The sequence below is a fragment of the Lissotriton vulgaris genome, chromosome 3_1, assembly GCF_964263255.1.
Source record: "Lissotriton vulgaris chromosome 3_1, aLisVul1.2, whole genome shotgun sequence".
Lineage (NCBI taxonomy): Eukaryota > Metazoa > Chordata > Amphibia > Caudata > Salamandridae > Lissotriton > Lissotriton vulgaris.
In genome coordinates, this window is record NC_141689.1 from 1294305620 (window position 1) to 1294377708 (window position 72089).

Sequence of the window (72089 nt, forward strand, 5' to 3'; positions counted from 1 at the left end):
TCTTTTTCTCATTAGGCTTGGGCTCACCTGTCTTCAGACATGTCTTCAAGTCATTTGTCCACTTTGTCCAATTTTCCCTGTCTGGCCCGGCGCCAGGGTTGTAGCCTGTTAGCTCTCCTTTTTCTTTCCAATATTTCAGAGCCATCACCTGATGCGAGTTCCATTTTATTTGCCTCACCAAGGCGTGTTCTTCGGCACCATTAGATTGGGAGACCGTTATAATTCTTTCTCGTTCTTCTGTAGTGGCATTAAGTTCTAACAGGAGTAAAGCATGATCGCTTGTGTCATCTGTTTTTATTTTGAAAGCTGCAATTTTGGAGGCTAACTGATCGCATAGAAAAATATAGTCGATTGTGGAGCTGTTCTTAAATGTAGCTCTCATTTGATTGTTTAGGTCCAGCTTTTTTTGTGAGGACTCTGCTGAGGTTAATTTGTATTCTGATAAAAAGTTATTAAAGATTATTTCAGCGCAAGTTAGGTGATTCATTTCGGACTGTTTTATTCCTAACTGGTGCAAATTAAAGTCACCCACAACCAGTTTTGCCGGAGACCGATGTATGGATAAGATTTCCTGCATCGTTGTAATCACAAATTGTGAAGCCTTAGGTTTGCATTGGGCTGATGTATTTAAATATACATTGATTAAAAGAAAAGAGGAGATGTTTCCCTTGGCACTTTTGCCCTTCTATTAGCAATGCTTGTAGCATGTTTGAATCGGTGTTAATATTCTTCACAGTGAATTGTTTAGCGTGTTTAACATAAACTGAAATTCCGCCTGATGGTCTTCCATAAAGGTGAAGTTTGGTGGCGAGTTGGTGGAAGCCCACGTACCCTTCCAAGTGTACCTGTTCAGTTGCCCAGGTTTCTTGTAAGCATAAAATGTCGCACTAGAGCAATTTATTTTTTGTTGTCATTTGTCTGAGGGTATTTTGTAAGCCAGCCACATTCCAAGAGACAAGCTTGAGATTTTGATATGTTTTTTGACCTGGTTTGCTGTTAATTTCCTCTTTTGGCATGTTTGTTCTAGGTTAGGGGTTAAGAACCTCTGAACAGTCTCCCTTATATTCTTTAGAGTCAGGTATGGCGAGTGGAACTCTGAGTGCTATTATAATTCTCCCTCCTTGAGGTCTTTTGAGATGCTTCTTCTGTTATTGTTCTTTGTGCAATCGCTTTCCCCTGGGAGCTTACAACGATGCTTAGGTTGCTATATTTCTGTTGTAATTGCTTATTCGAGCTGCTTTTCAGTATGCTGCACGTGTTTTGCTTTACTTTCTTTAGATAATTTGATGGTTCCAGTAAGATTTTTGGGTATGTTTCTTGCTCAGGTGTCATAACTGCCATACCCCAGATTTTGAAAGTTTCGGTTTCCAAGAGCACGGCCTCTGCAATGTGATGGTTTATCCAAGTCACTACCGTGTTTTCCTGGGTGGAGTGTTTCTCCCTTGGTTTGAAGTAAACACACTCCATGTCTGCGCTAGTTATGCTAGACAGTGATGGAATGTGTTGTAGGAGCCTTAATAGGTTACCTCTATTTATGATGTCATGTCTGCCCTTTGATTTATATGATGGCTGAAAGACGCTTATTTGTGCTTCACATCTTTCAGCCAAATAGGAATTATTGGGGGTTACGTTGTGCAGGAGTTTAATTGTCACAAGGCTAGTCACCCCGAGGGCTTAGATATAATCCCATAAAGTTCAGACTTTCCTTCCCCCATTTTACATTTGGGGTATTCAATAGAGGTGTTTTCTGTGCTAATAATAATTGTGTCTGTAAGAGCCCTCTTAGCTGCCTCCGCATGCTTAGGTTTCTTCTGAGTTTCTCTAAGGGTCTGCTGTTCTGTTTTCTTCTGTTTTTCTCTGTTGGCTAATTCAAGTGAAATGTTTGCTGTCGCCTGCTCGTCTCCTGATTGCTTATTTGCTTTTATCGGTTTGGAGAAAATTGGGAATGATTTTATGTTTGATTGCTGATCCTGTTTCTGTTTTAATTATGTTTCTGGTTCAATTGAGCCATATGTTGGCTGACCCCAACTTCTTCTCAGTTGTGTAGTTTTCTCAGTTTAAAAAAAAAAAAAATTCTTCTTACATCTAGTCATATGTGAGTGATTGTATAGATTGTGTTGAAGCTCCCTGTTTTTTCTCCAGGTTTAGTACTGCTATAGTATCTGTAGATTGATTGACCGGAACTAGGTCAAAAACTATGCTTGGTTTCTTCAATTCCTCTTCTCCGTTGCTGTTCTGAGGTTGTGTGAAGTGTTGTTAAGCTTGTTGTGGTCATTTACCCTGATCTTTAGATCCTCAATAAGGGTAGTCAGGACCTCTGGAATTGTTACCAGTTTGTCAAATGTTGGCCAACAAGCACATTCCGTGTTTAAAGTAGTTTCGTAGGCTTGCCATGATGTTTAGCAGGTCAACTTGCACATCCATCTTATTCGATTGATAATTTAGTGCTTCCAAAGTGAGTTGTGATGTTGTGAAGAAAATATCCCACACTGTCCCTGAGTCAGTTAGTGACGCTGTTTTAGTTGTTGGTGAAGCTATTTTAGTTGTTGGTACTTGATCTTAAGTACCAAGGCTTTGGTTCAGTTTTGCCCCTTTCGGCGATTTTAATGTTGGCGATAATTTTGCAGACTGTGTAAATTGAGTGGGTTCCTCTTGCGCGTTGATGTTCTGATCTGCTTTCTCATTGTGTGCTTGCATTGATATTTGATTAGCGATTTTTACCTGAACCTCTATTGGTTGTTGTGCCTTATGGCTCGTGCAGAGATTTTGTACTTTTCGCACAAGTGATATTGCAGGATCTTCATGCGGTCCTTCTGTCACATGCGGAGATTGTTCACTAGATGTAATTAACTCCAGATCTGTTATAGATCCCCAGGCATTATTTTGAGGCTCACCTGGTTCTTGTTGTAGCATATGCTCTGTTAGGTCCTTTACATTACTTATTTCATTTAAGTTGTCCAAAGCCATTATGTCATGTTCTCCTATTGTGTCCCTTAGTTGTGCACCCCTGGTGATCTTGGATATTGGTGTAATTGGGGGGGGGGGGTAATTGGTTATCCTCCTCTTGTTTGGTCAGCATTATCCCTACTGGATCTTTTAATATTTCCATCTTACTTGGAGCATTATTTGTTTTCATGAAGGCTCGAAAAAGTGGCAATATTAGTGTTTGTGCCTCCCCTTCCGTTTTTCTTTGTTGTTGTTTGCCTGTAATCCTTGCTCTTTTCTTTTACTTTTTGATGCAAGGCAAGGTGCTCTGTCTCTTTCAGACCTCATGCTTTACTAAGTTGAGGTTTTTTGTGTAGTATTAGTATCAGATTATACACCCCTAGAGGCCCAGAAGCCAGAGAAGACGACAAACTTCGAACCACGTGTTGTTTGTGTTTTTGTTGGTTTGTTGTTTTATAGTTTTGTATTTTGCCCTTCACAGTGCACAACACAGTGCCTCAAGACCGTGCTGTGGGCCCTCAGGATAGGCGATAGGATTCCGCTCCCTATCTCCAGCTGATATGCTAGGCCACCTGGCCTGCCACATGATCTCCACAACCCTCCAGACAATCGCAAGATCTGGAGTCCTCTATGCAAATACTCTCTAGGCAGTATTCTCAGCAGTATTCTTGACTTCAGCCGATCAGGAGCAGTCAGTATGGTGTTACAGAGCAATGAGCAAGTGAGGCTACGAGGCAAGGGGGCAATATGGCTCCTCTATCCACCCTTCCTAGTCCTCTACCCCAGCCCCAGCTTCAACACCAACACCTCTGCTCATAAACTCCTCAGCTCCAGCGGCTATGCATCTGTGCGTGTATCCGTACTGCTTGTCCCAGTTTATGCAATTAAATAAAATGTCAATAGAATGTCAGTGATAATGGTTACAGCTAGTTATAGCTATATAGAAGCTTTACTTTACTTCAGAGTCAATTGGTGCTGTACCCGCAATCCTCCTGCCATGCTGCTCCCGCTCCTGCTCCTGCTCCAGCTCCAAGATCCAACTCAGCTCTCCCTGCCTCTCTGCTCTCCCCCAGCTTCCACTCGGCCCACACTCACTTTAATTTTCTTTTTGCAAGTTTTTTTGCAGGCGGGAGCAAGTCGAGAGCAGGGCTGCCAAACCGCACCTCAGCAGGTTCGTTGCAGCAATCCGAGCCTCCCAAGGCAACCGCCTTCACTCCGAAAGCGCCCCGACAGCGGGAAGTGATACGAGCCCAATGCTGAGCACCCGGCAGGAGCGGGAGCGTAATTCAGCCGTTCAGTGATAATCAATGGTAAATCTGGACGGTATCTAGGTGGAGCCGTTGCTCCTCGCTTCTCACCCCGCTCTCAGTTCTCCTCCACTCCCACTCGGATTAGCTTCAAATCTGGTAATGTGCAATGATGTTGTCGGTATTCTGTGTGTCTCCCGGCCGTGGATGCGGCGTCCTGCTCCTCAGTTCAACTCCTTGCTGCTTCTTGCACTATGGCGAAACGGAAAACGAGGAAGAGAAAGGGAATTGTCACCTCCTCTGAATTTTAAACTGAGAGCATATTTTCTGTAAATTCACATTATCTTTCTCAGTTATGTGAGAATGAAGTCTGACACCTCTCAGTAAAACATGTACATCCAACAAGGGCAGAGACTGTCAGTTTATTCTTTTGTGTTCTTCTGCAGCTTCCCAGAGTGTTCTAAAGAACAACTAGAGCGCTATCAGTCTTACTTATGACAAATGTATGGCACACCTGAAGCCATCTTGATTGGAATAAAGTGGTAACTCTTAAAACATTAAATTTGCAAAGGAACAAAATGGGGGGGGGGGTTCAGTTTCCCTTAAAAATTGTGATTAGTGGTGCAGAAAGAAAAATTAGGGCACATTTTGACATCTCAAATCCTCTTCTATTTCATTAAAAAAATTCTGAAATGCAGACTGAAACATGCACCTTGAATACCAGCAGCAGACTTACCTGGTGAGCAGTTTATTACAGTGATCTAATGAGCAAGTAAAGTGCTAACATTCTGAATTTATGGCAAATGTGTGACACATCTGAATGCCTTCTTGATGGAACCAAAGTAGAAAACTGAAAGTATTTCCTACTGAGAAGACTGCAGTAAATGAGGAAATAAGGGAACTTCATAACAAATAGGTCTCCCAAGATGGCCACTAGAGACTAAAGAGCCCAAATGTAGCCAGATATCACACAGATGTAGCCCACTAAAGCTCAGTGATGGAATGTCCCAGAGTGTTCTTAAGAACAACTAGAGCTCTTACTGTCTTACTTATAACAAAAGTATATTTATAACCCAAAGGAGTTGGGTCCTTTTTGGACGTGGACAGGCTGGACCATTTATAAATGCAAAAAACACACAAATGCCTAGACCACTCTTTTTTTTAAAAACAAAAACAATTAATGAAGTTCAAGAATACTCTTTATTGAATTCTGACCTGGTAGGTATATTTTATACCCTTGACTTCTTTTTTTGCCTTCAAAGTTTTTTTACATATATATTCATTAGCAAAGATAGGACAAACTGTACATATATTTACAATACTATTCAAACCAATTTATAAACAAAACATGTCCCAATATATCTACACAAACTCGAAAAAACATCATCACAACAAAAAGCACACTAAATTGATGTAAATTGTAAATTGATACTTGTATAGCGCACTACTCACCCGCAAGGGTCTCAAGGCGCTTGTACGAATACCGCTGTGGAACCCATCCTGGCTTTCCCTTTGAGGCACCCACTCCTGGGCACCCCCAAGGTACTTAATCTCAGTGAATGAGAGACAAAATCAAAAGGAGGAAAAGAAAAGCAAGAAGGAAGGAGAGCATAAGGGCACTCACGAATTACCAAGGTCGTCTAGAAATAGATTTACAACCTTCTCTAATACGTCCTTATCAGATTTATCTGGATCGGACAATAGAAATAATAAAAAGAAAGGGGTTACTTTTTTAGACCAAGGCCCACAACCCAAGCCGCGGTACAAGGCACCATGGGAAATGAGGACGAGGAACCGGTTCTACAAATCGTAGGTGGTCCAAATACTGTTGTTAATCTGTCAACAAGAGTTTTATCTGCCGAAGAAGAGTCAGTTTTGAATCTGGGTCTTAAATTTGTGCCCAGTAAAAAAACAGACTTCACAAAGCTTAAACTCGAAGCTATTGAATTCTGTAGAAAAGTGAGATTGAAATCATTTTTTGCTAATGTACCAGCAATTGAGAATACAGAAACAACAGGCCTCAGAAATAATTCTACCTTTGTTCCCTTCAACAATATTCCCAAACAAGTATTGGCTTTTGAGCAGGTATTGTTATCATCCATTAACAAACTAGGGAGAAGTAAAAGTTACACCCATCAGAACATGAGCCAAAAACAACGAGCTTGTATAAAATCTTTGAAAGAGGATCAATCGATTGTCATAAAGCAGGCAGGCAAGGGCGGGGCCATATTCATATGGCCTCGTGAGAAGTATCTTTCAGAAGGTTGAAAACAAGTGTCCAATACGACTTGGTACTGTAAACTTTCTGAAGATCTGGTTAAACAAATTCAAGGACAGATTGTCCAAATATTAGAACTTGGCAAAGAGAAAGGCTTTTTGGGAAACAAGGAATATGATTTCCTTGTTAAAAAATTCCCTAGGACTCCAGTCCTTTATCTTCTGCCGAAGATACATAAAAATCTTAAAGACCCCCTAGGCCGCCCGAAAGTTTCGGGATGTGACTCTTGTTTTGAACCTATTGCGAAATATGTCGATTTTTTCCTAAAACCATTTCTTAGTGAAGTAAAATCATACCTTAGAGATACTACTGACTTCCTGTTGAAAGTTGAAGGTAATCACTTTGACCCCATGCTACAGATTATGGCAACGATGGACGTTGTGTCCCTCTATACGCAAATCCCGCAGGAAGAAGCGTTAGAGGTGATGGAACTCTATTTGGACAAAAGAGAAAGACCCCACAGGGTGCCCACTTGTTTTATTTTGAAGCTTGCTGAAATTGCACTGAGAAAAATTATTTCACCTTCAATGGTGAGTTTTTCATGCAAGTGAAGGGGACTGCCATGGGTTGTCCTTATGCCCCTGAGATGGCAGTCCTCTCCATGGCACAGTATGAAGACAAATTTGAAGAAACTAACAATCCGTACAAACAAAACCTCACACAGTCGTACCGCTATATAGATGATGTCTGGCTCCTGTGGCAGAGGAGCCAGGCAGATCTATTGGCATTCAATGAGTGGTTAAATGCTCGCCATAGAGACATACAATTTTCCATAGATTTCAACACCACTAAAATGACATTTCTGGATGTGGAACTGACATGCTACCAGGGACAATTACAGACATCTCTATACAAAAAGTCAACAGATAGGAACACCATCTTGCACCACAGAAGTGCACACCCTAGAAATCTTAAGGAAAACTTGCCTTATGGCCAACTGTTACCAATAAGGAGGAATTGCTCAGATTTGTGACAGTTTGATATCCATGGCCAACATTTTTGTATGGACATGAAACAGCGCGGTTACCCAAAAAAATTGCTGAAACATTCTTTCAAAAGAGCGCGCTTTACGCCCTTTGAATGCCTCCTTCAAGTAAAAAAGCGAGCAGCACTTGACAAATTAGTGTGTGTAACAACCTTTTGTCCAGATACATATAAAATGAGAAAGGCTGTATTGAAGAATTGGCACTTGTTGGAAGGTCTAGATTGTCCCTTTCCCAAACCAATATTTGCTTACAAGAAAAACCAGAGCATAAGGCAACAACTAATCAGGGCTGATATTACAGTGCCAAAACCCAAAAATGACTTGCTAACTCAGTGGAACATGAAACCTATAGAGGGCCACCATAAATGTGGTAATTGTGTGGCATGTTCCAATACCATGGAAGGGAAATAATTTTGCCATTCAGGAATAAAATGGAAACATCTGGGTTTCTCAAATTGCAGAACTAAGCATGTAATCTATGTGATACAGTGTCCTTGCATGATGATTTACATTGGCAAAAGAAGCCAACAGGTAAATATGCGGATCCGCCAACATCGCTCACGCATCAAGAAGTAAGTTATGACCGCACCCATGGTCGAGCACTTTGTTGAGGAAGGCCACGATGAACATGACTTCAAATGGTCTATTCTGTTCACAGCCAAGCAAACCAATCGCTGTCTTGATGTGGAAAGAGTCCTTTTACAAAAGGAAGCTGACCTCATTCTAAAATTCAATAGCACTCAGACAGGGTTCAATAACCTATCTGAAGCTGCAAGACTATGAAATTTCGTCTTCATTTGGACCGAGTTGGTAGTTAGTGACCACTGACCTTCAGCTTCTTTTAATTTTTGGGTTTGAGCCCTCTTCTTTAATGAAAAACGGTGACCATGGGGCTGCGCGGATTAAGGCACTAGCCACTACGCACAGGACTCCCTTCATTTTACACACTGCATTTAAGTGGTAGGCCCACACGGTAGGCGCAAACACAACCTGTCCTTGGGCTTAATGAATAACTACATGACTAGCTTGCGACATTTCTCCAGCGACACATACCTTTAATCCATATCCCATACTGGTATCGGGGATTTTAATTGAAAAGATAGATTAAACTACAAGTACCACAATCCTCGGGTCTGAGCATGACATAAAGCACGCCCACAAAACGAGCTGCCATCTTTGTTGAGATTGACAGGGACGTGTGTTACATCCAGAGTGACTCGAGAAATAGGTAAGCGCTTTGCCAAAATTTTGGCAGAACCAGCTTGACTAGCGCGCCACCCAAAGGGGTTACAATGTTCCCCTTTTGTTTTTTACAGTACTTGATCGTGTGTGGCAGAAAATCGTTGTATAAATCACTCTAGATGATCAGGTAAGGGCCATATCGCCCCAATGGAGACCTCCAAAAAGCTAGAATTGTTTCATAGGCAGGACAGCAGCATTTAAACATTTTTAAATGTTTTACAGCTCTGTAGTTTCACGACAGGGAGCGTTTGAAAGTGTACATGTGTTGAGTAAACTCCACATATAACGCGAAGAATCAGAAGGGAATATGCCAACAACGAATACAAAGGTAGGTCACATAACGGCTTGTACACGAGGCTAGAGAGGCTCTAGGTTTGAATAATTAACACTGCGCATTTTCTTAACGGCCCCCGCACCTTACACTTCTAAAACGTTGGGGAATTAAAGAAAGAAAAATTTCTGAGTACAACAAGACAATCTTCCACAGTCCACTGCCTAAATCTGGTATGTAGTCTTAAATCAGAGACATTGCATTGGTCATTTGTGCAACTGTAATGGAGATAAACAATGAGATTTTTAAACACAAAACTTTATTGTTTTGTTGTTTACAAGATACAGACAAAAGAAAAAAGTCCCTGATGAGATTCCAGGAAGTGGTTTCCTGTAATCCAAACGCTTCGGCATACTTGGAGGGACAGGCACACTTGGAGGCACATTTGAAGGAATAATTTACTTACAAGAACTATTTTTTAGCTTTAACATCATGAAACAGTATCACTAATTTGACTCCATTCCTTATGCTCTCCTTCCTTCTTGCCTTTCTTTTCCTCCTTTTGATTTTGTCTCTCAATCATTGAGATTAAGTACACATCAATTTGATGTGTTTTTTGTTGTGATGATTTTTTTTCGAGTTTGTGTAGATATATTGTGACATGTTTTGTTTATAAATTGGTTTGTCTAGTATTATAAATAAATGTACAGTTTGTCCTACCTTTGCTAATGAATATATATGTAAAAAAAACTTTGAAAGTAAAAAAAGAAGTCAAAGGTATAAAATATAACTACCAGGTCAGAATTCAATAAAGAGTATTCTTGACCTTCATTAATTGTTTTTGTTTTTTTTTTAAAAAAGAGTGGTCTAGGCATTTGTGTGTTTTTTGCATATAACAAACGTATGGCACACCTAAAGCCATCCTGATTGGAATAAACTGCTAACACTTAAAACATTCAATTTAAAAAGGAATACAACAAGGGGGTTCATTTTGCCATTGAAATTATGATTAGTGCTGAAGAAAGAAAATTTAAGGCACATTTTGAGTGACTTCTAAAATCCTCTCCTATTTCATAAAATAATTCTGACATGCAGACTGAAACATGCACTTTTAATACCAGCAGCAGACTTCTGTGGTGAGCAGTAGTTTCACTACAGTGATCTAATGAGCAACTATAGTGCTAACGTTCAGAATTTATGGTAACTGAGTGACATATCTGAATACCTTTTTGATGGAATCAACGTAAAAAACTGAAAGCATTTCCTACTGAGGAGACTGCACTAAACGAGGAAATTAGGAAACGTCATAACAAATACATTTCCCAAGATGGCCACCAGAGACAAAAGAGCCCAAATGTAGCACAAATATCACCCAGATGTAGCTCACATATAGCCCAATGACAGAAGTGTGCAAAACACCTTTTATGTTTTGTGTTTTTGCAGTTTTATATAGTACAGACTTGTCAGGTATTGGAGTGCTTTACATGAGCATTGGTTACATCACACAAGAACAAATTCATTTTGGTTTTAGACATGGGGAGAAAAAGTGATTTGACCAGAATCACAGAATGTCGAGCTGAAGCAGAAACTCCAACCTGGTTCCCAGTTGCAAAGTCTGCAGCTCTGGAAGTAACACCACATCCTCTCCCCTAAGTGCAATATTTATTCAAGTTGTCAACTGGATAAAAAAACATAAAGATAACAAATAATTTAAAAGTGCTTTGTCGCGATTTGAAAACTCAGAAAATGTGACCTAATTTTTATTTTTTTTAATAGCACTAACCATAATTCTGATGCAAACAGGACCCTCTCATATATCGAATTTCTAAAGGAAATGCTCTAGGTATTATAGTTTTGATTACATCAAGATGACGTCAGGCGTTCCACACTTTTGTAATAAATATAGAATGTTAGCCATCTAGTTGTTCATTAGGATACTGATAAGAAAGCAGAGGTCAGGGTCACGGACTCTCAAAATTGAGGACAGGTAGGAGGGTGCAGTGGCAACAATGTGACCACACTGGGCAGGCAGGAAGGGCAGTGGCAGCACAACAGAATTTGGGGGGGCAATGAAAAGGGGGGCAGTGGGAACAAACCAACAATACTGGACTGGCAAGAGAGGCTCTGGCAATATAATAGACCATTGCGGGCAGAAGGAAGAGGCAGTGTTAGTACAATCATATATGCCAACAGACCCGATTCAGGCGTGAAACGTCCAATGTTTTAAAGCCCAAATGGCCTTTATTTGATCTGTTTCCTGTCTGCAATCTCCACATTTTCAATGTAAGTCAAAGGGGAAAATCAATACCCCAGTTTTGTTTTTCAAAATTTCCCTCTTACCAAGGTCAAATTGTTAGCAAGTATGGTACATTGGATCATGGAAGGCGGGAGGAATTGGGGTAGGGATATGGACTTGGATAACAGAGGACAGGAGGGACATGGAGAGGTGCACCAAACTGACCCTAGAGGGCAGTCATCAGGGTTTGTAGCAGCAGAATACACCACACATGGGCATGCAGGACGGGAGTGCAGCACAACAATCCATAGAAAGCAATAGGGAGGGGACAGGACCATGCACATGGACAACAGAGAACAGAGGGGAAAGAGGCAATGGCAGCTAGCCGACCATAATAGACAGACAGAACAAAAAGCTGCAACATAATGGACCATAAAGGGCAGGAGGGATGGCTCAGGGGCATTACAATGGAACAGACAAGCCAGGAGGGAGGTAATAGGGGTCTGTACATGGAAACAGAGGGTTGGGGGCAAGGGGGCAGGGCAGGAGCAGCAAGATGACCATGAAGGTCAGGCAGGATGGGCACTAGAAGCAAGATACACCATGGAGAGCAACAGTTAGACTATAATGGCATACACATAGGCCATGGAGGGAAGGTGGGAGGGGGTCAGGGGCAGCTAGCTGACCACACAGGGAAGGTGGGAGGGGCCGTGGCAGCAGAGAAGACAATGCATGGCAAGCGGGATGGTTAGTGGCAGCACAATGGCTATGGTGGGCAAGAAGGAGGGTGCCGGGGAATGCACAAAGGACCATAGAGGATAGAAGGGAGGGTCAGGACCTGGGTACAGACAAGCGAGTTCAGGGGAAGGGGCCTCACAACAGACCATGCAGGGCAGGCATGAGGAGCAGTTGCAGCACAACAGACCAGGGAGGGCAGAAGGGTGTGGCAGTAAAATGGACCATGGTGGACAGGGAGAAAGGGATAGGGGCATGGAATGTGGACAGGAAGGATGGAGGTGACAGCTGCAGGTTATAGTCATTTGAAGATGCTAGGAAGGTGGGAGGAGAGTGGCAGCTCGACAGAACACTCAGAGTAGATAGGCGTGATACGTCCATGGAACATGGTGGGTAAAAAGGCTGGAGTAGGGGCATGCACACAGACAACGGAGGGAAGGGGGGAGAAGAATAGGTACAGCAAGCTAAGCACAGAGGCTAAGCAGAAGATCAATGATGGGGCATAGAATTGGGCAATGGAGGGCAGGAGGAGTGGACTGCTACATCCTGCTAAATGGAGAGCAGTGGCAGCACATCAAATCATGCATGGCAGGAGGAAGTAGGCTATCCCATGGATTCAGACAACAGAGGATAGGGAGGAGGTGGATGGGGCAGCAAGCTAACTGTTTGGAGAAGGCATGAGGCCAGTGGCAGAACAATAGCCACACAGGGTTGTAATAAGAGAGCAGGGACATGGACTTGGACAATGGATTGCTAGGGGGAGGGAAGGCAGGAGCAGCAAACTTGGGTGGTGGCAGCACAATGCCAGGCCCTGCTTTCAATCCCCCACCATCCATTGTGATATGCATCATAATTAACTTAAAAAAAAAACTAGAAATTTGCAGAAAAAACAAAGATTACAGGGACGGTATTGATCTCAGATTTTACTCATACACAAAATGTGAAATTCAGCAGTTATAGTTAGCTGAGCTAACTATAACTTACCCCCCCCCCCGCAATGTACTGCTAATGACCTCAGACATTACATCATTCATGACATGGTCAGTTACATCACTCATGACATCTCAAATGAGCTGTGAATGGAATGGAACTATAATCGCTAGAACTTTATTTAGTGATAGTGTGTGTATATTAACACTCGTTTTCTTTCTTTACTTTCATGTAAGAACATTTTAATGCACAACGTGCCCAGATTAATATGGCTGAAAGCCTTTCACTTTAAAGTAATGTGTAGTTCATTGTTTATGTGGATGCTTGCAATCCTAAGTATGTTTACTATGAAACGTCACATTGATGAACATATAGGTATGGCGGTCACGGGGCAAGATATGCTGAAATTACATTGTGTGCATATTAACACTTGTTTTATTTTCTTTATTGTATCAATTCCTGAATTTTCACATCGTGAGCAGGCCAAAATGGCCGCCAGTTTTTTGGATTAAAATAATATGTATTCCTTTGTTGATGTTGGCAACTTTAATCATTTGTACATTTGAATAAAGATGCAACAATGACGTCTTGTATCGTTATTCAAGGTTTGGACTAGCCCCCATGCGTGGATCACGTCCTTTGCGGATTAAATACTTCCAAACTACAACTTGAGTGCTGATTCCTTCCTTGTAAGAGTGAGAGGAGATTAAATACATATATATAAAAATTCAGAGAAAAAAACACAAGTTTCAGGGACATTATAGTTAGAAATTAGCATTTAAAAAACCTCAGAAATTCACTGAAAAAAACTCAGGTTTCATGGACGTCATAGTTAGTTGGACATTTCACTTGTGCAAAGCAAGAGAAATTTGGCCATTATAGTTAGTTGTGCTAACTATAACTCACGCCCCCGCAATGCACTGCTGATGACGTCACATATTACTTCAATCGTGACATGGTCAGTGACGTCACTGATGATATCACTTGATAACATCTCACATGACATCACTGATGACATCATCCACATGATCATCAGATGCACCTCCTCACACCCTCAAAGACAGACAACCATTCTCGAAATCTTAGACACACCAATACTAGTACAGCTACAATATTCTGTGCATAATGCATGCCAACCTCTAACCAGCTACATACGATTGATATGCTCTTCTAAATACCCAGTTAGTACCTATGCAGTCTAGGAATCCTTCTTTCTGTCCCATGCACTTCTCCATTCACTCATCCAGCACTATCTACATATCCTATCACTCCACCATTACCTAAGCACTTATAAATTCAGCAAGCACTTTCTTTGCAACACTGAAATTACTCCAGTTATTAGTTGTATACTCTAGAAATGGCATAGTCACTAACACAAGTTCAGGTACAATATTTTGTACACTGTGTATGCTCACCTCTAACCAGCTACAAACTATTGATACGCTCTTTCAAATACCCAGTTAGTACCTATGCATTTCTCCAGTCACCCATCCAGTACTATCAACTTATCCTATTACTACACCAATACCTAAGCACTTATAAATTCACTACACACTCTGTTTGTAATACTGTAATTATTGTAGTTACTAGTCATGAACTTATGGAATGGCCTAGCTACTAACACAAGTACAGCTATAATATTTTGTGCACTATCCAAAAAGACCTCTAACTAGCTACATACTATTGATACACTCTTCTAAATACCCAGTTGGTACTCATTAAGTGTAGGAATCGTCCAGTCTTTTCCATGCACTTCTTTAATCACTTATCTACCACTATCTACGTAACCTATCACTCTACCAATAAGTAAGCACTTATATAGATGTTCACTCTGCCTTCAGCACTGTCATCAATCCAGTTACTAGTGGTATTCTTATAAAATGACCTAGGCACCAACACAAGTACACATAAAATATTCTGTGCATAATCCCTACAAATCTCTAAGCAGATACATACTATTGGTCCACTCCATTAAATACTGAAGTAGTACCCATGCAGCGTAGGATACCTCCTGTCAGGGTCATGCAATTCTTCAATCACCCATCCAGCACTTATTTTATCAGTCTGCCAATAACTAAGCACGTATGGGGCAGATTTACAAGCACCCTGCGCCACAAGAATGTCACTTTTTGTAACGTAGTGATGGCGCCAGGCACTCCTTCATATTTACTAGGAGAGGAAAAGCCACCTTGCATGGTTTTTCCTCTCCTTGTAAATACGACCCCTTCATACACAGAACTTTGCACGGAAGGGGCGTTCCATTGGTGTTGCTCTGGGTTTTCCCACGCAACACCCATAGAACAAGACACATCTCCAGATTTATGACAAATCGTAAACCTGGAGATGTGTGTGAATTCTGCGCCATCCTAGAGTTAGTGTAGCAAGGCGCAAAGTGGAGAATTGTTTTCATTTCTCCTCATTTTTTCCTCTTTCAATGCATGCTGCATTCCACAGCATACATTGAAAGAGGAAAATGCCTTTACTGATTGTTTTTGTACAGGATGGTGTCCCTTCCTGCACAAAAACAATCTCCAGACGACACAGACATCCTTGCACCATGGTACAAGGGTGCCTGTGTCACTGCATGGCTGCAGTTTGTGCAACAGTGTAGAGGGAAGCACAGAGTTGCAACATATTCATCTACATATGTCACATCCCTGTGCTTCGGAAATGCCACGGTGCAGTGCAGTGTCAGGCTGCAGTACTTCCTCATAAATCTTCATCTATAAATTCACCATACACTACTAATGCATTCTTAAAGTCAATCATGATGTTTACATATATTTAACCAAACTTTCACACATTACCTTTCAGTTATAGCTTTTTCTTCAACCAGATAAGGAAGTTCTGAAGAATTTTTTTTTCTTCTTTTTTCTTTTTTCTTTTTTTTTAAATTTTGTAGTTTTTTGGGGTGTTTTAAAAAAAAAATGAATAAAACAGGAAGCGTTTGGAATAAAAAAAAAAAAATAATAATAATTAACAACGATGGTTGCGTTGCGCAGCACAAACTGCATCCACCGACTGCTTACCGAAACATATGTTTCTTACACTTCACGCAGTGTTGCTCGAGAAAGGCTAATTCTGGCCTAATGTCCATTGCAGGTGTTCCTGAGGATGCTCCAGACGTACTTGTCACAGCAGGTGATGTGTTCAAAGCAGCTCACCTCATTTCCTCCCGAGCAAGATTGAGAGGATGTGTGGTCCGGAGATGGTTGTACTTAGAATCAGTGCCACAAGAGCGTTTTTTTTTACACTGCCTCTTGACAGGACTTGTCAGCCTTCTCGCATTTACTTTCTTCTCTCCAGGTGGAAAAGTGAAGAATTTTCACACAACAGATCCTGACCTCCGTGGGCGTGGTGCCTCCTGCAAGAATTCTTTTTCAGAAGATACTTCCTCCTGCTACTGATGCTGTCCAGATGCTATTTTGTTTGATATTTTTTGAAAAACACAAAAAATACTGGCAAAAAGGGTTTTTGTAGTAAAAAAAATATCTGTCTGAAGATGCTCCAACAAGAATGATTAAAATGGGTGGGGTCCTTCAATAGTGGGAAATGTTATGAACGAATTAAATGTTTTTTTTTTTTAGGTCACATGGGATCCGAGCACGTTGTGCTCATGAAGCACGCCCCTGCCACGACTTCACAAAAATATATTTAAAAATAAGATATTTATTATAAGTACAAATAAGTTATTTTTATGAATATCTTAGCCAATCTCTTGCCCTAATATTTATAATAAAGAGACATACATATCATTTTACAACATACATTTTTTGCTGGGATTGCGTACCCAGCTCAACCCAGCATGTATATATGTTGTCACGCGAGACCCGCCACTGTGCATGCATCGCGTACCGTAATGTGCATGTGTCGAGAATGGGCGGGAGCAGGAGTCGCGGATTGATCGCATCCCCAAGTGCACATATTACTTAAGATTAAATGTATATGATTTAACTGATTTAACTGAAAAACACGTAGCCGTCACACACTGTACGCGGATCCTTCACGACTTTTCTAAAATGGCAGATAGAATCCGCGCACCCACCATGATGTGTACGCTTTGGGTGCGCGACTCTGAAAAAAAAAATGGAAAATAATATAAATATATTGAAATAAAAAAATAAAACAAAACAATTCAACAAAATTTCAGTTTGAATTGCTTTTAAACATTTTTTTTGCAATTTTCAGAAAATTATTTAATGAATAAAATATTGATGAATAAACAGTCAAAAAAATGTAAAAAATCAGTACAAAAATAGGTATAACTACCATTACCATAGGTTTCAGAGACGTTATACTTCGAAATTAGCATTAAAAAAGCTTTGAAATTCACTGAAAAAAACATAGGTTTCAGAGACGTTATAGCTAGAAATGTTCATTTAAAAAACCATAGAAAGTCACAGAAAAAAACATCGTTTTCAGGGGTGTTATAGTTAGCTGGACATTTCACTCATACAAAACCATAGAAATTCCTCCATTATAGTTAGTTCTGCTAACTATAACTCGTGCACCCGCAATGCACTGCTGATGCTGTCACATGTTACATCATTTATGACATGGTCAATAACATCACTGATGACATCTCAAATGACATCACTGATTACATCATCCACGTGACAAACTGATACACCTCATCATACACTAGTATAACCTTTCATCACTCACTGTAAAATACAAGGAACCATATTTGAAACCATTGACACGCCAATACCAGTTACTACATAACCACTCACTGATTCCTACTACTCACACAACTACCCATTCAACAACAGAATCACTTATACATGCAGTCACTAATTATTATAACACTATCAAATGTATATTTACACATATATAGACATTGACACATCAGCATGCATCTTAGTCAGTTATGAACTCATCCTACTCACTCATGAAAAAAATTAATGACACTTACATTTACTCACTTACACAATTATACACACAACACCTCATTTATTCAACAAATGTAACTCATAATAATACACTCTTTCACATAGTCACTCTCACAATTAATGACTCTTACATATACTTATTTATATACACCAACTCTCACATACAATGCCTTTTATTTTTTTACTTTGTTGAAGATGTACAACTAAAACATATATTTGCTCACCAACATGTTGTAAATGTATCTAGGACCCTATTTAAATATCCCCAATTCATGCCCTTATGCGATTATAACAATACATATCCTTATAAAGGCATAAGAATCATATCCATATTTACCATAGACAATGCGGTCCAAATACGGCAAAGCTACTTCCCTGGACTCCTAGAAAGTACAACGCATTCTTTAAACAAACCAAACCTCTAGCGGGCTGGAAATTCCCCCTGCTTTTGTTTTGATTTGTCCTAGAACTCCTGAGAGTCCTGAAGAACTGCCAGTTCTTAGTGACAGTTCTTAGTGACGTCTTATGTCCAACCTTAAGTCAAAACCCGGCACCTTTCAGTTATAAATATACCAACGTTGCCTTAAGCAAACACGCAGTGGTTGGGAGCAGAGCGACGATCTACTTGCCTGAAGCCCAGCTGATGCGAAAGCCGAAGGCAGCCATCCCTCCCCTTTGACACATTGTGAAAGAAGATGTCTTTTTCTCCTTCCGAGAGAATCCAGCTCCAGTGTTTCCATTCACCCTTGCGGGTAACTTGAAGATCGAGTCCTAAGAACGAGATACAAGACCTCCTTCATTCTATAACCAAGGTATGGAGCTGATTAAAATCATAAGAGAATTCTTGATTCAGATTCTTGGCAAAACCCAACTTAACTTAAAACTGCAACTTACTCCTTCCCAGGTATTAGGCTCAGGTCAGGTACACCGGGGTAGGCGTATCTTAGAAGCACCAGTTGAGTTTGTTAGTCAATGTTTTTATGTATGTTTATATTTTATCCGTTTCAAAGTATCATATGGCTAAGAAACCATATCAATGCTTTTACAGTAATATTTTATAATACTCCTTTTACTGTACGCACTTTACTTCATGATAAGTATTGCAATTGTGGCAATTCATTTCTCTTGCATGAGAAAGAAGACTGCTCAATAAATAACAACTTTTATTGAAAACGCCCTTCTCTCTATTTCTCTGCACTCTGGTGAAATTAGGCATGCACGATTGACTGAGTGAAATAGCTGTCTATTGTTTTCACACGACTAGAGATATATTCTTTATTCTGAGGGAGCAAAGTTGTCATGTTTAGGCGGTTTTCAGAAACGAATCCATTCTTGTCTAATCAGGGAAGTTAACCCCTCCCTGTTCATTCGAGAAAGTTTCTAGTGACCTCTAGGCTAGCTGGCAAAACTAATTAAGTCTGACAAAGTCAGTAGAGACCTTGATGACCTCAGTCATACGTCTACACTGCTGTTTATGGTATTCCAATGCGCAGAGCCTATTGGGAATATAGGAACTACACTGCAAGTCGCCCAACGTTTGGTAAGGCGATAATCTAATGCAAGACACTAGAGTAACTCAGTCGTGCTTTTCACACAGACCCTTTTTTCCCGATAAAACTGCAAAAGACGTCTGGAGTGGATAAAAGGTTAATATCCGCCAGAACTTAGTAGAATGAGAATCCTATGTACTAGTTTTTAGTTTAGTCAACGTTGAAGGATACAGTGTTCCAAAATATTGTGCACCTAATCTTTGTTTCCTTGAAACTTGATCTGCAAACTTCCAGTCAATAAAATTACGGAAAGTGAAGAGAAAAGAGAAAGAAATGCTCTGGCAGCTCAACTCGTAATGGATGACACAACTATCCAAGATAACGACCCGAATGCTATAATCATCCTGGTCAATGTAAGAAAGCCCATTTTCTATAAGTTTAATAGTTATGGTTTATCATCGAGAGGTGGAACAGTCATATTTGTGGTAGAAGCCCATGAACATCGGCAGACAGAGTTATTCTACTCCTGGAAACATTTTCCTGCAGCACATGCTATAACACATGAGTTCCACTACTATAAAATAGCCAAACCTACAGAGGAATACGCTCCTTTCGAGGACGTTGAAATTCCACTAACATACCAAGAGCACCTGCTCTGGTTTATTGGCGCCCTAAAACATCAAAATCACATTACCAGGCTCGGTCCACTAGGTAGACCAGGAGCCACATGGCCGGTTCTAGCCAGCTACACACCACATCCAGACATTGAAAAAATGTCAAGCCGAGAACATTTAGTTCAGCTAAAACAACTAATTAAAATACATAGACAATTGGTCCAATATGTCATGCGGACTGCTACAGTCCAACCTGCAATTAAAATTCCAAAAAACACCCCTCAACAGGGGAACACTAATAAAATTACACCACAGAATATACAATCATGTCTAGGTAAAACACCCTCAAAACGGGAACAAATTCCTTTCTGGTTAGCTCAAAAAATCACTCAAATAGAGGCAGTATTTCCTGATACTACCGCTCACGAAAAACACAGAATTCTGACAATCTGTTGCCCGATGGGGATCGCACCACATGTGGAGGACACAAAATCACATGGTGTTCCTGTATGGCGGGGATTCCAGACGTACTAAGACAGATTCAAAATGAATACGGTCCAGAACCTGCTTTAACTCTGAGTAGGAAATTACTGAAAGACTTTCAGCAGGTCTCAGCTATATTACTAGCCAACGTAAAAGGAGAAGCAGCATCTGTGGCGACCCGCCAAAAATTGAAAGAAACAGATATAGCAGAACATCCTTTTGAACTTGCCAGAATTTTTGAAAAATCCTACGAAGAATTAGGTAGAGATAGTTTGGGTGGTAAACCAGTAAAACCACAACTAACTGAAAATCCTGAAAAAACTTTCAATAAAAATAATCTCAATTCTCAAAAAAAGAGTTGGGAGGGTAATAAACAATCCACTCCCAGAGAAAAATGGTTTAAGTCCAGAGAAAGGTCTCCTCAACGGAGAAATAGATCTCCGGACCAAGGAAGCAAGTCTCCCCAAAAGGAACCCTCTGAAAAAAAAATACAACCTTAGAGATAGGGATAAATTAAGAAAACCTGACAGATATCAAGATATTGATACACGTCCCTCTCGATCTTTTCAGACTTCCTCACAGAAATCCGATAGAAGAGGACGGTCAGAACACAAGGAAGAGCACGTCAAGTCCAAAGACAAGGAACCTGCTCTTCAAAGTAAAAAATTACAATATCCAAAAAAGAAGGTAGCAAGTATTAAAATTAAACATGCCGAGAATACTGAGCACACAACTGAAAAATGGAGAGTGGGCCCAGACAATGCTAGACAGCGCAGCAGAAGTGACCATAGCTTGCAAGATCCTGATGAATCTTCTGGAGACAGTGGACACAAATGAATACATTCAAGTGGAAACTGTGGACACCAGAGTTAGAAAACCCCATAAATTATATGAAATAACATTGCATATAGAAGGGGACAAAACTAGGAAAATAAGGGGTCTATTTTGGGACAACCTTTCGAAAGGCTATGACATCCTGTTAGCTGATAAAGACTGGCCACCAGAGTTTGTCAGGGAGTGCCCTAATGGTGAAGAAATAATTATGCCTGCCTTCTCAAATCATATTCCAATTCATAAAAAATACACATTTGCAAGAAAATGGGCAGTGGCCCAAGCCCCTGCTTTCTATAAAAATCATGTAGGACGGGATGAGGATTCTCCTCCCCACAAAATCCAGTTAAAAAGTCAACCTACTGCACAAAGGTAGTACCCAGTTAAACAAGAGGCTAAAAAGCAAGTCAGGGAGATCTTAGATCAACTTGAATATCAAGGAGTAATTGAAACATGCACCTCACAAATGAACAATCCTTTGTTTCCTGTCTCCAAGCCAGACGATTCATATCGTCTAGTTTTGGACTATAGACACCTAAACTCCAGCTGCAAAACATTTGCAGTAAAAAACTCACACAGTGCAGCACTAATGAATAACATTGTGCGCAAAAAATATAAAGCTACATTAGATATCTCTAATGGATTCTTTTGTCAAAACATTGCACCTGAAAGCTGGTATTTGACTGCTTTCTCAACAATGGGGTCACAAAAGCAATTTTGTCGTCTCCCACAAGGATTCAAGAATAGCCCAGGATTATTCTCAGCAAGGGTAACAGAGTTACTACAAATATATGATGATGAGGCATTATCTTATGTCGATAACATCTATCTAACGAATGACAACCTGGAGACACCCTTGAAAAGAGTGAACACCATAATACTTGGGTTTGCAGCTGAATTGTATGAATTCAACTTTAAAAGTCACAAATTGCTCACCTAACTGTCGTATTTTTAGGATATAAATTATCAAGTGAAGGCAAAAGCCTAGCCGACAACTTCTTAGAGAAATATTCAGTACTCCAAGCACCAAAAACGCTGAAGAATTTACAATCAATACTAGGTTTCCTGAATTTCGATAGAACATACATTCTAAATCATGCTGAGAGGGTTAAACCTCTCTACGAATTAATAAAACCTGATTTCAAACCAATTAGTTGGACTCAGAAACACAGAGAAATTTTAAGATCATTACAAACAGACATGTTGACTTAAACAAAACTGCAAACACGCGCAAACAAACGCAACCTTGTAATCTGAGTCACCCCAGGAAGATGCAGATTCACGTACCTGACCTCTAATGAGGGAGAAACGGTACCAATACCTTACAAATCACACTTGTACACACAAGCTGAAATGAAATTCAGTTCAACTCAAAAAATTCTAACAGCGGTTCAAACTGCTGTAGCAAAAGAAAGAGCCCTAGCCCAAGGCAAGAGCATATCTGTTTTAACAGCAGTATCAGCACTTGAGGCAAAAACAAGACCACACATTCCAAATGCTGTGGCATTAGATCCAAAATGGATACAATGGGAACATTCTCTTTCTGCAGAAGACGTGAAACACGCTTTTGACCCGAAAATGAAAAAACGAGAAGATCTAGAATACAAACATGAATATCCTCTATCAATCAAAATTCTGCCTCTGGAACAATACAACTGTGTAATCTACATGGACAGATTTGCACAATACGATGTGGATAAAAATTCCTACAGTGCAGTGTGCGCGATAGTTAAAGGTCGCTGGCGCTTTGGTAAATTCAGACCGATAATCACCAAAACTGAATCACTCAGAAACTGTACAGCTCAGCGAGCTGAGATAAGATCTTTAAAGATGGGGCTTCAAAATGCTGATCGTGAATTCCCCACACTAATAGTGTGTAATCCGCATTACTGCGTCCAGTCTTACAATAACAGCATGCAGACTTGGATTCAAAACGGTTACAAATTCCAAACACGAACCGGAGAATCTTCTTGATACAAGAAGCACACATGGGATTGGGTCTGAGGCACCAGGATATCCTGAAATCTCTAATAGAATTACAATCACGATACTGGTGGCCCGGGATGAGCGTGCAAATTTATAACTTTGCAATGAATTGCGAGAACTGTAACAGAGATCGCAGTTGTGAACCGGACCAGACAACTGCCAAGACACCTCTATTAGATAGCATCAGACTATCTACACGCAGACATCCACATGGAAGAATGCGGTCACATAATTATTAAGACTAGATTCACTAAAGATGTGCCCCCCACACTCGGCTGATGCCAGAACTGTTACAAAAGATCTGCGAGTCTTTATCGGCACATACGCAATTGGCATGCTACATTCTGACTAGGGTCCAGTGTTTAGCTCTCGAGCTTACAAAGAGGCCATGACCAGCATGGGCATTGCATTGCGGTAATCTTCTTCCTTCCATCCTGAGGGAAATGCGGTAGTGGAAAGAAAAAACAGAAACATAAAGCATTCTAAAACAGCGAGGGTATTAGGTTCGGGTGATGGGTGGGTCAAACATCTAACAAGTGTCCAATGTAGACTTAACAATCTGCCAAGAAATTCTCTAAAGGGTTTCACTCCCTACAAACTATTGTTCGGTACTAGAATGAAAATCCAGGACTTAGATTGTCAAACTTCAGTGGTAGAACAAAAAACCTTTGATATCAAAGATCGTTTGGCTGTTTTACAGGACTTAAATGAAACAAGAAAAAGTCTAAGTAGCATAAAGTTGAAACCAACAACCACTGAAGAACCACCTGTCCCAGCAAGACCTGTCTGGATTCCAAAGATTGGGGATCTGGTCAGAGAAAAGATCGCAGTACAGAAGGAAATTGGGCCTTCTTACAGAAAAGTATTACCTGTCTTAGCTGTCATCGGAACAAGATCAGTAGTACTACCGCCCCTTGCTGGTAAAAAGGAGAACCGAGCTGTATCCATCGACCTCGTGAAACCACAATCACGTGGCCAATATTAAGTAGTAGGCCCAGTGGACTCCCAAGAAGTAGCAGAAGACCAAATCTTGCTACAATCCAAGAGGTTCAAACTGAAAGACTAATAACTTTTGACAAACCTTCAGTGAATAAAAAAGGACTATGCAACAAAGCCATGGAACTTGTGCCTCTTGAAACCCAAATTGCAACAGTTCGTCAAGAAACAACAGTCTACAATTATATAGCATCAGAATATGCTATTGAAATAAAGAAAGATCCAAAGACTAATGAAAATCCGGAAGGAATTCCAACAATTGACATAATGCATCTGGCTACTTCATTAATTTCGATGATATTTCCGATGATCCAAGTGAACATGAGGACAAGCCAGCAACAAAAACTTTCAAAGACAAAATGTCTGAACTCGCTCATCAACTAAAAGAAATATATATGATTTTACCATGGATTGAATTTTGGAATGTGTTAGGTGTACTTTTCCTCCTACATGGTTCTATGTTTGGGAACATTTATTGATGGAAAATATAGTACAATGGACACAGCAAGTCAGAACATCAACTTGGTCCTAAAACCTCACAGATCCTCTCTCATCGAGAAAAGAGAACAATCATCAGTGAACATCACAGCCAATCCAATACCCGGTGGGGTAGCATGGGACAAAACTTATTATGAAATCTTTGGCCCGATTGAGCTCTTGAAATATCCACACCAGTTCAAGGTTTCATTAAGTGACTTTGTGACACCAAGTACTTTCTCTGATGATTGGGACTTTGAAAATATTAATAATATGATGTCAGATATACAAATGTCAGCTACATTCATAGAACAGGATTATTTGCAGGGTTTATCAGATTATGAAGAGCTATATTGCTATAATCATTTCGGTCATCACTATTTGCATAAACCTGCTCAACCTAGAAATGTTTTTACTTATAATCAATGGGAACATTGTCCTACTCTGCCAAAAGGCAGCTCAAAAACATTTTATGAGAAATTCCAATACTTCTAAGGGTTTAACAACAGTGATACAGAAAAGTTTTATTTTAAAATGTTAAATAAGACAGGAATGAAAACAATGTTGACGAATACTAAATGATTTATTCTGAAAATTTTTATGATAACATGTCTATATTTGTTTTTGAATTTTGAAAGAACAACATTGAAACAAAAACCATCTAGGGTACAAAAGACTGGCAGGTACAAGGTCTAGAAGCATTATTTAGAGCCTGCATGATCCTAGAACAAATAATGTTCCTGAATGACACCATTCAACAAACAACCTTTCTTGGTTTAGCCAAGATAAAAGACTTAAATAAACTGTCTATTCCAAAGCCCATACCTGATAGTAATAGCACTATGGATATGGAGATAGACGTATCCCATATTTTACACCAAAACAGAACAAATCCTGATTGGAAAAAATGGTTGATCTGGCCCACAGACACAAATAACTGTCAAGATAGATTCCTGAACAAAATACAGGGGTTCAAACAGACCAGGCCAGACCCAAGATGTTCCCAGAGACAACATCCAGGGATAGTTACAACATACAGTGTAGGGAAACTATGCCTTGAATGGCTACAAAAATCCACACTGGCTGAAATTAAGCAACACTTAACTTTACTTAAAGAAGGTGCTGACTTGCAAGATTTCCTAATGGGACCTCGCAAACAGCGTCACAAATGTTTTATATACGCCGGTATATACGCTGCTTACAATGAAGCTTGGACAGTAACGCAAATTGAAACTGCAGAAAAAATATGAGAAATTGATTATAATAATTTGGAAAATCACTTTCTGTAGTGGACAATGGGTTAATGACTCTGTCCTCCAGGATATATTCACTGGACAGTATTGTATCATCTGCTATTGATATAATAGAGCAGGACTTGCTAATATTACAACATGGTCAGTCCCAATTACGTTCTATTGTACAGCTAGGCTGGACATTACAAAACTTGCGTTCAGGCTACGTGCCATGGCGTCTAATCAACATAACGTCATTATTTTCTATCTTTAACCTTACTGATAAACAGATCAGTTTGGCACAAAAAGGAGCAGACGATACGATTCTGAGCATTAAAAAACTTGAGAGATTAACATTGACAATGTCAGAGAGAACTGTCATTGAATGGATAATACACGGAACAATTACAATTCCAATAACAACTTTCCAGTTTAAGTATTGCCAAAAATATATACCAGCAGGCCTGTATGAAAGGTTGGGTAAAGGATACATCAAGTCGACCTGGAATTTACTTAATACACACAAATGTTACAGTGAAGGGAAAAAAGATGTATTTCTTAGTGGTAACAATTGTAAAAAATCACTAAGAGTTACACTCCTGTGTCAAGGTATTAATTTGCATGGAGCCTGCGAAGTTATGTCAAACAACCTGTCATGTCGTCTGCACGGCACCCCTACTACACAGATAGAGCCCTTTTTCAGACTACTATCCAACGGTAGCTACGTTTTAATAAGTGACCACAGCTGCTGTGGCATGGTGCCAGGAAAAGCCTATCTCATAACTGTTACATCCAGGGTCATTTGCTGTATGCAAGTATTGTATCCAAACAGCAATCCAGACATGGAGGCGGCAATATGGCCTTATGTAAATATCTCTTCTATTCGAATTGATACTTTAAGCAGAATGAAGTATATTCTTTTACAGACAACTGTGCCTTTAACCTCGTCTAAAGAGATATATGTGCTGTAAGTTGCAAGGACAGCGGCAGATATACGTACCCTATTATTGACAAATTGCCCCATGCATTTCGTAGAAATGTTAAGCCAAATCTTAAACATGTCAGAAACCAGTGGCATCGCACTTGTATTTAAGACAATTTTTCGGACTGTTAGCACCTTTTGAAACAGTTCTGGGCATCTTCCCGAAATTTGGGCATTCGCTATTCGGCGGCCTGCCTCTTATTTTGGGACTCGTAGCAGGAATTGTATTTTTGTTCCTTCTGCTCCGATATGGCAAGCCAAGTCACAGACAAAACTCTGGCTACGATGGAAGAAACGATCCTAGCAATACGATACCGAGAACGTATCAGTAAAGTCCTCGGATTGGCCCGGCTAGGAGATCTGAATACTACCTGGTTTCTTTCATTCAGACCAATTTGGCAAAATTGCATCTTACCTGTGCTTCGATGTCTGCTATGCGGAGAAGAATGCGTGTTGGACGTCTGCCTTACACTACCATCAGCAGTACCAATGGATATCGATGCTTTGCTTTGTCCGGTAACGACTCATGCAACGTGTTGTCCCCAGCGGCTACCTCTTCTGATGACTGCATTCGTTGAGACTTCACCATTACGATTAGGTGGCGGTGAAGTAGGAGATGAAAGTGGCACCACACAGGTACAACCTTCAGTGAACTTTGCTGATCCTGACATTGATGATAGCAATGCATCGCACATATGCACTATTTCCACCTTTTCTGAGTTGGCCCAACTTTCACCTACAGTTGTAGACAAATTTTTTGCCGGCCTATCTGAAGTAATGTTCTCTCCTAACAGCGAGAATAATATTTGAAACAGCGAGCACACAGCGTTCCTTAAACTCAGAATTCGGCCTTCAGTTTTGATAAACAGAACTCTAAAAAACATTGGAACTATTTTTTTTTCTCCCTTCCCAAGAGCGAAATTATTTTTGCTTAACTTAAAAAATATTAACTTTTGTTTTGGCACATGGTACTCTGCTTAAAGTAGAACTATTCTTAGAGAACAGAGCTTCTATTTTTAGAGACTCTAGAGACAATATTTTGAATCAGCCTCTAGCAAATGTACAATCTTGTTTAAATATGTGATTAAATTGTCTCGTCCTTCTCTTCTGTATTGAGAGCCATTTCATAAATGTAAATTTTGTGATTCATTCAGTGAAGATTATAATGCTTTGAAAAAAATATTTGATCTGAATGATACCACTGCTTGAAAGCGTACAGTATAATATTCATTTTCGTGTATCTATACCATTTCAAATGCATTTTATGTATTTTGGGGTGGGCTGGAAAAACACATGCATACTTATATATTTATATATTGCTTAGTATTTAGTAATGGTGGACATTATACGTGGAGTGGGTGTTGTGAATGTATCTAGGACCCTATTTAAATATTCCCGATTCATGCCCTTATGCGGTTATAACAAAACATATCCTTATAAAAGCATAAGAATCATATCCATATTTAGTCATAGCCAATGCGGTCCAAATACGGCAAGGCTACTTCCCTAAAATCCTAGAAAGTACAACGAGTTCTTTAAACAAACCAATCCTCCAGTGGCCCGGGAATTCCCCCTGCTTTTGTTTTGATTTGTCCTTGAAGTCCTGAGAGTCCTGAAGAACTCCAAAACAATAGAGGAAGCGTAGAGGTAATGATAGAATCACCCTCCTAGCAGAATTATATAAACAAAAGGATTCTATCAATGTGTGATGGTGACTATTTTTATTTTTATTTTTACTGTATATAGGGGTCGATTAGGATCGCGGACGGACTTGCGTCCGTCCGCGACCCCAGAGCAGGAGGGAACCGCCGCATGGCATGCGGAGTTCCCTCCTGTGCAATTAGGATGTGACCGCCACCCTGGCGGTCACATCCTCTATTTTTAACATTGCCGCGGGTGCAGCTTCAAGCTGCACCCGCGGCAATGTTAAGAATACACACATTGCATTTGCATGCAGAAAGAGGCAGGCACCGCGCGGTGCCTGCCGCTTTCTGCATGCAAATGCAGGGGGGTGCCATAGGTACCCCCCATGTGCACCCCCCAACCCCCTTCACCTAGGGGGCCCACAACGGGCCCCTGCAGTGAAGTTCCGTATGCTTTTCCACGGCGGGAAACCCGCCGCGGAAAAGCATAACTCACTGGCCATCCTAATATGGTGGACGATGTCTGGAAGACACCGTCACCATATTAGAGCTTTTCCGCCGCGGTTGTAATCCGACTGCGGCGGAAAAGCTGCGGACGGAAACCAGGACCCACCAGCCATCCTAATGTGGCGGTGGGTCTTTGGTCAGTCCGCTGCCATTTTTCCGCATCCTCGGGGCCGGCGGTGGCTTCCGCCGGCCCCGAGGATGCGGAAAAACCGCAATCGTAATGACCCCCATAGTGTGATCCTAGGCTCTCTTACATCTAGAAAGACAAGAGCACTATGTGCTTTTTAAAATACCCTTCACACACTAAAAAGTCCTTTAGTGTCATGCTTCATCATGGGGGTCTTCCCGTCCCTCTACGGGTGCGGGGCGTGCTGCGACCTACGAACTATGCGGGAGCACTAGCACAAGTGACAGAAGGCTATGTGTCAGTGCAAGTGATGTCAGTGAAGTGTAGGGACCTAATATGTGAGTGCAAGTAAAAAGAAAAGGTTAAAAATTCCCTGGCTAGTAGAAAAAATACATTTTATTCGCTTCTTTGGCTGGGAACATTAAGAAGGGGGGTTTGAGGTAGAGCAATTAGCTTGCTACCAGGTCGACATGTTTCGTAAGCAGTCTCCTACTGCTTACTCATCAGGACCTTCTAGGGGTCCCTACTACACAATGCTCAGTTACAAAATTGTAAGCCTAAAGTCCTACAAACAGGTAGCAAAAATAAGCTGCCCGTATGAGCTTCAGGGCATGAGCTGGCCCTACTGACGCGTGGTAAATTACCAAAATATTGTCAAAAATATTGACCTATTGCGGTCTCTGTAAAGGAAATTCGGAAAAAAAGTGAGAGAAAAACAAAACATATTCATGTATGTCTCAAGTTGTTAGCGTATAGCACATATTATCAGTAACAGAGAGGGCCACACTGATCATGGGTGACCTCTCGTTGATGAAGCATGCATGATGGGCTTCATGGACTACCATGCGAGTTAAATATAACTCCTACGAATGGTTCATTGGCCATGCACATCTCATACAGCCCGACTTTGTGAGGACAGAATTATCTCATCAAACACAAACCCTTGACTCGATACATTCAAAAGGGGACCCTGGTAGGAGGAGAACTTTTGGGAACCCAATCTTTACGATAAAAACGAAGGACATAAAAGGCAATAATCAGTGACGGTAGACCGATATAAAGGTGTTATACATACTAGTTCGACAAATGTTGCATGCCCCATGAGTTGGCAGGCGAAGGGTGTTCCACTCGGTAAACTGTAAAAGAAAACCGCACCCTTTCGTCAGTTACGGGTTAGTCCGTAATTTGTTATTTCCCTGTGGACCAGGTTTTAGAGACTCGTGGTCGGAGTCTATTACTTACATTTAACGCACAAGTGCAGTGCCTTATTCCTACCCTTGTGCTGCTCCGAGGACTACTGGCGTCCTGTATCTGACATCTTTAATACCCATTCAGTTTGCATTGTCATCTCTGTTTCCCAATGCCAGTAAACGCTAGTGCACTAGCCAAAGATGGCCGCCGCCCGCGGGATCACTGGTAGCAAAAATGGGATCGTATACGGAAGTCTTTCTACTCTTCCCCTGATAATCAGAAAACATGGGAACTGTTCCAAATACACAAATAGTTGTTTAATTGTATCTCTGAGTTTGTCTGTTATGGAAAATGGGGTTATTTGTGAATTTGCATGAGACGATATAGTCATAGAAATGAGTGTATGAAGTTGAAAATAAGGGTCATATTTGAGGCAATGCACAGCGGGGACAATTAATGTACATATTTGAGGCAATGCACAGCGGGTATATAGTCAGATAATCACAATGTGCATAGTCGGGTATTCACGATGTACTCCTTGAGGCGGGCTGGGGAACCAAGGGCTCAAATCTATTTCAACCCTACGGTGACTGCTCAGATAAGTTACACCAAGGATGGTTTCAGTTGACATGTTTCAGATATTCGCAGAGTCCTTCCTAAATGGTGGACAGGAGTAGAAGGTTGCATACTCTTATAACTGACCCCAGGGTATTTCATTGTTCAAGCCATTCTTGTTAGATTTGATACGGAAGACCCACCTCCGTTCTTTCTCTAGGAGGTGATTCTCATTGTCGACCTGTTCTATTACGGTTAAAGAGATGTCTTCAGGCCTGTGGTCACTCTCCAAGAAGTGGTTGGTCAGTTTGTGCTTGATTTCCTGCATTTCCATAACAGACAAACTCAGATATACAATTAAACAACTATTTGAGTATTTGGAACAGTTCCCAACAGTGACCTCTTAATGTGGACGTTTTCTGATTATCAGGGGAAGAGTAGGAAGACTTCAGTATACGATCCCATTTTTGCTACCAGTTGTCCCGCGGGCGGCGGACATCTTTGATTAGCGCACTAGTGTTTGCTGGCATTGGGAAACAGAGATGACAATGCAAACTGAATGGGAATTAAAGATGTCAGATACAGGACGCCAGTAGTCCTCGAAGCAGCACGAGGGTAGGAATAAGGCATTGCACTTATGCGGTAAATTTAAGTAATAGACTCTGACCACGAGTCTCTAAAACCTGGTCCACGGGGCAATAACAAATTACGGACTAACCCGAAACTGATGAAAGGGTGCGGTTTTCTTTAACAGTTTACCGGGTGGAACACCCTTCGCCTGCCAGCTCATGGGGCATACAACATTTGTCGAACTAGTATGTATAACACCTTTATATCGGTCTACAGACACTGATTATTGTCTTTTATGTCCTTAGTTTTTATCGTAAAGATTGGGTTCCCAGAAGTTCTCCCCCTACCAGGGTGTCCTTTTGAATGTATCGAGTCATGGGTGTGTGTTTGATGAGATAATTCTGTCCTCACAAAGTGGGGCTGTATGAGACGCGCATGGCCAACGAACCATTCGTAGGAGTTATATTTAACTCGCATGTCTTTCCATGAAGCCCATCATGCATGCTTAATCAATGAGAGGTCACCCACGATCAGTGTGGCCCTCTCTGTTACTGAAAATATGTGCCATATGCTAACAACTTGAGACATACATAAATATGTTTCGTTTTTCTCTCTATTTTTTCCCGAATTTCCTTTACAGAGACCGCAATAGGTCAATATTTTTGACAACATTTTGGTAATTTACCACGCTTCAGTAGGGCCAGCTCATGCCCTGAAGCTCATACGGGCAGCTTATTTTTGCTACCTGTTTCTAGGACGTTAGGCTTACAATTTTAGAACTGAGCATTGTGTAGTAGGGACCACTAGAAGGTCCTGATGAGTAAGCAGTAGGGGACTGTTCACGAAACATGTCGACCTGGTAGCAAGCTAATTGCTCTACCTAAAAACCCCTTCTTAATGTTCCCAGCCAGAGAAGTGAATACAATTTATTTTTTCTACTAGCCAGGGAATGTTTAACTTTTTCTTTTTACTTGCACTCACATATTAGGTCCCTACACTTCACTGACATCACTTGCACCAACCCATAGCTTTCTGTCACTTGTACTAGTGTTCCCGTGTAGTTTGTATGTTGCAGCACGCCCGCCCCGAAGAGGGACGGGAAGACCCCCATGATGAAGCATGACACTAAAGGACTTTTTAGTGTGTGAGGGATATTTTAAAAAGCACATAGTGCTCTTGTCTTTCCAGATCTAAGAGAGAGCCTAGGATCACACTATCTATACTACTATTATAAAGAGAGAACACAAACCTTTTGGCAAGGTAAACTCGGGAACCACAGCGCCAATCCACACACCCAATACATTGTTGTAATCCTCAAGGTGTGCAGATGGACATAGGCTATAGAAATGTTTAAAAAAAAGTAAACTTAAAAATATAACTTAAAAAAAAAAGTAGGGCCCGGAAAGTAGCGCCGGCCGCGACGCTGCGCTGGCCGCGACGTAGGGCTGGCCGCCACGTACGTGATAATGAGAAGGAACTGCGGTGAAGTGAGGAGCGCGGGGAGGAGCGGCAACTAAGGTGTGTCATGACGAGGAGGAGCGGCGGTGAAGTGAGGAGCGAAGGGGGGAGCGGCGGCTCAGGTAAGGCTCTGGGACACCCGAAATGTCGGGGCGGGAGGGAGCCGGTGCGGGAGGTTGGCCCTGAACAAATGTGGCTGAGGTAAGGCTCAGGCTCTGGGGGCAGCATTTCAGGCTTGCGTGCACTCCCGCCCTGGCCCCCGCCCGCCACGACATTGTCTGGGACACAGACAATGTCGTATTGGGCGGGGGCCGGGGCGGGAGTGCACGCAAGCCTGAAATACTGCCCCCAGCCCCCTTCTGCCCCAGGCAACGCTGGGGTGGGCTGCTAGTATACAGTAAAAATTAAAATTAAAATAGTCACCATCACACATTGATAGAATACTTTTGTTTATATAGTCCTGAAGAACTGTCAGTTCTTAGTGACAGTTCGGAGTGGCGTCTTATGTCCAACCTTACATCAAAACCTGGCACCTTTCAGGTATAAATATAGCAACGTTGCCTTAAGCAAACACACTTTGGTTGAGAGCAGAGCGACGATCTACTTGCCCGAAGTCCAGCTGATGCGAAAGCTGAAGGAAGCCGTCCCTCCCCATTGACACACTGGGAAAAAAGCTGTCTTTTTCTCCTGCCGAGAGAATCCAGCTCCAGTGTTTCCAGTCACCCTTGCAGTTACTGGGAGATCGAGTCCTGAGAACGAGATAGAAGACCTCCTTCATTCTATAACCAAGGTACGGAGCTGATTGAAACCTTAAGAGAATTCTTTGTTCAGATTGTTTGCAAAACCCAACTTAACTTAAAACTGCAACTTACTCCTTCCCAGGTATTAGGCTTAGGTCAGGTACACCGGGGTAGGCGTATCTTAGAAGCACCAGTTGAGTTCGTTAGTCAATGTTTTTCTAGTGACCTCTGAGCTAGCTGGCAAAACTAATTAAGTCCAACATAGTCAGTAGAGACCTAGATGACCTCAGTCCTACGTCTACACTGCTGTTTATGTTATTCCAATGCGCAGAGCCTATTGGGAATATAGGAACTACACTACAAATACACAAATAAATACACTCAGTCACCCAAACAACTGTTTCCACATGCACTCTTAAACCTATACACCTAGTCAATCAACAATTCACGCATCTATGCATAGAGTTACACACACCCCATCCAACCACACACAAACTCAGTGTCCCATAAAAATACTCACCCAACTAATAAATAACTAATGTACACCCTCATATAGTTAGTGACGAACGGATGCAGCATGTTACACTACAACAGAGACAGTGATGCACACATTCACATAGTTTAGTTTCCAATCCATGTATTAAGTGAGACACTTTCAATTACTCACTTAAACAGACAGTCAGACAGCTACTAAATCCTCCATCCAGACAGTTATATATCCACTCAATCTTCAATACAGATTGGTATATATATACAAATATACTGGCTTGCAGAACCTATATGATTTGGCGTACATGGATGACTCACAAGCCACTCCTACTGTGAGTCAAACCATCAATGTTAATTGTCCAGTTACCAGTCCTTTTCGTCCAAATTCAACGTTTCTACCGATAATGCCAAGGGATGCAAAGGATGTTTTTAGTGACAGAGTAACTACAGAATCGGAAGTGTTGAATAGACAAGTCATGACCCAAAAGAAACAACATGATTATAATAACAGCCAATACCATCTACTTGTAAAAAAAACTACAGAACAACAACAATGTGATAATAAAAATGCTGATAAGGGAGGAAATACAGTTTTATGGCAAGTAAAGGACTATGTGATTGAAGCAGAAAGACATCTATCTGATACTTCTTGTTATTCAGTATCCTCTCAATTTACAATGTCTCAAAGCCACGATAAAACCCGGAAACAGATTGCTATTTAGATAAGACTTGCGTTACTGTCCAAGGATGAATCTAAATTTCTTAACAACGAGCATCCAATTACACCGATTTTGTATTTCCTCCCAAAAATACATAAACAAGTCACACCTACTCCCGGCCGTCCAATCAACTCTGCCATTAGGAGTATGAATGAAAACATTTCCAAATATGTAGACTTTTTTCTGCAACCCCACATGACCAATCTAACGTCATACCTGAAAGACACTACTGACTTTTTGACCAAAATTATGAATTTGAAATGGTGTGATGATTACCTGTTTCTAGTAATGGACATAGAATCACTTTATACATCGATTAATCATCCTGATAGTATCAATGCTTGTGAATTTTACTTAAACAAACATGATATATGTTTTCGAGATCACAATGCAATTTTGATAGACATGATTAGAATCGGTCTTACTTCTAACTTCTTCCGTTTCCGAGGTCACATCTACCAGCAACTTCGAGGCGTGGCAATGGGCTTGTGCTTTTCCCCCAGTTACTCATGTTTACATGTGGGCTAGTGGGAGGAGCACGAGCTCAAAACTGTTCACCGACGTTGGATGCCTAATATTGTCAACTATTTGCGGTTTATTGATGATGCGTGTATAATTTGGAGGGGGACAGTGGAGGAAGCATCAACATTTGTATATGATTTGAACATAAACACTCTCAACTTGAAATTCACAGCTACTATAACTCCAGATAAAGCTGAATTCCTTGATGTACAGATGTTTATAAAAGATAACAAACTTGAGACTCGTGAACACCGTGAATGTACAGCTGACAATTCAATTCTTCATGCCCACAGTGCCCATCCTTCCCATACTATTAAAATTATCCCATATGGGGAGTTTATACGCATTTGTAGAATTTGCAGTGACGCAACATCTCGGGAGCAATGTCTAATTGAATCTAAACAACGCTTCCTGAATAGGGGTTATTCAGAATATATTCTGGAACAAGAGTTAAATAAAGCTACGTCATTTGACCGCAATCCCTACTCGCACCTAAAAAATCTGGTAATTGTAGTTCAGAATGTTCAGTCAGACTCATTACCACTTTTTGTGCACAAGAGCGTAAAATTAGATGTATCATCTGTAGTGAATGGCCTATTGTATTAACTGATGTCATTCTAGGCCCTATACTACCTATCACACCTAATATAACATTCAGGAGGGCGCCTTCAACTTGAGATGCATTGGATAAATCATCACCGGAAGTTCCCCCCAAAAAAACATGGTATCAGAAAATGGGGTTTTTTAAATGCACTTCCTGTTGCGCATGCACATTTGCAAAGAATAGCACCCACTATATGACAGCTTGTAGTGAGGTCCCTGTACCCATTTGAGAACATCTGAGGTGTAGGTCAGAGTTTGTAGTTTACAAATTAAAATGTACCTACAATCTCGAATACATTGGGAGCACTAAACTCCCAGTGCATAAGCGCATATTACAGCACATAAGAGCTATTGTCAACAATGATGAAAATTACCCTGTGGCAAGGCACTTTCGGTCAGTGCATAATAAACTACTGAGAGATCTTGAATACGCTGTATTGTGTTCGGTACCCCAGCCCGGACGGGGTGGTAAACGAGAAAAACTACTCAGGCAAAAAGAATCTAATTTCATTCTATCTCTAGATACCAAGGCTCCCAATGGTCTGAATTTAACGGAAGATCTGAATAATTTTCTGTAAAGTCATCTTTAATAACTAGTTCTTTCAGGTAACTAACATGTTGTTTAACATATCTCTATCTTCTTATATAACAAACTACATGATATTGATTTGATTACTGCACGATAATCTGTACAACAACCTTTTCAATTAGAAATTAATTGAAATAACTTCTAGATATTAAGTCAGGACTATGTAAATCTGTCAGAATTGTACACTCGGCTGTGTCATACACATATTTTTTATTACATTACTTGTGGGTTATAATAATCATGATTTATGTTTTGATTTTGCACTTTTTAAAGCACTTTTTTTGACAAACCAATAACAAAATCTAATTTTTTAACGTATACCAATACGATTTGTACTCATATGCATACTTGATATAATCTTGTGATTAGTATAGTAACTTGATGAATTGCGGGAATAATATTATGAATTTTGTATAGTCATTTCAACATTGACACTTGTCAAAACTTATATTTATTTGCAAAGCAAAAAACACCTTATTAAGACACTATGTCATAATGAACTCTCTTTTTGCTGTGCAAAATAATTATTATTCTCTGTCTCAATTTATTTGCCAATGATTTCATCCATTTGTTTTAATGGGAATGCTTTGAGTTGGTAAAATATATAAATATTTATCAACATTTAAATCGTTTTAAAATGGCGTCTAAAAGTGTACATATTATGTGTATAGCCAAAGAAATTGGTCTGTCATTTATGTTCACACTGTCTTTCACTGTGAGGGCGTGCACTTTAGTTAATTTGTCCTACCACTATGTTTAGTATTTAATGTTCCATTTCCCTGAGCGTGGTATGTGATCAAGCTCCCTAGAGGAGTGAAACGCATTATCGGATGGGCATTTGTCCCTGAATTTAAATAAAAATCCCTACTCTGCCTCCTATTTGAGGTTTGGATCTGCTTTTGTGCAAATCTTTTCGCTGCTGTTACGAGGTCTGGAGGTCTGCACCTGGTGTTCCCATCACCCATTGACGAGAGCAGGAACATTTTCTTATATATATATATATATATATATATATATTACCTACTGGCGTCTCGCCAGTAGGTATATATAGTTAGGATTTTTTCCCTATGGGATTTCTGAAAATTCTATGCCTAATAACTTTGGCGTTTGTGGACGGAATCGGCTGAAATTTTCAGGAAAATGGCACATTTTGTTCCTGAGCAACCCCTTAAAAATTTGGGGGGTTTCGTCAAGGGGGGCCTGAGAAAAAAGGGGGGTCCCAAAACGCGTTTTTCCCATTCATTTTTCCATAGGGCGGTTGGACTCACTTTTAGCTCGAACGGCTGAATGGATTTGCACGAAACTTGGCAAAATTGTAGGGACTGTTAGCCCGATGTGCCTTTGCTAGGTCTCAATATATGTGCTCCAGTAGTTTTTGAGAAATTAACGTTCAAAACAAGATATATATCTGTAACAGCGCTCCGGGCAGCGATCCGGTCCGCTTACTTTTCGCGAAACGGAACTTTGCGCGCAGGAAGCTGATTGGCTCTCCGGTGTCTGTCAACATTCTAAACAGTCCGGAGCGGCCGCCATCTTATCTCTCGGTAGGATCAAGAGAGAAGAAGAGGTGAAAAACGAAGGGGGAATTTATTGAAAGGGGGCAAGGTATACCCCTCTTGACCCCCTAGGATTGTTGTTGGGGTTATTAAAGGGTCCCGTGGGGAAAATAAAAAAAAAATTATTTTTCACGGTAGAAGCGTTTCCCGGGCCGCGAACTGGGCCGCAAACTGGTAGCGAAACGGGAATTCGCCATTTTGTGCTTCGTTTTAATTGTTTAGAGACAAAAATTATCGCCGCACATCGGCCACAATGCATGAATATCGTTGAAAAGTCAGCGATATTCATGCATTATCCAGCAAATGCTCTTAGCCATGTTATCCACCTTCCATTGGATAACAGAAAGCTGATTGGCTCTCCGGTGTCTGTCAACATTCTAAATAGTCCGGAGCAGCCGCCATCTTATCTCTCGGTAGGATCGAGAGAGAAGAAGAGGTGAAAAACGAAGGGGGAATTTATTGAAAGGGGGCAAGTTATACCCCTCTTGACCCCCTAGGATTGTTGTTGGGGTTATTAAAGGGTCCCGTGGGGAAAATAAAAAAATATATATTTTTCACGGTAGAAGCGTTTCCCGGGCCGCGAACTGGGCCGCAAACTGGTAGCGAAACGGGAATTCGCCATTTTGTGCTTCGTTTTAATTGTTTAGAGACAAAAATTATCGCCGCACATCGGCCACAATGCATGAATATCGTTGAAAAGTCATTGATATTCATGCATTATCCAGCAAATGCTCTTAGCCATGTTATCCACCTTCCATTGGATAACAGAAAGCTGATTGGCTCTCCGGTGTCTGTCAACATTCTAAATAGTCCGGAGCGGCCGCCATCTTATCTCTCGGTAGGATCGAGAGAGAAGAAGAGGTGAAAAACGAAGGGGGAATTTAATGAAAGGGGGCAAGGTATCCCCCTCTTGACCCCCTAGGATTGTTGTTGGGGTTATTAAAGGGTCCCGTGGGGAAAATAAAAAAAAAATGATTTTTCACGGTAGAAGCGTTTCCCGGGCCGCGAACTGGGCCGCAAACTGGTAGCGAAACGGGAATTCGCCATTTTGTGCTTCGTTTTAATTGTTTAGAGACAAAAATTATCGCCGCACATCGGCCACAATGCATGAATATCGCTGAAAAGTCAGCGATATTCATGCATTATCCAGCAAATGCTCTTAGCCATGTTATCCACCTTCCATTGGATAACATGGCTAAAAACCGCTCTGTGCGTGAGCTTTTTTTTTTTTTTTTTTTTTTGCTGCGTGACGTTTGTTAACGTTCGATTCGATGGAAATCAGGAAGTGTTGAACACCATTTTGTCACTGCGAGTAAATATTTTGTTATAAATGAATCCTTATTGATAAACATTGTCTGCGCCATCTTGCGTTTTTGTCCAATGCCACAATTTTGTCGTGCACGGCAGCCATTTTAGATGCCTTGACCAGGGCCACTCTCTGCACGCCGTCGATTCTCAGCATGGCTCCCCACCCTCGCACGCATCTCCCCCACGCAATGGTCACCCCGCTCTCTCTCTCATGCATGGGCCATATACTTCCCCCATCTGCGCTGCTCTTCTCTGAGAATCACACCCTGTGCCCGTTCGACACCTCCCTTTCACCCTATTCACTACCGCACCCTCTGACACTTCTCTTCCTCTGTGTCCGATTGTCCAGGCCGGACCTAGGCTATCACCTAGCCCTGCAGATGTAGTTTATGGCTCCAGCTGTAGAGTATCCAGACATGCCAACCCTCCCGATTCAGGTGTGAGACTACTGATTTCAGTGCTAGTCTTTCGCTTCCCGATTCCTGCAAGGAAAAACCCGGGGGCATATTTCCAACATCTAGCGGTAATTTTTGTCTCTAACTTGTTTAGAGACAATAATTATCGCCGCACTTCGGCGAATTTTATCGCACATAAACCTTGCTATTAGCAAGGTTTATCGCAAATGCGATAAAAAACGGCCGCAATGCATGAATATCGCTGAAAAGTCAGCGATATTCATGCATTAGTCAGCAAATGCTCTTAGCCATGTTATCCACTTCCCATTGAACAAGCGCATGGTCTTTTAAAGATTTGTGAAGTACTCGGGGCGGCGGTGTGTGTGTGTCCTCTTTCAGGAGCGGGCGGGGGGGCACTGGCAGCAATTTGCAGGCCAGGCAGTGTTCAACACGTGCATCACCTTTTCTCTGCCTGCTATTGCGCTCCATGCTTCGGAAAGGTAAGAAAAAGAACGTGCATTTGAGTTTGAAATGTCCGATCTTGTAGTAGTACACTTGGAAAGCCCACACATGACAATAACCCGATTCAAGGCCCCATTCACCCGATTTTTTAAAAAAATATAGTACTCCAAGACAGTTACATTTTAAAACTTTATTAATATTTAAATATAACGAACGCAACAAAAACTGTAAATATATTTAACCATTTTTTGAAATTAACCAGAACTATAACGATAACAACAACAACAACAATAATATAACTTTTATGCCTAAATTACGCAAACATTTAGCTAATCTGCTAAAGGGGGGAGTCGCCATTTCTTTACAATAATCAATAATGAAAAATCCACATCAATAGGGTTGCCCGTTTTCTCGATGCAGCACTATAGTGCAATATACACAGCACCTGGGGTGTCAAGAGTGAACAGGTCTTTCTTTGTTCCTTAAGATGTTATCTCCGAGAATGCTGATGCATTGGTGTCTGTACACTTCTTTGTCAATTCTGTCAAGATGATAACTGCTTTATAAACAGACGATATCTTTGTTTCGTCATTAGTGTTAAGTGTGTCTGAAACTACAGTGCCCTTCTGTTTTTTTTTCTTCAGGCTCTACAGAGTTTTGTGTGTTGTTCTTTTGAGCGACAATTATTCCAGAGGTTTCAGGTTCACTTGTTTTGTTCTGCAGTGAGTTAACAGCTTTAGAGAGTTCATGTTTATTTGCTATGTCCTGCTGTTCGTGAACTGCTTCAGAGACGTCAGCCTCATTTTTTATGTTTCAGTAGATCCTGGACCTGCCCGGCCGCGCCCAAAATGGCGCCGGTGTAAATGGGACTCGTAACTGCTTGTTCTGTACTGGTTGCCCAACCTTGATATCACGAGATACATATGCAGTTTTGAAGCACATGGCGGAGGCTTGTCTGCTGTAGTGGGGCGCCCCTTTATCGTTTCAGTCGCCATTCCGCCCGCTTTTGCTACACTGTGCCTCATCCGCCATTCAGCTGTTTACCGCCCGCTCTTACGGCTACAGCGTCTCGCTCACCATGTAGTTGAGTTGTTCCCACTCTTGCGGTGCAGCGGTAGGCGGCTGCCACAGGACTCTTAAAATGGCGGCCGGCTCTTCGGATTTGGGCCTGGTCCAGTAAAATGGCCCTGGGACACCTTGGAACTCGGACGCTTGTCTGCCAGGGCTTGGGTTCCATTCTCGAAAGCGTCCCCTCAGCCTTGAAGATTGTACAAAAGTCTTGGGGGCCCTCGACTCCCGCAGGCTTCCGGTGGGGAGCGGCTGCCATGATTGCTTGCGGAATGGCCACGACGGAGCTACGAGATGGTGGTGCTCTCATGGTGACGCCAGCTTCAGTCTGAAACATCCAGAAACAAGGTGGGGCTTTCATCGTTTGGGGAAAAAAAATGTTTTAATCCAATGAAAAGTGTTATTTTTAGGTCACATGACCTAGTCTTACATAATTAGGAAAAGAAAAGTAAAATGAACCAATGAAAAGTTTTATTAACAAGTCACATGACCTGTTATGCTTACGTTACACGCGCTGCGCGGCGCGCTCTGGATCGTTTCCGGGAAGCTGCGCCTTGCGCACCGGAGCACTTCCGGGTGCGCTAACGCGTCGCGTCATATGACGCATTACGCGACAATGCAGGTGCCGAATATAGTCAAAATGTCTCCACCAACCAGCGGTCGGAATTCCACCGCTTTCAGCAGTCCAAAAAGTTCGGTCAAATCTTAAGAGCGGGAGCAACTCAACTACATGGTGAGCGAGACGTTGTAGTCGCAAGAGCGAGCGGTAAACAGCTGAATGGCGGAAGAGGCACAGAGTACCAAAAGCGGGCGGAATGGCAACTAAAACGGTAAAGGGGCGCCCTACGACAGCGTGTCTTCAGGTGAAACGGATTGTGGGACAAGGTCCAGAATGAAAGATTCTTCAAAAGGGAAAAAATTCCGCCGGACCCCGGGAGCCGGCCGCCTATGCCGGGGGCGATCTCAGGCCTCACCAGGGCAACACGACTTGGGGAGGGGGCAGGAGCCAAGCGCCCCCTCTCAGTCCGCGCCATCTCACCGCCCCTCGGGGGCCTCCGTCAAGCGGTTTAGGGAGGCACCGTATCACATTGTTTTCCAATGCAGTCAGGTCCACAAATGGACCCCACTTACTTTGAATAGTGAAGCTGCAGCAGGTGCAAATAAGGTTTAAACAGTGTTACAAGAACTGCTTAGAATTCTGAAGTATGGCACTCAATAACCAAGACTTATGCCATTTATGTAAGGCAGTGACATGGAAGCAACTCAGGGACAAAAAGCATGAACGAACATTCACGTATGAAAATCTTATTTGGAGAAGGGGTAGAATCCAAACGCCCCCTGCCAGTTCGCGCCACTACACCGTATGTGGAAAATCTGAAGCCATCATTCTACAAACTCTCAACGCTTGTTATCAGTGCATGAGTTTCATGCTCGATCGATTGAGCTAGCCGGATCGGGCAATAAAAAGTATAAAATAGTTATGTAAATAGTTATTTAATAAAATGTTTTATTCTGTTTCTTTGGTGGTGTGTTGTGTATATTTATAATATTTGCATAGGGTTTGCCGTTATTTTGGGCGGTGTGGGTGGCGGAGTCGAGCTGTTTTGCAGCCCTCATGGTGTGGAGCTCAATTCATTTCACTATTTTCGTATTTCTCATGAAGGGTTATTCCTAATGTTTGTATTTTACCGAGGTTAAAAAGAGATCGAATTAGTGGCCTACTGATTTTGCTTGATTACTTTTATTTTTTTACACGATTTTTCACTATCTGCAAAGACTAAACAGAGTATTGCGACTTTGTGCTTGTTTGTAAATAGAGAATGATCCAAAGAGAACCAATTGTAAAACAGTAAATGCTTGGATAATAATCAATCAAATGGAGAGACAAGCAGGTACGACGGATTACAACAGGGGTAAAGGTCTGCGTTAACTACCGTTCACTATCTGCAAAGAGAGAGTACTACTAAGAGAAAAGAGGGGAGTGGGGAGGGGGGGCAGCGTTCAAAGCACATCAGCGTGCATAAACACGAAAACGTTTTTACCTATCACGTACTTGACATTTGACAGCTTTTGATGTTTGCTATTAAAAAACCATTGAAATTCACAGAAAAAACCATAGGTTATACTCCATATATAGTTAGGAATTTGCATTTACAAAACCTTGAAAATTCAATGAAAAAACCATTGGTTTTAGGCCATATATAGTTAGGGATTTGCATTTAGAAAACCTTATTTTACTCGCATAAAACCATTGAAATTCCATATATAGTTATAAGCGCTAACTATATATCGCGCACCCGCAATCCACTGCTGATGATGTCACATATTACATCATTCATGACATGGTCAATGAAATCACTGTTGACATCACTGATGACATCATCCAGTGACTGTATGTTTCTGTAAAGTTAAAATATGTCTTACATATTGAAGAATGAGTGGATGTATAAGTGTCTGGATGAAGGATTTAGTAGGTGCATGACTGACTGTATGAGAGAGTGATTAAATGAGTCTCACTGAGTTCATGGGTTAGTGACTAAACTGTCTTAATTTGTGCATCATTATATCTGTTGTTCTGTAAACTGCTGCATGTGTTGATCAGTAGCTATATGAGTAACTATATGGGTTATTGATTGGTTGCCCAAGTATTTGTATGGGAGAGTGAGTGTGTGTGTGTGGGTGGCTGGGAGGTGTGTGACTCTGTGCATAGATGTGTCAACAGTTGATTCACTAGTTGTATGGATTCAAAACTGCATGTGGAAACAACTGTATGGGTTGTTGACTGTGTGCATGGGTGTATTGGTGAGTGAATGTATATCTCAGTGCAACATGTCAAAGTAAGTACATATCTAAAACACAGTACATGTGAGAGTTGTCATATATAAATTACTGTGCATATGAGCCAGTGAATGTGTGAGTGGCTGTATGGATCATTGTAAACTTGTATCAGGGATTGTATAAGAGAGTAAATATGTGTTAGTATATGTTTGAATAAGTAAGGTGTGTATAACTGTATAGTTGAGGAAAAGGAGGTGTGATTGATTTTCTGCATGAGTGACTAGGTGTGTGAGTAACTCCATGGATGAGTGACAGTCTGTGAGTGTCTGTTTACACTGATTGTATCTAAGGTTATATTAGAATCTGAAGAGGTTCATCGTATTATCACATGAATGATACCATCAGTGATGTGATGAGTAATGTCAAATGAGATGTCATCAGTGATGTCATTTGAGATGTCATCAGTGATGTGATCAGTAATGTCAAATGAGATGTTATTAGTGATGTCATCAGTGATGTCATTTGAGATGTCATCAGGGATGTCATTTGAGGTATCATCAGTGATGTCATCAGTGATGTCATCAGTGATGTCATTTGAGATCTCATCAGTGATGCCATCAGTGATGTCACTGACCATGTCATGGATGATGTAATATGTGACATCATCAGCAGTGGATTGCGGGTGCGCGATATATAGTTAGTGCAACTAACTATATATGCGAATTTCAATGGTTTTGTTTGAGTAAAACAAGGTTTAGTAAATGCTAATCCCTAACTATATATAGTCTATAACCCATGTTTTTTTCAGTGAATTTTCAAGGTTTTGTAAATGCTAATTCCTAACTATATATGGTCTATAACCTATGGTTTTTTCACTGAATATATATATATATATATATATTGGTCATGTGATCAAGGCCTTGTTTGGCCGAAACGCGTAGTGGTGGTGTGGTGGACAGCATAATAAAAATCTAAGCAGCATTACCTGGGTTCACCTCGTCTGAGATGCTGCCTGACTGCTGCGAGACATCCTTCTGCCTGTTATATACATATATATATGTATATGAAGAAAATGTTTCTGCTCTCGTCAATGGGTGAAGGAAACACCAGGTGCAGAGCTCCAGACCAAATATATATATATATATATATATATATATATATATATATATATATATATATATATATATATATATATATATATTCAATGAAAAAACCATTGGTTTTAGGCCATATATAGTTAGGGATTTGCATTTAGAAAACCTTATTTTACTCGCATAAAACCATTGAAATTCCATATATAGTTATAAGCGCTAACTATATATCGCGCACCCGCAATCCACTGCTGATGATGTCACATATTACATCATTCATGACATGGTTAGTGACATCACTGATGACATCACTGATGACATCTCAAATGACATCACTGATGACATCACTGATTACAACATCCAGTGACTGTATGTTTCTGTAAAGTTAAAATATGTTTTACATATTGAAGAATGAGTAGATATATAAGTGTCTGGATGAAGGATTTAGTAGGTGCCAGTAGGTATATATAGTTAGGATTTATTCTCTATGGGATTTTTGAAAATTCTATGTCTAATAACTTTGGCGTTTGTGGACGGAATTGGCTGAAATTTTCAGGAAAATGGAACATTTTGTTTCTGAGCAGCCCCTGACAATTTGGGGGGGGTTTCATCAAGGGGGGGCCGAGAAAAAAGGGGGGTCCCAAAACGCGTTTTTCCCATGTTCATTTCCATAGGGCGGTTGGCCTCACTTTTAGCTTGAACGGCTGAATGGATTTGCACGAAACTTGGCAAAATTGTAGGGACTGTTAGCCCGATGTGCCTTTGCTAGGTCTCAATATATGTGCTCCAGTGGATTTTGAGTAATTTAGGTTCAAAAAAAGATATATATCAGGGCGGAGCCTAACCACACATCTGATCTGATTGGCTGTCAGCACTTCATCCAAGAAGTGTTGGCAGCCATCTTGGGACCAATATACATGATAGCACCTCATTAAAAAGCATTGTAGTTAATAGAGGGTTTTAGGACTTTAGTTACATTATAAATCATTTGTTGATGGTACCATACTCGTTTTAGGAATTGTGGTGGGTTCTAAGGTGATTTTACCATGTGAAAAAACCTTCTGCTGTGATATCATGAATATTGTTTGAAAGAAAACTAATATCTCATGATTTTCCCACAGTGGTTTGGAAGGGGATCTATAAGCTAAACTGAAAGCATATTTTCTGTAAATTCACATTATCTTTCTCAGTCATGTGAAAATGAAGTCTGACATTCTCAGTAAAACATGTACATCCAACAAGGACAGAGACTGTCAGTTGATTCCTTTGTGTTCTACTGCAGCCTCCTAGAGTGTTCTAAAGAACAACTAGAGCGCTAACAGTCCTACTTATTACAAAGGTATGGCACACCTGAAGCGATCTTGATTGGAATAAAGTGGTAACTCTTAAAACATTTAATTTAAAAAGAAACAACATGAGGGGGTATATTTTGCCATAGGAAGTATGATTAGTGCTGCAGAATGAAAAATTAGGGCACATTTTGAGTGACTTCTCAAATCCTTTTCTATTTCATTAAAACATTCTGACATGCAGTCTCCCAAAATGGCCACCAGAGACAAAAGAGCCCAAATGTAGCCCAAATATCACCCAGATGTAGCCCAAGTATAGCCCAATGACAGAATGTCCCAGAGTGTTCTAAAGAACAACTAGAGCGCTAACAGTCCTACTTATTACAAAGGTATGGCACACCTGAAGCCATCTTGATTGGAATAAAGTGGTAACTCTTAAAACATTTAATTTAAAAAGAAACAACATGAGGGGGTATATTTTGCCATAGAAAGTATGATTAGTGCTGCAGAATGAAAAATTAGGGCACATTTTGAGTGACTTCTCAAATCCTTTTCTATTTCAATAAAACATTCTGACATGCAGTCTCCCAAAATGGCCACCAGAGACAAAAGAGCCCAAATGTAGCCCAAACATCACCCAGATGTAGCCCAAGTATAGCCCAATGACAGAATGTCCCAGAGTGTTCTAAAGAACAACTAGAGCGCTAACAGTCCTACTTATTACAAAGGTATAGCGCAACTGGAGCCATCTTGATGGGAATAAAGTGGTAACTCTTAAAACATTTAATTTAAAAAGGAACAACATGAGGGGGTTTATTATGCAATAGAAGGTATTATTAGTGCTGCAGAAAGAAAAATTAGGGCACATTTTGAGTGACTTTTCAAATCCTCTTCTATTTCATTAAAAAATTCTGACATGCAGTCTCCCAAAATGGCCACCAGAGACAAAAGAGCCCAAATGTAGCCCAAATATCACCCAGATGTAGCCCAAGTATAGCCCAATGACAGAATGTCCCAGAGTGTTCTAAAGAACAACTAGAGCGCTAACAGTCCTACTTATTACAAAGGTATAGCACACCTGGAGCCATCGTGATGGGAATAAAGTGGTAACTCTTAAAACATTTAATTTAAAAAGGAACAAAATGAGGGGGTATATTTTGCCATATGAATTATGATTAGTGCTGCAGAAAGAAAAATTAGGACACATTTTTAGTGACTTCTCAAACCCTCTTCAATTTCATAAAAAAATTCTGACATACAGTCTCCCAAGATGGCCACCAGAGACAAAAGAGCCTAAATGTAGCCCAAATATCACCCAGATGTACCCCAAGTATAGCCCAATGACAGAATGCCCCAGAGTGTTCTAAAAAACAACTAGAGCGCTAACAGTATTACTTATGACAAAAGTATGGCACACCAGAAGCCATCTTGATTGGAATGAAGTGGTAAGTCTGAAAACACTCAATTTAAAAAGGAACAACATGAGGGGGTTAATTTTGCCATAGAAAGTATGATTAGTGCTTCAGAAAGAAAAATTAGGATCATTTTGAGTGACTTCTCAAATCCTCTTCTATTTCATTAAAAAAATTCTGACATGCAGACTGAAACATGCACTTTGAATACCAGCAGCAGACGTCCCTGGTGAGCAGTAGCTTTACTACAGTGATCTAATGTGCAACTAGAGTGCTAACATTCAGAATTTATGGCAAATGTGTGACACATCTGAATGCCTTCTTGATGGAACCAAAGTAAACAAGCATTGAAAATGCAATAGATCTCGCCCTCGTTTAAGTTAAAGCCATTCTGTTTGTAATGAGGTGTCTTTTTAGCTTTGCTTTTATAAGTGTTTTTTCAACTTTCATGTAAATAACATGCATCTGTATGCATATAAGTATATGTATGCATGCATTTATGTTTGTATTTATATAGATATACTGATGATATATGTTTATATATGTATGTATATATATATATATATATATTCACTGAAAAAACCATAGGCTATAGACCATATATAGTTAGGAATTAGCATTTACAAAACCTTGAAAATTCACTGAAAAAAACATAGGTTATAGACCATATATAGTTAGGAATTAGCATTTACAAAACCTTGAAAATTCACTGAAAAAACCATAGGTTATAGACCATATATAGTTAGGAATTCGCATTTACAAAACCTTATTTTACTCACACAAAACCATTGAAATTCCATATATAGTTAGTTGCACTAACTATATATCGCGCACCCGCAATCCACTGCTGATGATGTCACATATTACATCATTCATGACATGGTCAGTGACATAACTGATGACATCACTGATGACATCTCAAATGACATCACTGATGACATCACTGATGACAACATCCAGTGACTGTATGTTTCTGTAAAGTTAAAATATGTCTTACATATTGAAGAATGAGTGGATGTATAAGTGTCTGGATTAAGGATTTAGTAGGTGCATGACTGACTGTATGAGTGAGTGATTAAATGTGTCTCACTGAGTGCATGGGTTAGTGACTAAACTGTCTTAATTTGTGCATCATTATGTCTGTTGTTCTGTAAACTGTTGCATGTGTTGATAAGTAGCTATATGAGTAACTATATGGGTTATTGATTGGTTGCCCAAGTATTTGTATGGGAGACTGAGTGTGTGTGTGGGTGGCTGGGAGGTGTATGACTCTGTGCATAGATGTGTGAGCAGTTGATTCACTAGATGTATGGTTTCAAAAGTGCATGTGGAAACAGCTGTATGGGCGGTTGACTGTGTGCATGAGTGTATTGGTGAGTGAATGGATATCTCAGTGCTACATGTCAAAGTAAGTACATATGTAAAACACAGTACATGTGAGAGTTGACATATATAAATAACTTTGCATAAGAGCCAGTGAATGTGTGAGTGGCTGTATGGATCATTGTGAACTTGTATCAGGGATTGTATAAGAGAGTAAATATGTGTTAGTATATGTTTGAATAAGTAAAGTTTGTATAACTGTATAGTTGAGGAAATGGAGGTGTGATTGATTCTTTGCATGACTGACTAGGTGTGTGAGTAACTCCATGGATGAGTGACAGTCTGTGAGTGTCTGTTTACACTGATTGTATCTAAGGGTATATTAGAGTCTGAAGAGGTTCATCGTATTATCACATGAATGATATCATCAGTGATGTGATCAGTAATGTCAAATGAGATGTCATCAGTGATGTCATCAGTGATGTCATTTGAGATGTCATCAGTGATGTCATTTGAGATGTCATCAGTGATGTCATCAGTGATGTCACTGACCATGTCATGAATGATGTAATATGTGACATCATCAGCAGTGGATTGCGGGTGCGCGATATATAGTTAGTGAAACTAACTATATATGGAATTTCAATGGTTTTGTGTGAGTAAAATAAGGTTTTGTAAATGCGAATTCCTAACTATATATGGTCTATAAACTATGGTTTTTTCAGTGAATATATATATATATATTCACTGAAAAAAACCATAGGTTAGAGACCATATATAGTTAGCTGGACATTTTATTGATCTAAAACTAATGAAATTCCATATATAGTTAGTTGCACTAACTATATATCGCGCACTGATGACATCACTGATGACAACATCCAGTGACTGTATATTTCTGTAAAGTTAAAATTTGTCTACATATTGAAGAATCAGTGGATGTACAAGTGTCTGGATGAAGGATTTAGTAGGTGCATGACTGACTGTATTAGTGAGTGATTAAATGTGTCTCACTGAGTGCATGGGTTAGTGACTAAACTGTCTTAATTTGTGCATCATTATGTCTGTTGTTCTGTAAACTGTTGCATGTTTAAATCAGTAGCTATATGAGTAACTATATGGGTTATTGAATGGTTGCCCAAGTATTTGTATGGGAGACTGAGTATGTGTGTGGGTGGCTGGGAGGTGTATGACTGTGCATAGATGTGTGAGCAGTTGATTCACTAGATGTATGGATTCAAAAGTGCAGGTGGAAACAGCTGTATGGACAGTTGACTGTGTGCATGAGTGTATTGGTGAGTGAATGGATATCTCAGTGCTACATGTCAAAGTAAGTACATATGTAAAACACAGTACATGTGAGAGTTGACATATATAAATAACTGTGCATAAGAGCCAGTGAATGTGTGAGTGGCTGTATGGATCATTGTGAACTTGTATCAGGGATTGTATAAGAGAGTAAATATGTGTTAGTATATGTTTGAATAAGTAAGGTGTGTATAACTGTATAGTTGAGGAAATGGTGGTGTGATTGATTCTTTGCATGACTGACTAGGTCTGTGAGTAACTCCATGGATGAGTGACAGTCTGTGAGTGTCTGTTTACACTGATTGTATCTAAGGTTATATTAGAGTCTGAAGAGGTTCATCGTATTATCACATGAATGATATTATCAGTGATGTTGTCAGTGATGTCATTTGAATTGTCATCAGTGATGTCATCAGTGATGTCACTGACCATGTCATGAAAGATGTAATATGTGACACCATCAGCAGTGGATTGCGGGTGCGCGATATATAGTTAGTACAACTAACTATATATGGAATTTCATTGGTTTTATATCAATAAAATGTCCAGCTAACTATATATGGTCTCTAACCTATGGTTTTTTCAGTGAATTTTCAAGGTTTTGTAAATGCAAATTCCTAACTATATATTGTCAATAACCTATGGTTTTTTAAGTGAATTTCATTGGTTTTTTTAAAAGCTAATATCTATAGCTGTAAAATATATTCTTTATTACGTGACGTATCACGTAGCCACGTGAGACGCCTCATGACGCGTCGCATAACCGTGACGTATCAGCTCTGCAGCGCAAACAAAACCCGTAACCTAAGCGCGCCGGAGCACGCTTACAGATATATATATTTTTTTTAACCTTAATTAGACAAAATCCACACGTGCCCATATCTTGAGGCCTTGCAAAGGCACATCAAACAAACAGCCCCTACAATTTTGCCAAGTTTGGTGGAAATCTATTCATTTAAATTTTAATTTACTGTTTCTCTTGGTTTTCCCCTTGTTACGCTTACCAGAACACTACCCCGTACGCAAACCGGAATCTCCAAAAACACAAGATGGCGGACTCCCGTTACGCTGCCGGTTAGCTGCCCGGTTTGCGTACCGGGAAGCGCCTCTACCGCGAAAAATCTAAATTTTTTATTTCTTATGCCCCGCGGGGAACTTTAATAGCCCCCTCATCAATCCTAGGAGGTCAGGAGGGGTCTACCTTACCCCTTTCCTTCATTTATACCTTTTTTTTTCCCCCTCTTGTCTCTCGATCCTACCGAGAGACAAGATGGCGGCCGCTCCGGACTGTTTACAATGTTGACAGCCAATCAGCTTCTCCTCAGACTCCCGTTACGCTGCCGGTTAGCTGCCCGGTTCGCGTACCGGGACGCGTCTCTACGACGAAAAATTGCAATTTTTTTTTTTTTTTGCCCCGCGGGGCACTTTAATATCCCCCTCATCAATCCTAGGGGGTCAGGAGGGGTCTACCTTGCCCCCTTTCCTTCATTTCCCCCTTCGTTTTTCACCACCGCTTGTCTCTCGATCCTACCGAGAGACAAGATGGCAGCCACTCCAGACTGTTTACAAAGTTGACAGCCAATCAGCTTCTCCTCTGACTCCCGTTACGCTGTCGGTTAGCTGCCCGGTTCAGGTACCGGGACGCGTCTCTACGATGAAAAATCGCACATTTTTTTTTTTTGCCCCGCGGGGCACTTTAATATCCCCCTCATCAATCCTAGGGGGTCAGAAGGGGTCTACCTTGCCCCCTTTCCTTCATTTCCCCCTTCGTTTTTCACCACCTCTTGTCTCTCGATCCTACCGAGAGACAAGATGGCGGCCGCTCCGGACTGTTTAGAATGTTGACAGACACCGGAGAGCCAATCAGCTTCACTTCCCAAAGTTCCGTTATGCGAAAAGTATGCGAACCGGAGCGCTACCCGGGACGCTGTCACAGATATATGTGTTTTTTAAAACGTTAATTTCTCAAAATCCACTGGAGCACATATATTGAGACCCAGCAAAGGCACATCGGGCTAACAGTCCCTACAATTTTGCCAAGTTTCGTGCAAATCCATTCAGCCGTTTGAGCTAAAAGTGAGGCCAAACGCCCTAAAGAAAAATGAATGGGAAAAACGCGTTTTGGGACCCCCCTTTTTTCTCGGCCCCCACTTGACGAAACCCCCCCAAATTTTCAGGGGCTGCTCAAAAACAAATGGAGCCGATTCTGTCCACAAACGCCAAAGTTATTAGACATAGAATTTTCAAAAGTCCCATAGAGAAAAAATCCTAACTATATATACCTACTGGCGACCGCCAGTAGGTAATATATATATACATATATATCCTAAAATAAAAAACGTCTTCCCTGTTCTCCACTGGTGGATGTACTTTTTTCGAGGCTTGTGTGGACTGCTGGTTACGAGGTGCTGTGAGGTCCCGACCGTTGGTTCTGACATCTATTCGGAACCTGGACTGCTTTCTTCATATATATATATATATATATATATATATATATATTCACTGAAAAAACCATAGGGTACAGACCATATATAGTTAGGAATTAGCATTTACAAAACCATATTTTACTCACACAAACCATTGAAATTTCATATATAGTTAGTTGCCCTTACTATATATCGCGCACCCGCAATCCACTGCTGATGATGTCACATATTACATCATTCATGACATGGTCAGTGACATCACTGATGACATCACTGATGACATCTCATTTGACATTACTGATCACATCACTGATGACATCATTCATGTGATTATACGATGAACCTCTTCAGACTCTAATATAACCTTAGATACACTCAGTGTAAACAGACACTCACAGACTGTCACTCATCCATGGAGTTATTCACACACCTAGTCAGTCATGCAAAGAATCAATCACACCTCCATTTCCTCAACTATACAGGTATACACACCTTACTTATTCAAACATATACTAACACATATTTACTCTCTTATATAATCCCTAATAAAAGTTCACAATGATCCATACAGCCACTCACACATTCACAGGCTCTAATGCACAGTTATTTATATATGTCAACTCTCACATGTACTGTGTTTTACATATGTACTTACTTTGACATGTAGCACTGAGATATCCATTCACTCACCAATACACTCATACACAGTCAACCGCCCATACAGCTGATTCCACATGCACTTTTGAACCCACACATCTAGTGAATCAACTGCTCACACATCTATGCACAGAGTCATACACCTCCCAGCCACCCACACACACACTCAGTCTCCCATACAAATACTTGGGCAACCAATCAATAACCCATATAGTTACTCATATAGCTACTGATCAACACATGCAGCAGGTTACAGAACAACAGACGTAATGATGCACAAATTAAGACAGTTTAGTCACTAACCCATGCACTCGTTGAGACACATTTAATCACTCACTCATACAGTCAGTCATGCACCTACTAAATCCTTCATCCAGACACTTAAACATCCACTCATTCTTCAATATGTAAGACATATTTTTACTTTACTGCAACATACAGTCACTGGATGATGTCATCAGTGATGTCATCAGTGATGTCATTTGAGATGTCATCAGTGATGTCATCAGTGATGTCACTGACCATGTCATGAATGATGTAATATGTGACATCATCAGCAGTGGATTGCGGGTGCGCGATATATAGTTAGGGCAACTAACTATATAGGAAATTTCAATGGTTTTGTGTGAGTAAAATATGGTTTTGTAAATGCTAATTCCTAACTATATATGGTCTATAACCTATGGTTTTTTCAGTGAATTTCATTGGTTTTTTAAAAGCTAATATCTGTAGCTGTAAAATGTATTTTTCTTTAAATCCCAAAATATATTTTATATGTTTATGATTAATTTTTTAAAAATATTTTATTTTGTTCGCTCCCGGTTCGCGAACCGGGAAGCTTTCCGTTAGCTCAATTTGATGCCGCGACCCGGTCCGCTAACCGGTATATGTTCCGTTTGCGCAACTGCCGCATTAGAAATCAACATCGTGACGCGTCGCGGAAGCGCGACATATCACGTTGTCGCGTAATGCGTCTTATGACGCGCCGCATTAGCGCTCCTGGAAGTGCTCCGGACCGCGAACCGGAAGCGATCCGGGGCGCGGCGCGCAGCGCGTAACGTGAGCGGAACAGGTCATGTGACTTGTTTATAAAACTTTTCATTGGTTCATTTCACTTTTGGTTTCCTAATGATGTAAGACTAGGTCATGTGACCTAAAAATAACAGTTTTCATTGGTTTAGAACTATTTTTTTTCCCAAATGATGAAAGCCCCCACCTTTTTTCTCACTCTGACTTTCAACTTTGAGAAAGGAAGACCTATTTTGCTCTGTGAAAAAAATGGCTTCAGTAGTAGCTGCAGCTGCTGGACCCCCACCACCACCACCACCATCTCCTCATAAGAAGAGAGGACCACCTCCACAGTTCCTTGGAAACCCAGAGGAGGAAGAGGATCCAGAAGAGGCAGAGGAAGAAGAGGCACCACGATTTTTGAAAGAGTTACCCCGGGTATCTCATTACAAAAATAGTTTTATCTAGCAGTTTTTTTCTATTCCAGCAGGAAAGAAAAAAGTTAATGCACGCTATGTTACGTGCCTTATATGCCAAGATAAATTATCAAGGGGCACTGAAAAAAAGTACAGTTATGGAAACTACACTATGCACCGACATATGCAGAGGTGGCATCCACTAAATTATAGCCGGGCAGAGATGCGTGACCTGCAAGAGAACCCTCCAACTTCTGTGGCCAGGACATCAGCTGATATTTCTCTGACGGTTGCAGAGGCACGCGAAACAGTGCCAAATATCCAAAAAAAAATTGTTCATATGAAGTTTACTTGTTTATATTGTGGCACTTTAATTTCATGTACTAATATGAGTGTTAAATTAATTAATTTAGCATTTGAAAAACACCAATGCTCTAAACGCCCCAAGCAATAATTTTTTTTTTGCTCCTGTTGAGCCCTTTTCAATGCCTCTTTTTGTTCTTTCCCTTTCAAAAAAAACAAGAAAAACATAAAATTGTTCAAAAAATACAAAAAAAACAAATAATGTTCAAAAAAGAAAAAAATATATAAAACTACAAAAACATAAAAAAAGGTGCTTTTCAGAACTACCTCCCCTTTATACAAAAATTGCTAGAAAGTGTAACACTCTGGCAAGCTGTTTTTTTTTAGTTCGCTTTCCGGTTCGCTCGCCGGTACGCGAACCGGGAGCTAACCCCAAATTTTTTAAAAAAAAAATAAAGGAGTAAGTACAAGGGAAGTAAACAGAGAGTAATGTTAAAAGAAAGACAGCTATAGGGACTAAACCAGAGATGGTGTTTAATAGATTTATTTACGAAAGAAAAGATGGAAGAGGATATAATTGTGGAAAACAAAATAAATAAGGAAGTGAAAGAATCAAGCATTGAAAATGCAATAGGTCTCACAATAGAAGAGTTTGTCCTTTTGGTTTTGCAAATGGATGAGTGGCGTTGTGTGATTGAGTGGCATTGCGTGGATGATTGGCGTTGTGTGGATCATTGGTGTTGCGTGGATGAGTGGCGTTGCGTGGATTAGTGGCATTGCGTGGATGAATTGCGTGTGTGAGTGGCGTAGTGTGTGTGAGTGACGTTGTGTGTGTGAGTGGCGTTGCGTGTGTGAGTGGCGTTGCGTGTGTGAATGGCGTTGCGTGTGTGAGTGGCGTTGCGTGTGTGAGTGGCGTTACTGTGGGGGGGGACGAGAAATGCACACGGCAGACAGGGGAGGGGACGGAGCGGGGACAGCAGAATGAGGGTGTAAAGCAGCCGGGGCCTTTGAAGTGAAGCTAAACTTCACTTCAAAGGTGTGGAAGGAGTGCGCCTGAGGAAACAGACGGCGATTTGGTAATGTGCACACGCATTTTAGGTCAATGCACTTGCGCATTGAACTAAAAGCCACGGGCACAGCTCCAAATTTCCACATTTAGTTAAACTTTGTTTAAAGCTCTATAGTCTGAAGCCCTATAGTAGGTGAATGTGATAGAAATGTAACGAAAAGAGTAGAAAACATTTACCTTATAATTCTTGTTAACTTATTCAATTTTTTTTCATACTTTCAATCTGTGAAAGAGAGAACAAACATTTCAAAAATATTAAAACATGTATTTAAAAATTAGAAAAGACAAGGGAAAAGGTTGAAGGACAAACAGTTTTTCAACAGCTTTGACAATTACCGAAGCCTCTGCTTCTCTACGTCCCCTACACAGTCCTAAAGATATATATTTTAAACTAACAGTATCTTGATGCTGATGAAGTGAGACCTATTTTGGAACATGGTGCATCTTTTGCACTGCTGATGTCTCACAACAGTGATGCAATGGCAGCGCAAAAGAGATGTAAAGCCATCATAAAATTGTCCCTAACATTTTAAATGATTGTTTCAGGATGCAAATAAGATGTGTCCTTTCCAGAGGTTTGTTTGAGGTGAGGCCTATTCAGGTTTCAAAATAAAACAGTACCCAGAAGTGCAGCCCTGTATGCATTAACTTTAACACTTACAGAAGCCTCAGTTTCTCCATGTCTACCTCACATTTCTAAATGTATATCTACAAAAAGTAGAGAATTAATTATACATGTTAAATTGTTTATTTTTGCTGTTCTCAGAATGTATCAAATTTCACTAAAATCAGTGACTTGAAGGTATTCATCATGTAACAGCGGGGAAAAAAAAACACAATCAAAATGATTGTGTTTAAAAAACCCATACAACATAAGAAATCTGAATTCAAAACTCCTTAAAATTAACTTACTTTCCATGACGTCGAAGGATGTCCTATGAACAGCTTACACTCTGTTGTGCTATTAATATTTTCAGCCCGCCACTTTCTGAAAGAAAACCTCTATCGTTTTGAAAAATATGTTACATACGATAAAAGACTTCTCACATTCTACCACATGTTTCCACAAGGCCAAATCATGTTAGAGCTATTTACAACTCTTGGAATTCCGTCATTTTTTATTTTCGCAAGTTTCAGAAAGAAAACGTTTAAGATTACTTTCACAATCCTGGACTACTAATATCTTACCCTTCTTGCTCACTCATATTCTACTTTTCCTATGACACTGATACTGCTTACTATGAAGCAGACTTACTTGCATCAGGTTTATATAGTTGGATTTTTAATCTAGACAGCATTGCAGACTCACATTCCCTCTACTCCATGAACCTCTTGAAATTCCTCAGAGCACAACCCGAGATTCTTTCCCTAAAATTTTGGTTTTAAAAACACCAGGTAAGAATTTTTAAGGTCATACGGCAATTTTTTTTTGAAAGTTATAACAGAATCGTTGCAGAATGACCAGCCGTTTCTAGCCTTTAAATAAGCTGTGTAATGTCCTGATGTTGTTGAAGGACAGTCATGATATATAATTGCTGCAGTTACAAAAGTCCTTCCTGATATTGACAACTGCGAAGCAACAACATTTTTTATTAAAGTTGTCAATTTTGTTCCATCAGGCCTACATCGTTGGAACATTAAAATGACATACTGGCCATATCTTCGTATAAATAATGTTGACATCATTTCAGATTTACATTGGCTACACTCCATGTTGTGATCAGCTGCTTTTACTAGCTTATTAAAGGACACTGATTTACTGTCTGGCAAAGTTAAATATATAAATCTTTCTGAGTCTACACTAGTAGTACTTGATACCCTACAGTTCTCGCAGTCATGCTGCCATTGATAAGAAAGCCCAAACAGGTGATCTACATCTACACCCTCATCTTGCAATACATCAAGCATATAGATTAAAAACTCCTGACAATCCTGCTGAATATTTTCAGAGAATTCTGTTTGACCTGAACATTCGTCTAACAGATAACAAACTTCAGACACACTTTCTACTTTTGTTCTATCAGTGCTACATTTCTCCAACACAGAATTCAACAAACAGCATGAACTTTGTTCCGAATTGATCACAATCTGTTCTTTTAAAGTCTCTAGTGAAAAGACAACATTAACAACTACATTAGCATAGCAGTTGACACCAGAACTGTTTTCAAATTGAAAACCGACAACATCTTCAACAGAATCCATTTTCTTTCTGCTTACAATTTTCGGTTCATCGACTTTTGGGCTTTTTGCTACAACCTTCCTACTATTACTGATATTTCTTCGTTTCCGGCCTACCACACGTTTCTCAAACAAAGGATATTGAGGCAAATGTGGCACATACTCTCTTCTTAACCTATTGTATTCCTTAACACAATCTAGATCCGCACAAATGTTTGTGACATCACAGTCAATCAAGTACAATCCCGATAAAGTTCTAACTCGTGACAATGCCACATATGCCATACCCTCCTTGAACACAGAACTGCCAATATTCACCAATGCACTGTCTACACTTAAACCTTGCGATTTATGGATTGTCACCGCATATGCCAAGCAAACAGAAAACTGCTTACGGCGAACATATAAGTCTTTAACAAGCAAAAACCTAGCAGAGCAACGACCAATTAGCTGTACTTCCTCAATGCCATCAAATTTAATTTTTAAAAATTCAATTCCATCTCTACTTCTGTATTTCTCAAAATCAACAACATTACCCATTGATCCATTTACCAGACCTCTTTCAACATGTAAATTCCTTCTCAAAATGATTCGACAATTTAAACACACATTCAAAGTCTTTTCAAAACCCGCAGTTTTAGATATAGTCTTCTCTAATGAATCCAATTTTGATTTCAAATTCTCAGACAAAATAATTGTTGATCCCATATGCTCTATTCTGTCAATAGCTTCCAGTTTCACAATCTCTTGCTTTTCTAAATGCAACATTTTGTTGTTGAAGATGGCACATTCTGCAAGAGTTGGCATTAAACATATTCCGGATTTCTTCTCAGCAATTTTCTGAAAAATATTCTCAGGCACAACGTCTTGTTCTGGATATAAATTTGACAGTAATCGTGCATGTAAAGCTTCTTTCCCATGCTCGGTCACTTTTCCAATTCTAAAATCTTGTAGAATATTCTTGTAATCTTCATCCTTCGCCTGATGCATATTTTCATGCAGTTCAGCATAATTGAAGTTTAACCATATATTGACGTTGCCAATGCTCCCTAGGCACTTCCTGGTATCTTCATGCGTGAGCATTTTGAACACAGGTTGTCCTTTCACTGGTGTCAGCTGCAGAAGATCTCTGAAAACAATGATGTGTTTGCCACCAAATAACACATCATACTCAGTTTTAAGAACTTCTTGCATTCTCAAATGCACAAAGGCAAGCATGACATTGGAAACCATGCTTACTTCGTCAATGATAAGAAGTTTCATTTTCCTCAAGACTCTTGAAACTTCACAACAAGCATCTCCAGATAACTTGTGGTATTGTAATTTGTTGTCATGCTCCACTGGCAGCATCAGTAGACGATGCAAAGTAATACCTTCAACGTTATGTGCTGCCTATCCAGTTGGAGCGGTGACAACACAAGACAGCGATGACTCAGTCCTTTCCTGCAAATAACAAGAAATTGCTTTAATGAGGAAACTTTTTCCAGTTCCCGCTTCTCTACTCACGTACAGTCGGACAGGCTTCAATGACGTACATGAGCACTCTTTCTTCTCATGACTTAATCCATGATCAATTTGCTTGGTAACTTCGTCATATATTTTCCTCTGCTCAACGTTGAGTTGTTTTTCCAAGTCTTCTAAGTTAACCGCATCCTCCTGAGCATGTGCCACGGCTCTTTCCACTTCATTCATAGCAGTGGCAGCTTCATTTTCGATAACAGGTCCTCCTAGTGGATCCTGACTCAATGAAACAGAACTCTGACTGTCCTGAGAACTGTCTCTGGCAATCTCGGCTGCAATCGTTGCTTCCTGCTCAATTTCCAAAGTCAACATTTCTTGATATTTGGGAAAAGCAGGACATTCTATGGTCTCCTTGGCGGCAGTGAAAGAGTCTTCATAACAGAGGAAATCTCCAAGCAGTTCCTCTTCTGCACGCCAAGGCTTGAAAAGTTGCAAAAGTGCTAAATAGAAAAACTCCTTTTTTTCTGGAGATTCGCCACTCAATTTTCGATGGTTTACCAAGTGGCATTTTCTTTGCTTGACCAGACATCCCTCACTTCCAATTACAGCATACACTCCTTTCTCAATATCTTCTTTGATGTTCCTCTTGAATATGTAATTTTGTAGAACCTCATACAAACAAACATTCTCAAGGTGACTGCTTCGATTTGGATAATATGTATCCAACATGTTGGTCTTCAAAATGTCGGTACTGTTTGGCTCCTTTTCCGCCAAATACTCAATTTCCCACACAGGTTTCAGAACTCGATTACGCGTTGCAGCAAGACCAAGACTCGCCCAAACGATACTCCTGGATTTGGCATAGAGACTTGCTGAAGACAACCGGTCACAACATTCGTAAGCTCCGATTTCTCGATGCGACAACATCTTCAGACTGAAACTGTACAACTTCTTGCTGAGGCTCTTTTCATGGGAAATGTCCTCCCACATATCCTTCAATTCTGTCTTTTCTTTTTTGGTGATGTAAGATGTCACATACCGAGCCACAGCCATACAGTTGTCAGCCACAAACTGTATATCCATGTTAGCATTCCACATGGACAAAATCACTGGGTTGTAGTCGTTGATGTACTTGGACTCTTCGTTCCTTTTCAAATTGTATGTATTTTTGGGTGATTTCCTCGTCACATTATGTCGCAGAGAAGACATCAAACTGTTCACTCTTCCTTTAGAAATCACTGGTCGTGGAAAGTTGAAACGACATTTGGTGTAGAACTTGTCCTTGTTTCTGAATTTACGACGACAGTACTTTCCACAACGATGGCTTTGGAAACGTAGAACTTGTTCTCTTAGGCTTTTCTTCTCCTTTGCGTTTGGAACAGCACACGTAGAATACTGTTCTATGAAACTCATCACTAAGTCATCCGGATCTGTTCCAAATTTAGGTGCATCCTTGATCCACAGCAGCATATGTATATGAGGAGCACCTCTTGCTTGGTACTCCTTTCTCCAGAAGAAATCCAACACCTCTCCAAGAGGTGGATTCTTCTTATTCATGATGAAAGACATCATAGCTTCAAATCTATGATTGAAGTACCTGCATACATTCACTGGATCCAAAGAGCACAGTTCTCCGGGTGTCTTGAATTCGATGTTTTCAATGTTTCCATTTGCCTCTTGTAGAAATTCAAGTAAGTCTTCCCAGCCATACTCAGCACAGATCAGAGTGAGGAACCATGTTGAAGTTCCTAAGTTCCTCAGCATACATTTTAAATCACCATGACGACGGTACCAGTACTCATTAGTACCACGCTGACACGCCATGAGATTAATTAGGTGAGAATCTAAAATACTGTCTTGGACATTGACTTTATGCATAAAGTCACTTGCCGAGATGTTTCGCATCTGTATACCACTTTTCAAGATGTGGTTCACTGCATATGACAGTCCAGACAGATCGCTTTCAAACAGGAGATGAAACAAATAAGGAATGCATTGCATGTAAAGTCCGGTATTCAGAAGCAGGAATTTGATGAGGTCGCTCATCATATCTTCCTCCTTGACCTGTTGGAAATAGCTGTGGGAAACACCGAGCTTCCAAACTTTCCTCCCAAACACTAATGGGACTCCCTTTGGCTTGTTTCATTTGAAACAACTCAATAGCATTCCCCATGACTTCCTTGGAATGCAAAGGATGAACACTATAATGTTCATATATTTCTTCACTTTTAGAGGCTTCTACTTTCTCAATTTGGCCAGCACACAAATCGCTATTCTCTTCATCACTTACTTCCTCTTCTGCAACATATACATTCTTATAGTAGTTATTATTTTTTTTCAAATACAATGTTGCCTTTTTGACTTTCCTAACATCCACTAAATCTTGCCATATTTTCTTATTCTTTGTCGGAACCCCATTAACTAAGATAACCAGAGGTTCCTCTTCCACTTTTTCTACTCCAATTGTGTTAATGTTTTTGTTCAAATCTAGAGGCAAATAAACAACTCTTCCCTTTAATCCTCTCTGTAAATCTGATGGAGGCAACTTCCCTGTCTTTGGCTCCATTCTTACAATAGCCTGAAAGGGATGGATACTTTGAATCAAAATAGATTCATAAGTATTTAAATCCTTCAATTCAGAAGGAATCTCAACCAATTCCAGATTATTATGAACCGCCCTAGCAGGCATCTGGTTTTGGTTTATTTTGTTACAACAATAAGTACACACACGTTGATCCGATCCTACATCAAAACAATTTTCTACCATCAAGTATGTTGCAAAATCCTTCCATTCACTATTATTTCCCCTTTCACTTTTTGCATATAAATCCACTAACTTAATCTGATTCTTATAATAAGTGCGTCGACAACACACACAAGTGAAATTAGGCCTCTCACTTGATTTCACCTGAAACGTGGCAATTTCCTTCTGAAAATTATCTGTACTGGAAACCTGTACATTATCTTCAACATTACCCTCTACTTCTGGGTCAATTTGAACATTCTCATCTTTACTTCCAAAGTAACAAAACTCAATTCTTCACACATTTTTTTCACATCTATTTCAGAACCATGCAAAAGAGCAGCACATAATTGTTTAAGCATAATTGCTGGACTCTTAGCATAATACAACATTCTCACTAATTTCCTCACTTTATTATGCACTGCTAGCATCCTGAAATGATGAAAAACACTCTGGCATACTCTCCTGGAAAGACAAGCCAGTGAATGACCATGCAAACCTGTCACTTCTCTCACTCTGCAAGGATCTAATTCTTGCAACAACTTCATTTTCTGCTTCAAACTTTTCTTATTAAATGTCCGTACAAAATCACAAAGCAAATTGATGGAATCCTGTCGCACACTGCAAATACTACTACACTTCCAGGTGTACACTTGTCCCTTAGGACGTCTCCCTAAAACCTCATTACCTAACACCTCTTCTGTCTCTGTTGTCACAAGTTTTTCTTTTTCAACTGGACAACCATCTTTCACTTCATAAGCTCGACCACTGGTGTCAACTGCAAGCACCAAATCATTATCCTGGAAATAACTCTCCTCATTAAAAAATGCCTCACAACTTGAACTATGCATCCATTCTCCGGAAAAAACTTCACAAAAATTACTACGATTGACTACTCTCTTCCATCTACTATTTGATTTGAAATCAGAAATTACCTTGTTTAGTTTCCTAATTCTATTGATTACCAAAATAAATAACTTTCGCTTAATTTCGAAAGCCTGATCAATAATTTTCTCTACATTTTTCTTTTTCTTATAAAATGCCACTTTCTGTTGGCCTTTCTTAATATTTTTTAACAAATTGACTATTATCCTGTTGCGGATCATTCGTTTTCGAATGTCCCTAAACTGTTGCTTCCTTCTACTATCATGCACAGAGTTATCTCTTGCTCTAGCAGTAACATTTTTGATTGGTCTTTCCTTTCCGTTTAAATTGCTTCTCTTTTTCTGGACTGAAACATTTTCTGTAGAAATACTTTTTTTACTACAAATATTTCTTATGAATGATTTCGTGGTCTTACCCGGAGCTTTCTTGGTGACTTGACAAGTTTTTTTTGTAGAGGACTGCTGCAGTAATAGATGAACCTGCTGTCTTTGACGTTTTGTAGCCTTTCTAATTCGATTCTTAGTTGGCATTTTCAAATTTTGAAATGATCTGCAGTTGAATCTGTGGTAAAATATAATAAAAAATGTTATTAACCACTATTACCAAACAGTAAATCAATAACAGTCATCAAAAACTTAACACCCTACTTATTATTTTAACATAGAACAATTTTTAGTGCATTGGCAAATTTAGCAAAGAAATTGAATGCTTCTACATTTTACGATAAGGTGTGGCCTATCCAGAGGTTTGTTTGAGGTGAGGCCTACTCACGGTTGCAGATGAGATTTACGCTTGTTGAAGAATACAGAGGAGATAATACATGTGAAGGCCTACCAATGAAGTAAGTCATGTCTACTTCACTCTTGAACAAAGGCCAGACCTCTTTTGTGTCCATGGACAGACCTAAACTCCATCTGCACAATGTCATTCGTAAACTTAGGAAACACTAGTGATGTAATTGAAAAATGTAGAGTTTCTTTTCCTCATTTCACAATCACATCACCTGTGTTTCCTCAGTGACTTAAAATGCCCTAAGACACATGAAAGCGTTTTTTGATTGCCCTTGCACAATTTTTGGGTCACTAATAACATGGCTATATAACTCCAAGAATCAAAATCTAAATTTGCCAAGCACAGGCGGGAGCATATTTACAAGCAACTTGCCCCACGAAGAAAGCTCTTCAATTTAAATGGGAAAAATAACATCATAGACACTCAAATGCCTTATAAATATGCCCCAAACAACCTATGAAGCTCTAGCAGTACATATCCAGAAATGTAATTGATTTCAAAAAACGTTTTTAAACACAACATATAAATCAATTGTATACCTACATTTAAGAGGAAATGACTTAAAATGGCCTTAAGACACATGAAAGCGTTTTTTGATTGCCCTTGCACCATTTTTGGGTCATTTTTAACATGGCTATGTAACTCCAAGAATCAAAATCCAAATTTGCCAAGCACAGGCGGGAGCATATTTACAAGAAACTTGCCCCACGGAGAAAGCTCTTCAATTTAAATGGGAAAAATAACATCAGAGACACTCAAATGCCTTATAAAGAAGCAGACATCATTTTTTCCTTGTGATAAATTTTAAAAGCATTCATTTTCCTCAAAAACGATTTTCAAGTCATAATTTGAAAACACTGCACAGCTCCTATGTACAAAAACACCCTGTCAGTACTAATACTTCACATTATCTCCAATGACAATTTCTCAAAGAAACAACATCTATTTGTAAAACACTTGAGACAAAGCAACATTTTAAAAATACAACTTTCTTCATAATTTTCTCCTTAAATCATACTATTCTGTATCTAAATTAAATAAATCTTTTCTCACCTTAACAAATACTTTATGAGTTTCAAAACAGTATCAGAAATACACCAAATTGTCTTCAGCAGAACAAAGAGTATGCACTCCAGAGGCTGCAGCTATAGAAAGCACAGAAATGCTGATATTCATCACACATATCTCTTATGTCAGCCAATCAAAACTCTTCCCTCATTTTTTTCAAATCAAAACCCTTCCCCTCTCTGCCCTCTCTACCTTTTTTGCATAGCAACCACCTCCAGAAAGATCTCTGATGTTTGCAAGTTCACACAACAATGTTTCAATTGAACTCTGAACTCTCAGTGCACCTGCGTATCCAGTGCAATCTTTCATTAAATGTTTTTTCCTTGACCATTCAAATTACATCTTTCAAAGAACACATCCATGCACCCTAACTTTCTGTTTTCAGAAATGGAAATCCACCAATCACTGCTAGTGAATCATTAGCACTGAAACTCCACAGTTTTTTTTTCTTTACAAACTCCTACTGTTTCATCTGCCATTTCATTACCACACTTCATCTGACTGCAGCAGAAACTTCTCTCACTATGTTTACTGTCTGGATTGTTGGACATAGTTACATCTACTGGGCTCAAAGGTATGCTGAGAACAGAAATTTACCTAACCTCAAATTACAAGATGTGGAAATTAAGTGGTTTGGCCACAGAGGATTAAAATGTCACCAATTGATACCATTGGTGAAAACCTTTATGCATTTGCCAAAACCTGACCTGTTAATTGTGCACTGTGGAGGTAATGATTTGGGCACTTTGACTGGGGTAGGTCTGGAAATGCTTTTAAAGGACACCTTTGAGCAATTAATGGCACTTTTTCCTCAAACTGCCTTGGTATATTCAAATATATGCCAAAGGCAGAAATGGAGGTGGTCGAACCAATTTTGTCCACAAATTGAGAAGTCGAGGAAGCATGTAAACAAATCTGTTTCAGCTTACATGAGAGACCATGGAATGGGCTACATGTACAACAATAACTTGCGTTACTGCATGCAAGATATCTACAGAGGAGATGGAGTTCACTTCTCAGATGAGGGCAACAGAATTTTCATTTTGAATTTAAGACTGTGCATTGGTACCTACTTATAAGTACCTAAATGTACCATAAACCCAAAAGCTCTTCTCAGAGCTACCCTACATCTGATCACTCACAATTATTATTTTACTCTAACTTTTTTCACTAATTTACAAAAAAATACGCTCCCTGGTACGCGAACCGAAAGCTAACCGCGTGAAATTTCTAAAAAAAATGTTTTTTTCCTGCACATATGGGCCTCCTCAGCCACCCTCAGAAAACCTAGGGGGTCAAGATACGTCTACCGTGCCCCCTTCTATCCATTCTGAACATTATTTGCCCTCCATCTTGTATCCTAATTCGTCTGGAACACAAAATGGTGGACTCCCGTAACGCTGCTGGTTCGCGTACCGGGGAGCTCACCGGGAAGCGGTCCATCAAAAAAGGTGGGAAAGTAATTTACAGAAAAACGACTGGATACACTTTCACCAAATATAGTTTAGCTCATACTACATACCATTCCCTGCCATTTTCATAAATTTGTTTGGAATTCCATTTAGCCATTTAGCCTGTAGACCTATCTAAATACCCTGAGGTAAATTACTTCACAAAACACATCTGAAGTGTTGGAATTGACAACCAATGAAAATGTTACTTTCATTTTCAATTTTTTTTTTCCTGACATTTGATCGGTTATGTACCTGAATATATATAAAAGAAGAGAAGGAAACACAGCCATTTTCACTACTACTTCCTGAACTACATTTCAAGAGCCTTTTCACCTCCCTGTAAAGTAAATTGATAATTTGTAAGTGGCACTTTAAATTAATTTGTAAAAACGTTTTTTGATAATTATTTACTGTCCCCCTGCTATAGTTATAGTTATTGATTGACTTACACTTCTCTGCTATAATTATGAATTTACTTACTTTAACTTCACTGTTAAAAAAACAGAACTACCTGTCTGAACTTAAACCCAACAGTGCCCTAACTCTTCTAATATAATAATTTTTTTATGCAATTTACAGCAAAAAAATGGAAGGGGAGCACGAAAAAATCAATTTTTCCTTCGACATTACATCTGAAGAGATTTTAAATGAAGAATTTTTGGATGAAGATTTTATGGATCAGTCTTTTGATGAACAATTTATTGAATGCTTACAAGACATAGAAACATGCATGTTTGAGGAGATTCCAGATGATGTAATGCTGGAAGTTTTATTGAACTATGAAAATTCTGACCAATAAATTTTTATTTAATCAAAATAAATAAATTTAAAAAAAAACGAACAATCAATTAACATACATTATATGAAAAGTCTATAATTCTTTTTTCCTCAAAGTACACTCCCCGGGCCGCTTACCGGTTCGCGAACCGGGAGCTTCCCACGCAAAAAAATAAAAAAATAAAAAAAAGTTTTTGCTCGCGGGGCCCTTTTAAAACCTCCTCATCAAACCTAGGGGGTCAGGGAGGATCTACTATGCCCCCTTATGGTCATTTCCCCCTTTGTTTTGGCCTCCTCTTGACTCTTGATCCTACCGAGAGACAAGATGGCGGCCACTACGGACTGTTTAGAATGTTTACAGACACCGGAGAGCCAATCAGCTTCGCTTCGCAAAGCTCCGTAACGCGAAAAGTACGCGAACCGTAGCGCTGCCCGGAGCGCTGTCACAGATATATATCTTTTTTTGAACGTTAATTTCTCAAAATCTACTGGACCACATATATTGAGACCTAGCAAAGGCACATCGGGCTAACAGTCCCTAAAATTTTGCCAAGTTTCGTGCAAATCCATTCAGCCATTCGGGCTAAAAGTGAGGCCAACCTCCCTATGGAAATTAACATGGGAAAAACGCGTTTTGGGACCCCCCCTTTTTTCTCAGCCCCCCCCTTGAGGAACACCCCCCAAATTTTCAGGGGCTGCTCAGAAACAAAATGTGCCATTTTCCTGAAAATTTCAGCCAATTCCGTCCACAAACGCCAAAGTTATTAGACATAGAATTTTCAAAAGTCCCATAGGGAAAAAATCCTAACTATATATACCTACTGGCGACCGCCAGTAGGTAATATATATATATATATATATATATATATATATATATATATATATATATATATATATTACCTACTGGCTATCGCCAGTAGGTATATATAGTTAGGATTTATTCCCTGTGGGATTTTTGAAAATTCTATGTCTAATAACTTTGGCGTTTGTGGACGGAATCGGCTGAAATTTCAGGAAAATGGCACATTTTGTTTCTGAGCAGCCCTTGAAAATTTGGGGGGGTTTTGTCGAGGGGGGGCCGAGAAAAAAGGGGGGGTCCCAAAACGCGTTTTTCCCATGTTAATTTCCATAGGGCGGTTGGACTCACTTTTAGCTCGAACGGCTGAATGGATTTGCACGAAACTTGGCAAAATTGTAGGGACTGTTAGCCCGATGTGCCTTTGCTAGGTCTCAATATATGTGCTCCAGTAGTTTTTGAGAAATTAACGTTCAAAACAAGATATATATCTGTAACAGCGCTCCGGGCTGCGCTCCGGTCCGCTTACTTTTCGCGAAACTGAACTTTGCGCGCAGAAAGCTGATTGGCTCTCCGGTGTCTGTCAACATTCTAAACAGTCCGGAGCGGCCGCCATCTTATCTCTCGGTAGGATCGAGAGAGAAGAAGAGGTGAAAAACGAAGGGGGAATTTAATGAAAGGGGGCAAGGTATACCCCTCTTGACCCCCTAGGAATGTTGTTGGGGTTATTAAAGGGTCCCGTGGGGAAAATAAAAAAAAAATTATTTTTCACGGTAGAAGCGCTTCACGGGCCGCGAACTGGGCCGCAAACTGGTAGCGAAACGGGAATTCGCCATTTTGTGCTTCGTTTCAATTAAATTACTAGGTATAAGGGGGTGCGGGAGACGTATCCTAATCCCCTATGTTTCCTGAGGGTGGCTGAGGAGGCTCATATATGTTGATACATCTCTTCCAGCGGCTGTGCGTGAGCTTTTTTTTTTTTTGCTGCGTGACGTCTGTTAACGTTCGATTTGAAGGAAATCAGGAAGTGTTGACCACCAATTTGTCAGTGCGATAAAATATTTTGTTATAAATGAATCCTTATTGATAAACATTGTCTGCTCCATTTTGCCTTTTTTCCAATGCCACAATTTTGTCGTGCACGGCAGCCATTTTACATGCCAGGTCGGTCCCAGGCTATCACCTAGCCCTGCGGATGTAGTTTATGGCCCCAGCTGTAGAGAATCCAGACATGCCAACCCTCCCGATTCAGGCGTGAGACTACTGATTTCAGTGCTAGTCTTCCGCCTCCCGATTCCTGCAAGGAAAAATCCGGGGGCATATTACCAACAACTAGCGATAATTTTTGTCTCTAACTTGTTTAGAGACAAAAATTATCGCCGCACATCGGCGAATTTTATCGCAGATAAACCTTGCTATTAGCAAGGTTTATCGCAAATGCGATAAAAAACGGCCGCAATGCATGAATATCGCTGAAAAGTCAGCGATATTCATGCATTATCCAGCAAATGCTCTTAGCCATGTTATCCACCTCCCATTGGATAACATTGCTAAAAACTGCTCAGGGCAGGTGTTAGCTTTTGGAGATATTCGGGCTTAGCGCGAATATCTCCAAAAGTTGGTAATAGGAGATAGCGATGGTTAGGGACTGTTTCCAGTCGCTAACATCTTGGCACGCCCACTTTGCATGTCATTAGTGATAAATATCACTGACATGCAAAGCGGGGCCCAAGATGGTCGCTATCTCCTTTTAGCTGTGACTAACTGGTGTTAGCGACAGCTTGGTAATAGGGAGATAATTTTATCTCTTCTTTTTTGGCTTTTAAAGCCAAAAAAGCGGAAATAAACCCCCTTGATAATATGCGCACGATTCCTCGGGGGTTTCAGCTGACAGGGCTTGGTATTGTGTTACGTGCTAATTCTTCCAGGAAACGTCAGAGGGTCGATGCAGGGGTTCTAGAAGGGGTGATAAACCATTTAAGCCTCATGAACAAGCGCATGGTCTTTTAAAGATTTGTGAAGTACTCGGGGCGGCGGTGTGTGTGTGCCCTCTTTCAGGAGCGGGCGGGGGGGGCACTGCCAGCAATTTGCCAGGTCAGGTAGTGTTCAACACGTGCATCATCCTTTCTCTGCCTGCTATTGCGCTCCATGCTTCGGAAAGGTAAGAAAAAGAACGTGCATTTGAGTTTGAAATGTCCGATCCTGTAGCAGTACACTTGCAAAGCCCACACATGACAATAACCTGATTCAAGGCCCCATTCACCCGATTTTTTAAAAATATATAGCACTCCAACAAAGTTGGATTTTAAAACTTTATTAACTTTGAAATATAACGAACGCAACAAAAACTGTAAATATATTTAAACATTTTTTGAAATTAACCAGAACTATAACGATAACAACAACAACAATAATATAACTTTTATGCCTAAATTACGCAAACATTTAGCTAATCTGCTAAAGGGGGGAGTCGCCATTTCTTTACAATAATCAATAATGAAAAATCAACATCAATAGGGTTGTCCGTTTTCTCGATGCAGCATTATAGTGCAACATACACAGCACCTGGGGTGTCAAGAGTGAACAGGTCCTAGCTGCTTAACCAATGACTGACAAATGCTATATTAAACACTTGCTATGTATAATACTTGCGTTCACAATAGTTTTACTTTACAAAACAGAACAAAAGATGTCCCCTGTAAGTAAACCCATATTAGCTGTTTCAGTTATTGAACATCCTAAGGTTTCATGACATGGGGAACAGTGGTGATATCCTGGGCGGGTGATGGAACTGGGATTGTTAATGGAAAAACATCTACAAAGAAAACTATTGGTGAATTATACTTCTTCGGAAACTATAACGATAACAACAACAATAATATAACTTTATTAACTTTTAAATATAACGAACGCAACAAAAACTGTAAATATATTTAAACATTTTTTGAAATTAACCAGAACTATAACGATAACAACAACAACAACAATAATATAACTTTTATGCCTAAATTACGCAAACATTTAGCTAATCTGCTAAAGGGGGGAGTAGCCATTTCTTTTGATAATTTTGATAATCCATCCGTAGCCTCTCTAATCTCCATTACAATATGTTTCTTGCTGTCGCTAGCTGATGAAAAAACTAAAGTGATAAGTTCCTCATCCTTATGTTGTCTTTCTTTGTTCCTTAAGATGTTATCTGTGTCAACCTCTTCCGAGAATGCTGATGCGTTAGGGATTTCCTTGTGTTTCTTAATAGCATTGGTGTCTGCACACTTCTTTGTCAATTCTGTGAACATGATAACTGATTCATAAACAGACGATATCTTTGTTTAGTCATTAGTGTTAAGTGTGTCTGAAACTACAGTGCCCTTCTGTTTTTCTTTCTTCAGGCTCTACAGAGTTTTGTGTGTTGTTCTTTTGAGCGACAATTATTCCAGAGGTTTCAGGTTCACTTGTTTTGTCCTGCAGTGAGTTAACAGCTTTAGAGACTTCATGTTTAT